Source organism: Cyrtonyx montezumae, unplaced genomic scaffold (assembly GCF_038088225.1).
Source record: "Cyrtonyx montezumae isolate F1298 unplaced genomic scaffold, pur_monq_1.0 scaffold_25, whole genome shotgun sequence".
NCBI lineage: Eukaryota > Metazoa > Chordata > Aves > Galliformes > Odontophoridae > Cyrtonyx > Cyrtonyx montezumae.
The window spans coordinates 6,010,561-6,082,649 of record NW_027071992.1 but is presented as its reverse complement, the minus strand read 5'-3'; the positions used below and the strand labels follow the sequence as shown (position 1 = coordinate 6,082,649).

At 38.7% G+C, this 72,089-nt stretch overlaps 1 protein-coding gene across 1 annotated transcript; it reads right to left on the bottom strand.

Moving 5' to 3' along the window:
* Nucleotides 1–50,870: 50,870 nt before the first annotated feature.
* On the bottom strand, nucleotides 50,871–56,784 carry PLK2 (polo like kinase 2). The gene is made up of 14 exons (XM_065739840.1): nucleotides 56,526–56,784; nucleotides 56,121–56,228; nucleotides 55,828–55,944; nucleotides 55,510–55,639; nucleotides 55,143–55,230; nucleotides 54,639–54,734; nucleotides 54,212–54,410; nucleotides 53,968–54,115; nucleotides 53,475–53,572; nucleotides 52,733–52,856; nucleotides 52,222–52,462; nucleotides 51,986–52,115; nucleotides 51,784–51,894; nucleotides 50,871–51,665 (listed from the first exon to the last, which is right to left on the bottom strand). Exons 1-14 carry the CDS (start codon nucleotides 56,757–56,759, stop codon nucleotides 51,474–51,476), a joined length of 2,016 nt encoding a protein of 671 aa, XP_065595912.1. The 5' UTR covers nucleotides 56,760–56,784; the 3' UTR covers nucleotides 50,871–51,473.
* Between the last annotated feature and the right edge of the window lie 15,305 nt (nucleotides 56,785–72,089).

The following is a 72,089-nucleotide window of genomic DNA, read 5'->3' as shown; positions in this document are numbered from 1 at the left end:
TATGTAACTGGCTGCCAGTTAGAAGGAAAATGAGAAAAATACTCTTAACTCACAGTAGTGGAATCTTGCTAATTTTATAATTTTTCAACTGTTTCTCAGAGCCCTTATTGTCAGCTATGCATCTTTCTTTAGTATCTGCTCCTTCAAGTCTTTGTTTTAAATCTCACATTATCTAAAAGACATCCATCATCTGACAATAGAAGGTGCCAGCCATTTACTTGAGCAGTTGTTAAAGGGAGTCATGCTCCCTTAGGCAATGGAATAAGAATGAATGGCACAAATATTACCTGGTTATCGTTATTACAAACTGAAAGAACTGTGGGGGAAACCAGCCTCAAGCTCGGGTTCTGTTTTTTGAAGGACTGATGGGATTGAAAAATTTCATATTAAGTGCTGATTTCAAATTCTGTATTTTCTTCCAACGCGAAGAAGAGAGGTATTCCTCAGCATAATGTCCTCTGAGAAAATCTGCTTGAAAGAAGTTATGCATAGAAAACAAAATATGAACTGCAGAGAGATATCTGGTTAAAAGTTTTGATTCAGTTCACAACTTCCTGGGCCTACTTCAAGAATTATTGTTAAAAACAGTATGAGTAGTGTAAAGTAGTAATGGAACAGGAACTCTCAGAATTTCTAAGATGCTTATTATTTCTAATTATACATAATTTCTATCTGCCCAACTTCCTTTGCTTTTTCAAGGAATTTTTCAGTTTGCCGTAACAAGGCGAGAGCTGAACAAGAAGGAGAAGTAAATTGTTCTTCTATTCACTGGTAAGATTTGTTGGCAGAAAATGAAACCAAGCATTAACAGCCTTTTCCTGAGGCCTGAGATCCTTTTACCATTTCACATTTAAGCCTCTCATTGTGAGCAAATGCAAAGAAGGCGGTTAAAGACCTGAACAAAAGTTCAGTACTAATCCTCTCTTTAAGTTTTATGCCAGAGGAAAGTAACATTATAGGCAAATCTGTATCCAGCGAAGAGTTGAGACCTGGATTTCTAAGATATCTCATGGGCATATACTAACAAAGAACATTTGGAAAACACATGTTTGTCAGTGCAAGAAACCAATACCCTGGAAGTGTTCATAGTGACAAAAGTTATGAGAAGTTTCAGCCCAGATGTAGGTGGAATTGGCCACAATAAAGATTTCTTATATTTATTACAAGGATAAGATGGAACATGAGGAACAGTTCAGAGCTTGAAAAACGCATATTATTCTAGAGGAATAGTTATGACATTTTAATTAATGTTGTAATAACATTGTGTTGTTTCCTATCTCCACAGATAGGAGCAGCACAGATCTCACCCTCCCTAATTTATCATCAGCAACACAATTAATGTAAGACTGAGGTTCCTCAAGATGTTCGGTCCATAATTCAGTGACATAAACTCCAGTCTATATTCAGACTCTTTCTAGAGGCATGTGAATGGCATTTTGAAGCAAATTAGTCTGCTCAAGTTTTCACTGGGTCCTTATAACACTCAAATCAGGGATATATACTTGTCAAAACCAGAATACAAAATCTAAGTCTCCTCTACTAAAGCAAATTCTGTTGACTGAACTTTCAAAATAACTATTGCAGTTTTTGAGAACTTTAAATGAATCTGTTGCAAAACAATCTGTTTTTAACAATTGTGTCACGTAACTAGACTAGAAAACCAAATAACCTTTCCTTCTGGTGATAACTACCTGTGAAAGTAATGTTCAGACCCATATGACATTCCATCTTTTTATGAAAATATTTTAAGAAAGCTGTTTTGTCAGGTAAGAACTAGAGTGATGCAGGGACCTTAATTATCCATGAAGTTTAGAAAAAGAAAAAGCAGTGGAAATGATAAATTGTGAAGTTTTATGGCCAAAGCACATAAATAATTATCTCCTGTGGATAGTTTAAGTTTTTATTATCTTTCTACCTGTCTCATATGTTTCCATTAGTGATTTAGCAGAAAGGACAGTTTCCATGACCTTTGACTATCTGCTTCTTACATAAGCATATCTGGAGCATCTTTGTGCATTACATAACTGTCTGGAGTGCTAAGTACAAAAAGAGACTCCATGTTTTAGAGCAAGGAGGGAGAGTGGGAAAGAGGAAAAGGACAAGACAGAGTTACAACTCAGGTACCATCGATCTGTTGGGCCATACTTGAGGAAGGGCAAACTATACTCTATAAAACGTAGCAGGCAGAATGGGGCTTTTTCTGCCATTAAAATAAGTCAAAATTAATAGCATATAGTTTTCTACAATCAAAGGATGTATGCTGTTTCAAAATAGTTTATCTCTTAATAGCTCATGCAGTTTCTTCATTCTTCACAGTGCCCTAGAAAATCACTTTCTGTCCTAGCTGAGGTGGCCTGAGGACATATGCAGTGGAATACGAAGCACAGCCTTAGACTTCATGCCTCCTTGCTTATAAGACAGTTTATGGTCTTCCCTTGGAAGGAAGGAAGAAAGGGAATGTTAGTTTAGTGTATATGCATGTTATTGACACAAAACTCAGACTGGAACACTCATGGTGGCTGGAGCACACCATGATGCTTTATAGATTATAAAATGGGGAATATACAGCTGAACCTAGAATTGCTGGCTTCTTCACAGCAAAAACTGCTCCATCTTGGCAATGTGCTGCTTCAAACTTGCTGAATTATACCAAACAGTAAATCTCTTCACAGAGACATGTCATAGGTGCAGGGTATTATATGATATTAACTAGCTTCTAATGTGTTTGTTTGGGAATTTTTGCTTCAACATGAAGTTCTGTAGGAGTTAGATGGGAATTTTGAGTATTTAGTGAGGATGCCAATGCCTACATTAAAAATTAAAATAATAAATAAATAAATAAAAGATGAGTTGAAATGCAGTGCCATGATTTTCCTTTATGATGGTGGGGAAAAAAGAATTATTACTAGATCTTTTCTAAACAATTGTAATGTCTACCCTCTTACTAAACAACATTCTTGTTAGCCACTTTGGAGTCAAGATTTTAAGCCGAGGTTCCCTAGTATATACTGTAACACTTTGTTTGGATTCTGTTCCGAGCTACACACAATTTCTCATGGGTGATGAGAAAGAAAGAGGAGCTACCAGACCCACTCTCTGTACATGCCCTCTGCCCGCAGCTAAATCTTCAGCAGTAAGGAACAGTTCTGGCAACTCTAGACGTAACCTTTTACCTAAGGAATGTTCCTGGAGACAGTTTTCTTTATTTTAATGCCCACAGAGCAGAATAGAAAAGCTATTCTACAGCTCTCTTCTCACACTTCAGTGTGGGAAAGCAAGCTCTTTACTTAACCATTCTCTCTGACACATAAGTGCACCCACATTACATAATATACATGTATAATGCTAATGAACAGTTTAATTTAAAATATATTGAATCTTGTCCTCTGTTTAGCCCTGGGAACTAACATCTGACAAAACTGACCTGACCTTTTTTTTGTTGTTGTTCTAATTTAATTATATTTTTTAAAAACTCCTTGTTTGCAAAGCTAACAGGACCAGGTTTATGTTACTTTGTAATAATTCCATAATTATGTGAGGAACAGCTCTGACCATGTCCTGTCCCCTACTTGGTCACTGATTCTTGGCTACCCTTTGAAAAACTTGGAGCAGGACTATTTTCCCCAACTATAAATGCCTACAATGCAGCCACCTACATCAAAACTGTCATATGGACTACTGTAAAGAGAGTGGAAAGAAACAGACACTTATAAAGTGCAATAAATCTTGCTTATTTTAGCAATTTCTCTTAGAATTAGATGAATCACTCTCTGCATGCTTTTATTTTTTCTTCCTTTCCTACAAGGAGTCAGATCTTTAAGACAACTTCACTGCAGATTTCTGAAGATGAGTTGAATCCCACCCATTCATTATTATGACATGTTCCTTTATTAACAGAATGTTTTGCTGTCATCTTTTTTATCACATATTGTTTTTAAGGTTGAAGTTTATTAATTTGCAAATGCTTTTTGACAAGGTTTTCAAATGAAGTTAATGTACCAAAATGTTGTGCTGTGTGAGGAAACCATTGTTTTTTGTCTTCTTTAAAGAATTGTAATCCTTCAGTTAGGGCAATATAGCTGGAGAAACATAAGCAGATAAGGATATTTACAATTATGTCAATATAAAGAGCTCTTGGGTCTTTATAGATCAAAAACAGCAACAGTAATCATATATTGAAATAAGGCATTTTTTTACAAGGAAAACTGTCATCATCCTATGGGCTTTACCAAAATGTCTATGTGTATTAAAAACACAAAACTTTTATTTTATTATATGTTTGTTTAGCACAGGTCTTTGATAAAACTAATTTTCATAGCACCAGTGAATACTTCATTCTTGAGTTTGTCCTGTCATGATTACTCTGCAGACATGGGGTGCATAGTCATCTTTCCTAACTTTTGGTGTCTATAGTGTAGATACCTAAATCCAAGTTAGCAAGCTCCTTTAACAGTCAATAAATTCGGATACCCTTTGACTCTTTATGAGCACGATTTGTTTGACATATTTTAGATGCATACTTTGAGAAGAATTGAATTGTATATTAGAAAAGCCTGTTTTTCTCTGTTATCTGCAGTCTCCCAAAGGTCTGTGTCTTTTTCACTCTGTCACTGTTGGTGAAACAGGACCACAATGGAAGCACTCATACAAGCAAACCTCTATCATAACTTTGGTAGCACATCTCCTAGTATGAACTTAGTTCAAGACAAAGAGCAGTCCCCAAAGACAGGAGGATCAAGGACCATTCAGATGCTGTTTTAATTTAACAGCAATTTTATGCTTATGAGGCATACTAGAGAACTCTTTCTTTGGTTACTTAGACAACATTATCACTGCGGTACCTGAGCACAGACTGGAGATCTGATTCAAGTCAAGTACGGCATCTAACCTATACCCCAGAAAAAATGAGAGTTATTGTGTACCAGCATGTGTGTGAGGAATAGGCCTGTGACAAGCTTTAGTTTACAGAATTCGTAAATGACTTTTATGAATCATGAAGAAATCTGTTATCACATTTTAAGTGAGCATGTTTCAGAAATGTCATTATGCCTGTAACTAACCGAGCACCTATGATTAGTCCTTTTAACTGCTGACATTTCTAAGAAAAAATATAAGTTTTCTCTGTGGTACACATCTAGCTGCCTTTCTAATTGTACTGCATGGCCTGAATGAACATGTATTGATTGTCATTCATTCTTACAAAGCATAAAAGCTCAGACAACCTTCTGGTTCAGGGCTCAACACCAAGAAAACCCTGCCTCACACCTACAGATATTGCGTCTTGACAATTAGACCCAGACTTACAGAATTTATGAACTGCCCTAAATTGTGCCATCTCTGCTGGTGCAAGTGCTGGGATCTCCAGTAGATGAGTGGGTTTTCAAATATGAAGATTCAGACCCTGCATACATCTAGAAATTACATTTGTTGAGGAGAAATATCAAATATTAGAAAATACAGGACTGTCCAATTTTTAAGGAAACTGAAGAAAAGTACTGTCATCTGCCCTGTCTAGTTCAGCTAGCACTGCTTTCTGGGTCAATGGAAAGAAAGAAATAATTGTCAAATTCTTCTATTCTGGCCTAAGCAGTTGATCATTTTTTCTAACAGTGTACATTGCAAATGACAATTCAGATGGACAGATTCTGCTTACTTAGTACTGGCATAATTCTACAATATATCTACCTGCATGTTAAGTTGGAATGGAAATTAAAAGCAAAATACAATTAAGCATAATTTGCTAAGTGACATCTTTCTTTTTTTCTTTCTTTTTCTTTTTTTTTTTTTTCCTAGAGCTGTATTGGTGATATTACAGTAAATTCTTCACAAAGACAGTAAATCTGTGATACAGAAAACTCCTATACTGCCTAACCCAACAGGAATCTTTATACTAAAAAAAACCTCAACGTTCACAAAAGTCAGTTTATTTACTTAGCAATCACACCTGTGCACCAAAATCTATAACAGTTTCAGAGACACTACATTTATCTCTCTGACAAATAGCATACTTATTCCTGTTGAGAAGCAGATTCCATTTTCTTAGTTCAAAATTCTGAGAAATTTTCCAGTAGAAAGTAGAGGGCAATGACCTTAAATTATATTGACAGAGAAACCCTTCTGTTTGAATGTACTCTTAATACTAATAGTCCTTGTTTTGAGAAGGTTAAAATACTACCTACACAGTCAGCTCCATGTTTTGATAACACTTATCATAAATCTATCATGATAAAAGAAAGATACACCTAACAGCATGGTCTAGAACAGTCACGGCAGAATCCTCTGGGCTGCTTTGTGGATTAAACAGCAGCTTGTAAAAAGCAAAGAAAGTGAAAATGGAGAGAGATCAGAAGAAAATGCTTTTCTTCCATCATTCTGCCAGGTCAACTGTTTCATTCTTTGGATTATGGCAGAGATGACTGTACATTGTTCTCCACTGAAGTAAAAACTGATGCTTTCAATTATTTCAATAAAAGCTGGAACAAGATTTTCCTGGCATTTCTTGGTTTGATCAGTTTTAGATTTTAGTTACTCTGTTGCAGCCTAGGCATTTTAAGGTAGAAGTGAAATCTGAGATCAGAGTTAAAGCAGAATATATGGATTTAGATCTCTACTTAAAAATAGCTTTTGTTAATTATATGTATCATTCCATACGTTAGCACTCTGACCTAAAGTGAAAGGAAACAAATTTTATTGCTCGTTTTGTTATTAAATTGGTTTCAAGCCTGAAGTAAGTTACCTCTATTTTACCACGTGAACTGACTCTGATTGAGATGGGGTCCTCTTTCCCCAGAGCAGCCCACACAGCACTGAGCTCTGCACTTGTAGCTGAAGCAGTATTGATGTTGCACCGATGTTTGGTTGTGACTGAGCAGGGCAAGCACAGCACCATGGCTGTCTGCAGCTCTGCCGGCTTGGGGTGGGCAGGGGGTGGGTAAGAGATATAGCAGGTCAGCTGACCCTACCCAAAAGGATATCCCACACTGTGCGGTGCCACACTGGGCAGTAAAGAAGGGAAAAGAGAAGGAGAAGGGCATGGCAGCTACTAAAGTACTATATGCTGCTCCCCAAGATTTAGGCTTCTCGAAACAAAAGAGACAGGAATCTCTTCAAAAAAGTCCAGTGGAGGGTTACAAAGATGGTAAAGGGCATGGAACACCTCTCTTAGGAGAAAAAGCTGGGAGACCTGGGTATGTTCAGCCTTGAAAAAAGAAGACTCAGTGGGGCTGGACTCCTCCCTGCAGTGTTATGCAGTGATAGAACAAGGGGAAATGACCACAGATTGAAGCATAGGAAGTTCTGCACAAATGTATGTGGGAACTTCTTCCCAGTGCAGTGACGGAGCAGTGGCACAGCTGCACAGAGAGGTGGTGGAGTCTCCTCTGGGGATGTTCAAGACCCACGTGGACGCCTACCTGTGCAACCTGGGCTAGGGAGCTGCTTTGGCAGGGGGTTGGACTTGATGATCTCTACAGGCCCCTTCCAACCCATACAATTCTGTGATCACTTGCTAGTGGGAAATAGAGAAGAATTACTTTCTGCTTCAGTGTGGCCTTTGCTTGATGCTTTTTTTTTTCCCTCTTTCTTTCCTCTTAAGTTGTCCTTATCTCAATCCATGAACCTTTATTTTCCATCATACTTTCTCCCCCTTTTCCTTTGAGTTGGGGAAATGAGGCAGAAGCATGGTGTACTTCTAGTTGTTGATCAATGTGAAATCTCCACATCACACCACACTGTCTTCCCACTACGCTGTGGCCTCCAACATCAATGCCTACTAATGACACATATAAATAAGCTTCAAAGACAATATTCAAACAAGTATTTTATAATTATCCACTTTCCTAGAGACCTCAATTTGTTCAGTAACTGAACTTCCCATGCGGGAAAATAAAGCAAATTGGCATTAAGTTCTTCCAGACCTGGTTCTAAATTGAAATAACTTTCATATAAAGTGTCCACTAGAAAAGGACACTAAGAATGTGTCTTATCATAACAGCAATAATTCATCACATCCTGTCTCTATCTCCTCAGCTTCAAACATGAGCACATTGCTCAATATAGAGTGATCTTGGAAATGGTGAAGGTTTTCACAGCAAAAAATTAAAAATCCAAGATTTTCACTTCAGTAATTTTAAAATATAGGCATCTTTAAACAGAGATTTTTTTCACAAAGTGCATCAGAAAGTGTTCACAGCAAAAAGTTGAACGTGTCTTGTATTTTATAAATGAAAAGTTACATTAAAGAAATTGAGAGGGAAAAAACAGTTTTATCCGTAAATTTGCCTTAACACATGAAGCAGCTTTAGGTATGAGGTATTATAAACACGTGCTGCTTGCCTCAGCCTCTTTTCTAACTTTTTAATGCAAAGTTTCTCCACTGTGCAATGGTTCTGGTGGTCCCTTTCAGTTTGCTAAAGTCTATTGGCATCGCAGACAGCTCTTTCTTTGGTATAATCTGCTCCTGTTTTTTGAATGAACAGCTTGGATGCCAAAAGGACATTTTCTTTAATGATGATATCACTGCCTGCGTGAGGGTTTATGCTGCATCAGTTAGGATATCAGATTTAAATGCAGACAAAGACAAAAATTTTGCCAGCTTTTCCATTAAAAGAATTGTCTGCAATTACTCATTTCTTCCTGAAATTATTTGGCTATGATCGCCCTGAGCTAGTTTTGCCCAGAGCTGTCATTCTTCTTCAGGATTTCAGCAAAGATACTGTCTCTAGAAGTGAATTAATTTGAGAAAGCTGAAGAAAAATGATATTTTACATTTAGTAAAACATTTTCTTTATTGGTCAAGCAACTTTGACAGATAAATATTCCAGCAAAAAAAAAGAAAATCCCAGTGAGGAAAAATGTCTTCAAAAATGTCTTTGGAAAAGCTGAGTCAAAATTTTATTTTGGATATTTTTCTGATTTCATCATTGTCTATCCAAGCAGGACTGCAAATGCGTAAAATGCGTACAGTTAAATTACCTGATGGGAACATCTCCAAGGAATACATTAAATAAAAGCATAATTATGAAGAGAAAAAAATTCAATGGTTCCTGTCCATATTCCTTGCTCTTCAAAAATATTCAGAGTGAGAATTGCATTAGCTTGTATTTTGAAAGAGTAAATCAGCAGAGGGTGAAATTATGGTGTAATTTTTAAGAACAGGTTTTGATGGCCCTTCTTTTTTGTCAGATGCTTTCCCGCATGTGCATCATCACGAGGTAGTTCTTAACTCTTTATTCAGGCTCTCAATCAAAAGTCCTGCATCTTTAATAAATTCACAATCTTTCCAGTGAAAGTAGAAAGCATGATGGTTACAAAAAAAAAAAAAAAAAAAAAGACTAACTTGAGGGGGAGCAAATATTTAAGTAAAGAGAATCTAAGACAGTTGTATGATCTGTACACAGTGGCCTGTTGTAAATTTTTCTTCAATTACTGTGCAATTACCCTCTTCGCCACAGTGTTTCATAAAAGCTTGGAAAGTGCCCTGTATATAGTTTTAAAAGAATGAATAGTTGTGTGAAGGACATAAGACCCAATTCCTCCAGCCCCCCTACCCCTAACTACAAGATCTTGGAATGGAAGAGTATGTCTCCAAAATGCTAGAATGCTATCTTGAAGCTGTAATAGCAGTGCAAATTCTAATGCCCAGGAAGGATTAAAGTCAGTAAACAAGATCCTACGGGTTCAACCTGCATAACCCTGCCTCCAGCTCTGCATACATTTATGTTCTATGAGAAAATCATCCCAAGCAAGGATGGGTGATTATGTGCCTTGGAACACCAGACACAGGCCTAGAAGATATATTTTTAACCCAACATTCTTCCATCCCCACTCACACAGTAAGAGACATTTGCTTTTCAGACCTTTTCTCATGGAGCCAACATATTCTTTGTCCCATGTCTTGACAGAATAAGAACCTGTAGGCACTGCTCAATTTAATCCCCAAAACAGGATGTAATCTTGACACATGACTTTGACACCCTACAAATGAGTATGTACTTATCTCATACGGAGGCTGTGGCTGTGCATTTAATTTTTTTTCATTTGGTCACTCCTCCGTATTAATTCTTGCTTAATGGGGTCACTGCTGGAGACATGGGATTTAACTGAAATGCAATCACAGGGCATATAGTTTACACTTGGAATCAGATCTATGAAATACAGAGTGTAGATTAAAAATTTGGCAGAAAATATGTGGAGACTGCTGACAGAACTATCACAAATAAAATATGATGGGAAATACCTATCTATTTAATATCAGTTTCAATCCTCATTCTTGACAAGCAGAAGTACATCACAGAATAACTAATACCTGATCAGACTGTGAGTTATTTTCAGAGATCAGAGTGAGATCTGTTTGGAGATTCTCCATGCCTGAAGATACATTTTTAAAGATACATCACCCTAGCTTCAATCACTGCAAATTTAACCATGAAAGACAGCAAGATAGGTGTTTAGGTGTATAGGTATTTATTAATTCCTACATTAAACCAGTGCTGCAAGTTTGCTTACAAGAGATTTCTCATTTCTTTGTTTTAATACACCCAGTATGTTAGAAGCAACTCTTCTGATTCCCCTCTAGGATAATTTCAAGTACACATGCAGAAATTCCATGCTACAAAACTCATTGTAAATGGAAGGACGTGTCCTTGGACGTCAGTAGTAATTGAAAAGTTAGGCTTGTCCTATGGAATCTGAATTACAAAGAAAATTTGCCCAAATTAATCCTTTGTGTCATAACACATCCAAAGTATATACAGATGCCTCAGGCTTGCATAGCCTGGTCTGGGTTATTGCTCTAATTAAGCACTAGACGTGTCTACCTTTTTTTGTTGTTATTTTTTTAGTTTTATTTTTTTTAAGTGGTTTAACAGCAAGTACTACAAAATTTTGCTTTGTATTTTCAGCCATCCCCAGTCTCAAAAGCAACATTATAATTCTATGCAGGTGAATGTGAAACAAAAGCTCAGACTTTTTCTTGAGGCACTTTTGGAGTTGAAAAGATGGAAGATATGAAACAAAGATAAATGTCCATGCACATAGCTTACAATGGCTAATTTTCTGTCTGGAAAACAGCTGCAGTAGAATTCATAAATGGAAATAAAGATAATTAGATTCCCTAGGCACTCTAAGAGTGATCTGACCAGTTTCTTTGTAATTATTTCTAACTCTATCAAAGTGTATGAAATGGTTACTAATGGAACTCAATAATGTTCCAAATAAATTGTGTCTGTATAATTTCAAGATGTGGCCACTGCCTTTCAATTACTACTTGGCAAAACTTGGTTTTGAGTGGGTAAATCAAGAATTCTGTTTTTTTTCAGTGCTGATGTCATGGCTGGTATCCTAATACTGATAGAAGCCATCAATGAAGCTGCAGTGTGAGGGGCATTAACAACAGTCTTTTCCTTTGGTAAGCAAAGTTATTATGGCTATCCTTGCCTCCTCTGCTGGTTTTCTTATTACAGCATTCTCTGTTCATACCTTCAGCTCTACCGCTGCCCTAGGCAGGCAGCAGACAAAGCAGGCTGAGTGAAGAGAGCTCTACCTGCTTACCAAGCTGCACTGGCTGCTCAACACATCTCAGCTTTTCCAGTGCTGCTTGAAGAACAGGGACAGGTGAATTCTTCAGGGCATGAGCTTTATTATACGGGCATGCTCCTCATAACACAAAGAAGACAGGGCTTAAGGGGATCCAGTTGCATAACTGCAACAACCAAAAAGCACTGTATTAAAGTTATGCATTTGGAATGAGTATTCAATATACAGGATGATACAGACAACTTAAATTAAGAAAATAAGAGAAGCTGTCTCGAGTGAGGCAAAAACTCTGTCTACCTTTGTACCCTATTTTCTGTGCAGACCCAGAGTACATGCCTTCAAAAATCAACAGGAACAGGGTAAATATACTGTGACACTCCACTAAATACACTCTTCAGTTCCAGTTTAAAGACTTGCTGTTTCAGAGGTGGCTATCTTTGTGGTTTAAAGCTCCTGATGGACTATTTTATCTCTACTTTCTGTAACTGGCTTCTTAAAGCAGGTAATTTTTAACATGCACAGTATCTTGGAGCAGTGAATTTTACAGATAACTACATATTATCTGTAAAAACATCACATTTTGAAAGTACAATTGAAAATTTTCTCTCTTGTAATTTTCCTCAGTTATGATTTTTCCAACAGTGCCTTGTTCCCAGACTGAGCAGTGCTAGATAGTATATGTATGTAATGCTTTAATACCTTTGCCGCTTTTCTCTGTACCCTTTCTATTTAACTCTATTTTTGTTATTCCATTTTTCTTCCTTTTTGTTTTGTTTTGTTTTTTGGTTGGAGGATGGGTGGAGATAACTGAAACTGTGGAAAACAGTGGAGTATCATTGATTTCATCAGGATATTTTCTGTGGCGTTATTTAAAGTTAAAATGCCCCTTTTAGGGCTTTTTTTGGTTTGCTTTGCTTTGTCACTGAACTCTGTGCTGTGAACTATCTACTTCAGGCTCAAAACGTGATATATACAGCTCATTAAGACTATTTCCCTTAACATAACACATTCTATTTATTGATGTTTAAGTTCCTTTTTCATTCTACAGTGTGATCAGTCATTGCAGAACTTTCCTGCAACTCTGTGGATCGCTACAGCCTATTCTCAAATTACTGTTGATAATGTTTAACAGCAAGGGATTCTTCACCCCTTTTTATGAAGTCCACTGAGAAGATACATTCACTCTGAAAACTCACCATTTATTTCTGTTTTTGCTTTCTCACTTAAATATATCATAAGCCCACAAGAAGTTCTCATTTAATAGGACTTCAGTTTCTTCAAAAGCTTTTTTGAGGGGAACTACACATAAAGCATTTTGAAGATGGAAATAAGTCTTATCATTTTTACCAGCTAATCCATGCCATCAATGACTTATTATTTCAGACAGTTATGAGGCACTATTCTCTATTCAAGTGTTAGTTATCTGTCATAGTAACGTAGTGCATGTGTAAATTAATTACATTTTTAGTGAGGTTTGTAGCAGTGTTATCAATACATTATGTAGTTTTTTGGATCATACCTGAAATGATTTTAAAATTGGTGGCATTTAAGCTACCTTCCTATCCTTTTGTACAAGAGTGATCAATATAGGCTTATTTATATATAGCAGTGAACAGTTCAGCAATTTAACTTCTTTTAGAAATCCAGATAATATCATCTGTTTTTAGCAATTAGGCAGCATTTGTTATATTGATTTATTTATTTTAGAACCTCTTCTACTGCCACTGTAATTTGAGACAACCCTTCAGTGTGATCTAAAATGCTAATTAAGCCAATTCATTAAAAGATATTATAGTTGAAAATAAAATTGTGTACAGTTCTGAACAAAGGATGTAGAGCACATACATAGAAAAGGTGACTGCATTTTGGAAAGTTGCTAATGAAAATGTTGTAGGATGCCTGGTGGGATAGCAATCCATCCTCAGATTGAAGTACAATGCCATGGCAAATAGGTAAATTGCTTACTTTGACACAAAAGTGAGAAAACAGAACCAGGTTAAAGGCAGGAACTACTGGAGAAAATAGGAGCTCCTAAGGAAGAACTAATTTGAAGATAGCAGCTGCTCAATTTTGCCTATACGTGGACTTTGGTATAAGTATTACTATAGGGCTTTATCAGTGTCACTGTCTATAATCTGTCAGACTTGGAAATATTGGAAAAAATATTGAAAATAGTCAGAAAAGTCATCTGAAGACTGGTAGAAACTTCATCTCCCCTCAGAACAAGAAATCAGTTGTTTGAATGTGGGTTTAAGATGAATTAGATATTCACTACTATTCAAGCCCACAGAGCACCTTAGAAATTCTTTTTGGTATATATGTTTTGTCAAATGCATTAAAAGAAGCAACTCTTTCTCTTTCCAAAATTATCTCTGTAAAGGATAAATGGGCCATTTATAATGAACTTAGAGTTTTTTCAGCGTGTTTCAAAATTCTGTCCTTTATTCACAGAACTCCTATGTCCACAGCCTGAAAAAAAATAATTGGAAATAGTATTAATACATGTGGACATGATAAATTCAGAAAACCATTAAATAAAAAAGTCATTTGACAGTTTGGACTCTGAATCGTAGTTGACAACCTGATACTATGAGATTGCATCTCATTCCTCAGCAGAGACGCATTTCTTTTCAGATCAGTTTACTTTCATGTACTGTAGAATATAATATGTCCAACAGGGACTGACTGACAAAATGAGGACAGAAGAAAACTATCATCAAATATCATTAAATATTTAAATCCTTTTCTGGGTAGTCTTTAAGTGATCTTGAGTAGGCTAGACCACCACTCAAGGCAAAAAATCTACATTTCTCCCCAGTATTAGCAGAAAATCATGTCACTGATTACTGTCAGGTCAAGCTGCATTAATTTTCCAAATTGCAGCTGACAAGAAAGAAGAGAGACACAGTTTCAGTAATGTGGATTTGATGGCCAAGATTTCCCAGATTTCAGGGCAAACAAGTACAAAAGGCAGGCCTTGAGTGAAAGTTTGGTTGTCAAAGGGTTAAATGAAGACCTAGATCTGTTCAGTGCTAATCGTTCTGCTAAATCAGAACCTGTGCTCACTTGTATAACTTCAGATGTCGTATTTCCAACCCACTCTCTGTCAAAGTTCTCAGTTAAGTCTTTACAGAACAGCAACGCTGTGTGACAGCGATTGATCTGCTGGCAAGGTATCAGTGCAACGCATCAGTAATCCATCATTCTGCTTTATTCATTGATGAAACACTGCAGGGAGCTGAACTCCAGCCAGTTAACGAGCCTTGGCTGTGCTCCATGTCTCCTGTGGTGGAGACAGATGAACTTCAGTGGTGAATGGTCAGACAGAAGAGGGACAGGATAGCAGATGGAGGATGTGCTCTATGGCAGCAGTGCTGGAAAAGAAGCAAGCTCAAAAATTCTCCATCAAAGTTGCCTTGTAAGCTATCCTGGCACAGTTAGCTTCTGAACACAACTGGCTTATGGTAGAGACTCACAAGGTATTCTCTGCACAGCACCATTCCCATAAGTTGTTATTGTCCAGAAGGGATCCAGAGTAGTAGCCTTCTTTATTAGAGTCTTTCAATTTTTTTTAACAACTATATTTTGAATAAAAATGTTCCTAAGTAGTAGATAGTCTACCACACCAAGCTTGATCCGTGGCAGTACTTGTGCGTGCTGTGGACTTAGGATTGGTGCAACTTTTCATTGAATTTTTGACCTCCATGATACTTGATAAGTTGTGTGCCACCAACAGCAAGGCTTCCAGTTGTCTTGCCAGAACAACGTGCTGTGGCAGGACAGAACCTGTGAGACGTACCTGCGTCAGAGCAGGATGCTCTGCCAGATTTGTGCAGCTAGAGTTTCATTTCTACCTCCTGCAAGGTAATATGAGCACCCTAAGTTTAAACCCAGATAATAACAACTTTGTGACAGGAAAACTTTTCAGGAAACACTTTACCATTTCAAGCACAGCAGTAAGACAGTTTAACTGCCAGTTTTGATATCTCCTGCAGATTGAATTTTTGCCATGAACCACTTGGGATCTGGGGCTTTTTTTCCTCAGTAGGATATATCTGGTTTGAAACCCTCTCATTAAGATCCTCATTTGGTATTAATAGCACACACAGTATGAAAATCCCACAAACCAAACAAACAACAACAAAAAAATGACCAGAGAAAATGACAGAAAATCTCTGCAAAACAGTATTTGGTGCAGACAGATTTTCATTTAAACAAAACAATGAAGAAATACAGCAGAGAAATCTAGTCAAAACCAGACAGCAATCACCTATTCCTTGTAAAATTCACTTTCTGGAAACTACTTGCCTAATAATTTCCTTGGGTTCATGCTTAAAGTTTGCAGTGTCTCAGTGCTGCCACAGCTCACCAGTCACCCCAGCCTGCAGACCTCCCAGGCATCCAGGGCCCTTGGGATTGAAGAGTCTGTCCAAATTTGGGGCATGTCAGCACTCTTGAAACAGCTCTTCGACAACTGCTTATTCCTAAGTAGTTACTCATTTTAACCACAAGCATAAGTAGACTCCTATTCATAATACTTTGAGGTATCATAAAAATCTGAATGCTCAGCTGAGACTCATACAAAATATGTCATTTTCCCAAAACATCTCAAATTTCTTGGAAAACAAAGCTTTGGATGTGAACTTTCCTTACAGTCATCTATTTAATCTAGTGATCTTGATTTTACATTGCTGTTTGGCATTTTACAATTGGATAGAAGAACATACAATGAGATTGTTAACTAACTTAATTGTTTGCCAGCAAATGTCACCTGAAGACTTTAGGCACTAGCAGAGCCAATGTGCAATTCAAAGGCAAAACTTGAGCTTTTAATGACAATGACTTATAGTTCAGTCCCTCAAAAAAAGTAATCTAAATAAGAAAAATAAACATCTGTAATGATCAGACATCATGGTTTCTTTATATAAACATGTTTTAGAAGTGTTTGAACTTTTGTCATAAAGCTAGAAATTTGATACTCTCCATACTCCACCTCTGTTCAAGGTCCCTCAATCCCCTAAGAAATCTTGCTGTATGCTGATAGTAGCCATATATTTGCAGTAATGTGTTCGCTGGCAGCTCTTGAAGATGTGTATAATGTTAAGATTTTCTTAAATTAAATGTGGAAATGAATAACAAAATCAAGCCAATGGTTTCCTTCTAATTCTTTTAACTCACCTTAGATTTTTTAATGGTAAGCCATCTGATGCGGCATATCCAGAAGGAGTCATGCAAATTCTATTTTATAAAAAAACAAACAAACAAGCAGCAAAACTCTTGTATCTGTAGTTTTAGAATTGTCATGAGAAGCCTAGGGATATGGTAATTGACCTCATGCTCTGCTCAAACTGAGCTTTTGACAATAGGAAGGCCTGAAGCTTTAGATGAGCAAACAAACTCATTATCTAGGCACTAACAGATTGAGCAATTAAGTTGGCCCCTGCTAAGAAGTATTTTTAATTCGTTTCAAAAACATTTCTCTCTACAACATAGTGCAAGCTGATCTGGGAGAAAAAGGGGGTCCTTATTCTTGCTGAACTCTGGCCACTGCATTGAAAGGAACAGATAGTTTTCACCCGGCAGAGGTGAGCTACGTTACCTTGATGCCAAAATACCTTTCTGCATTTTATGCAATGACTGTTCAACATGTAATAAGAATTGTTCTTAGAATGGCCTGGGACTAACTTTCTCCACTGGCCTACCTACAGACTGCAACAATGCTGTTTCCAAAGCAGTAGGCTTAGAAAAGCAGGCTAAGTACCTCGCTCCAGGTTATCAGGTTATGAATTCTTCATGGGTGGGAGTGTGTCAGACAGCACCAACTAACATGGAAAAGCCCTAGTGATGCACGGGATTTAAGGCATATTTTGTTGTTGCTACTTCATGTGGGAGCACTCCAGGAGCCTTTTACAGCTCTCCCCTAAGCAGAATTTCATCCCTATCCACATAAACTGCACTGAGCTGCAGGTAACACTATGGATTGCCATACAGCATCAGGAGCAAAAAGCTTCATTTTACAATGTTGAAAAGTGTATCAACCTCAGACTCTATTCTAAAGAATGCCACAAAGCAGTGGGTTCCTACAGAGATGAAAGTGACTGGATGGATAAAAAATAACTCACTGCAATAAGGATTTCTATAAGTGTGCATATTTTTGCTTCCATGAACTACATAAAATCTGTGAAGACTTGAATTCTGGTATGTGAATCTAAAATAACTCAGCTACAGGCTTGCAGAATATAATGGTTTTAGTTAAAACCAGGACAAATCTAAAGCTGTATCCACCAGGAAGAAATGAGACAGCAAAACTTTGAAGCTGCCATGCTTCAGTGAACAACTGACATCGTATTAGCCACTACAGCTTTCTAACCCAGGGAACATTTTGGAATCTGAGTGCATTTGCTAAGAGAGAAGGACAGCCTCAGGTCAACTGGACCTCTTCTGTAACTGTCTAGATTCTTTATTTAGGCATTATCCATTTAGTAGATGCTCAGCTCTATATAGGGCAGTCAGTACATATTAAAAAATGCACTGAAAAAAATTATGTTCTGAAAAGTAATATTATATCAAAAAGGGTAACTGCCTTTTTTAAATATGGCCAGAAATATTTAAGTGAAGTCAGTGATAAACTTCACAGAAAGAATTCATGACAATGATAGGTCATGCTTGCACAGTGAAAGCTTTGACACAAAGCTTGTGTCACACTGAGCTCAATGGAAGGTTAGTCACTGTGTATTAGTAAGCACTTGAGTGTATGATTTCCTAATAGAAGGTGCAGGACACGTCTGAACACTTTTTAAAATAGTCAGAATTCCGTTTTTACATTGCAGAGCCTTGGTTCTTCCTGGAGGCGGGAGGGAACAGGCAGTGCAAAGCTGTTCCGGTACTTTACAGAAATACATATCGATAGGAATTTATTTCTAATCTGTAACGATTCGCCAGTTTGGCTTTCATTAGCAGTCTGTCAGGCTTCTCCTATAAATCTCCATTCTCAGGCTTTATAGCTCAGACATAAAAATTCACTGCCATCCAACATTTGGCAAGAAATCTGAGCCTCTGGTGAGCACAGGTCTCACCTCCACACTTAAACTAAAAATTAAAAACACCTTAAAAAAGAGAAAGAAAAGAAAAAATTAAAAACAAAAATGAAACAAAAACCAGCAACAACAACAGGAACCAATCATGGGTATATAATGAAGTGTTGCACCAAATTCAGAAAGGAAACCTGGGACCAGTATCTACACAAAAAGCTAGATGTTTTGTGCTGAATAACATATCTACCACTAAGGTATTGAAATAATTTCCTGCAGGGGACCATCTTCCTGTTCAAACAGTGTTTCACTGAGTACACATGCACTTAGGCTGAAACAAGTTGGGCTGGGCTCTGTTTCTCCACGTGTGCCTGTGAGAACCAGGCTGAACTTTGCAGCTGTTTCCTTACCACTTGCCAAATGTAGGTAGATGCTGAAACACCCATTTAAGTCGTAAAGGAGATCTAGTAGCAGTTCTAGCAGCAGACAAATCTACTGTCAAGTTCACTGGCATACGAAAGTCCTTTCCCAGGTTTGGGAAACTGTAGTAGAGAAATGGCTGCAATTGGATTGTCCCATAACACATAGAATAACATGCTACGAAGTGTCATTTCTGAGTGCTTTTCTTTTCCATGTCTGTGATGAAATCTGCAGGTAAAGGAGGAGTTAGTAACTGTAGAAATGCCAGAAATGCCTCTACCAAGGACCCCACTGCACAAGCCTTCCCAGCTGGATAGGGTCCTCTTCTTTTGTAGTGCCTTGTTGGCATGAGGGGGTGACTGAGAATAGAACTCCTTCATCTTGTTTATTCTAATTTCTATTGTAAGCATACCTCCAAGGATTCTGCATGCAATGCAACACAGACAGGAAGAACATTCTGATGATTGTGGGTGAAGGTTTGTCTAAGCAGAACTCTCATCTTCAGTTTCCTTTAATGTATAAAGCAGTTCTCCACCTTGTTATCCTTGGGCACTTCCTAATGACGCATCTCTGTTTAAACAGAGTTGTGTTGGCCAAAACCCATGAGCAAAAGACTACAACCAGGAAGATCAGGTTGTCCTTGTAAGTAAAAAACAAAAGTGTGAGAGCAGAGTCTTTGAGGATCCGTGATTTTCTGTACATACACTGAGCAAAATTTCTTGAGCCATATCCTATGCAAGCTTCAAACCTTCTTAGCTTTCCTGCAAGACATTTTCAGTGTTTCACACCATCTTATCCATGACTGTTCAAATAAGGCTTCCATACTTGTGCTGTGTGACCTGTGGGGTAGAACTGAGCCTTCAGAGACTAAGACTCATCTTTGAAACAGCATTTGGATGATAATACTGGAGGGTTTGTCACTTAACTTGCATAATAGCTTGGACACTGGCTTTTAAAATAAAATAGATATTTCATATAGACCTCATTAATTGCAATTAAAATGTGTCTAGTGCAGCAAGTTTTTAAAGAAATATAATCAAAGCTATCCAAGCAATCTTTCACATCACCACTGAAGATTAACTCAACCTCAAGTATGATGAAATGTTACTGATTCTTTAGAATTTATTGGAGGAGCAGCTAATTTTACAGCAAATGTAGAATTAGTATGTTGGAAAGCCACATACTAATAAAATATAATGTAAAATAAAAAATATATATAAGTAATATATATAAAATATATCACTACCTCCAGTTTCAGGGGGGATAACAGCCTCTGATATCTATTTGTTTGTTTGTTTGTTTGTTTTGTTTTGTTTTGTTTTGTTAGTAGCATTTCCTTAGTATCAGCCCATAAAACATAATGATGCAGAGGTCTTCTTGCATCACAAGCATATTCTGAAGGATGAAAATGTAACTGTATTTCCACTGGCTGGTATCATTATTAGCTCACTCAAGTGAAAAAATGATAGACACTTTCAGAGAATATATCACTGCTTATTCATGCATAAGAGTTACCTGGAAAAATAAATCTTGGTAACTATTTAAGAGCAGATTTTATTTTCAACATGTAAATGCAGCAAATAACCTTGCTATATTATTGTGTGAGTATTAAAAAAAAAATTGCATTTAAAGGCAGCCAATTGCCACAATTAAACCATTCGATTTTGTTTGCTTACACAGTTTACAAGAAGGATTGTTTCTCTGTCTTTTTTGCAGATTAAATTGACCTAGAAAATACCTATGTCTGCTTCTGTCTAATTATTTTGTTTTGAGTACAATTTCTTCCATGTTCAGGTACTTCCAGCAGTATGTCTATATGGCTGAGTGATGGAGTTGGATATACTTTTTACTGTGTGACTTAGAAAGTTTAGCCCAAGGGGGCTTGAAAAAAGAAAGCCTAATGTTAAGCAACCCTACCCATCTGCTCAGCATTAAGGCATCTCACTGGTGACTCCCTAGACACTTTATAGGCTGCCTTTCCATCAAAACGGCCCTGGTCTACAATTTTTCAGCCATATAGCTCTAATTGTGGGTGCTGTGAGAAAAGAACAACATAAAATGATTCTGTCAAGTCTGGACTGCAGATTACACAAGGGGAAATCCCTGAGGCTTTATTACAGAGTCTTTGTGTGCCACTATGGTGGTACTGAGAGGCACAGTGGATGGAAAAGGAATTTTTTCTTAAAAGCTCTATTCTTTCAAAGGCAAGTTACAACAGATATCCCAGATCCTACATTCAAATTAAAAGCACTCTCTCCCATGCTAGCTAACCACAGTGGAATTCTTGCAATGTCAATTCTATTAGTAGCACTTAACCAAGATATTAAATTGATGCTGAAAAAAAGTAACACAACAAAAATATTGCTGAAGCTTTAGGCTGATAGTTATCCTCATTTGGTAAGCATGTTTTAATTTTTGTTCCCTTTTCTCCATCTGCAACTAGAAGACAAAATGCCAAATGGAGGCAAAATTGTTGCTCTTGCCATATTTCTGATTCAGATCTATTTCATACAAAAATATCTTCAGAATCTGTTCCAAGGAACTAAATCCAGATACAAGTTACAGTGTTTTAATGAAGTTTTCAGCAATTTGAACATTTGAGAGCTTAGTCATTATCTGAAGCCTATCCATTATTAGTTCTTTCAGCCCTTTGGGTGAAAATCAGGCAAGTAGAGGTAACTTCAAGCAAAGCACACTTATCTGCTGCATGGGAACTGAAAATAAGAGTAACAAAAGGGTTATTAGGAGGATTCAAAATTATCCTTGATCTTGAACACAGAAAAATACTTCTGGGCTAAAGCACAACTAATAGCACTCCTATGGGTCTATGGACCCCAGTCACTTTCACAGCCTGAACAAAGTGTTTCTTCTCATTTTTAGTGCACAGAAACTTAGACAAAGAAATGAAATCTATCTCTCTATAGTCCCTGTACTGATTGATAATTTATCATATTTTGTTGTGAAAAGAAGGTAGTGCAGGAAGAATTTATATTGGCCAACATCATTCATTGCTCCTAAGTGTTACGTTTCCATCTCAATACAACTGTCAAGTGATGGGATTTAAAGACATCAGATCAAATTAGTCTAAAAGTGAAAATATAACTTGATTGCAAAAGTCATGAAATAGGGAGAAAAGAATTATTTTGTCAGTTGCTTGAAAAAAAAGTCTAGTTTTCTGACACATTATTTTCTGTCTGGCAACATCATGTAGTATATTAAGTAACATGTAGGCAATGAAGTAACAAGTGTTGTGCTATTCTTTCAATTATGCATATTTACCTACAAAAATATATTATATAAATACATATGTATTACATATATAATTCATATATAAAGAAAGAGAAAATTGTTTCAAAAGAAATTAGCAATTCCACTTCAAAGAAAGCAGGATAAATATAACCTTTTTTTCTGATCCAGTAGAGCTGATTTGCAAACTAACCCCTAGAACAAAGAAGGGTCCAGTTCCAGCCTTCTTGTTAAAATCTATTAGAGAGGCAGGTGCTAGCTGGCATTGAAGCTGCTAAGTGCATAACAATCAGCAAGTAACAGTATCTCTCTTTGTTTTTTTACATTTATTTTACTTTCATTATGCTACTATCCTATAATCACAACTCCTAATCTTCACAATTGACAAATGTTGCTTAAGAATTTATCAGCACACTCGCCTATGGCACTTCCATGCCAGGCAGCTGTCCTTGTGTATGGGTGTCATGGCCACATCAACAGACATAAAAGTGCTGACAGAGTGCCAGCATCACATTTCCTCCTTTGCTGTTATGTCTTTAGATACGAGTGTTGTAGGAAAGATGTTCTGAAATAAAGGTAAGACAGCATCATACCAAAGCGAGCTGTAGAAAACTTTTGTTGAGAGCCTTTCTCCTCCTCAAAATGGGTCATTTTATGTGGTTGCTTTTCTAGATTCTAATCTCTAAGGCTTCAAGCCTGCAAACGCTCATGCATGTGATTAACTCTGACTACCCACATGCATAAAGTGCTTGCAGGATGGGGTCTTTAATTTGTTGTGACAATGTCATGCGGAAAGGAGCTAAGTGAGGATATGTGAGGAGAGCTACACAACTGAGGGCATCAGGAGCAGGCAGCATTAACCCTGTCCTAAGCAAGAACTGATAAATCACTTTTGCATCTCCTCAGACCATATTCATGTTATACTGAGTTTCATGTCTGGAGATGCCAGAGTCACTCAAAGAAGTGCAAAGGAAAGTACAAGGATGCCCATCATTCTGTAAATTTTTGTTAGGAGGAATTTCACAGTGCTTTTTGAACATTTGACTTGTGGTTTACTCCTGTGAAAGTTATGGTTTTGCTTACTTGTTCTGGATGGCAGAACAGTGGCACATAAAATGGTTTGCATTCCTGAGAACTAATGTGCACATAGTGAAAAGTGTACCTCCTGAATTTATGCAACACATTGCTATGGTCTCTTTCTCCATCTATGATACCCTGTGTTACATTCAGCAGCTCCACAGATTATGGTTACTTCCTATTTGTGCCTAGGACATGTAATAGAAGAGATGACACTGTGCTGAGTTGCATCCAAAACCCAGAGGAGCTCTGCTCTGGGACATTTTCCCTAGCTGTAATTTGTGCCAAAACAAATCATAGCTTGCCAGAGGACTATCCTTGTGATGACAAGAGGTACCACATATAAAATGCTGATCCATGCACGGGTCCCAGACAGGGAAATGTGACATACTAAAAAAGACAAGAGCTGTTACTTGGCTATCTGATTCAGTTTTATTCATAGTCAGTCTACAAACCAAACATTCTTCTGAAGTTCTACAGGTTTTTTTGTTCATATGAGATGATGTTACAAGTGCTTGGCAAAGGTTGTACCTACTGAATACAACACACTGCATCCTATCCTTCATCTCAGCTAAAGTTAAGAATTTTTCTCATAATCTTAAACAGTTCAGGACAGAATGATTTTTCATTTTAATCACAATGTAGTAAATTTTATCAGACAAAATGATGAGCAAAACTTGTAGGAAAATATTGAAATGTCAGTAGGAAGTGGAGAGAGGGTGGGCCAAAGCATTTATTCCCAACTTATGCTGAAATGAGGTCTGCAAAGATCATCTTGCTGTTATAATATAATCAGAATGATTTAATAAGAACGAAGACTATAACATTACAAATATCAGTAAAACTAATTTTTCTACTAGGACAACATAATTCAAACATTTAAAACTGTAGCAAGTGTATCTTCTTGTATACCTTTCTGCTCCACTAAACAGCGGGAGCCTGAGGAGATCTTGTCAACATAATGTATTATCAAGTGCCTTACCTTCAGTTTTCAGTTCTGTGAACAATTTATCAACAGATACAAATCAAAACTTCCTATGAAATAATTAATTCATGCAAGAGGTCTCTCACAAATACACAAATAAAGACTTAAGGGATCGTCAGGTATCAAATTGCAAACACCTGAAAATCAGGTAATGATATCACTGTGGTCCTAAATCCATAGCAACCAAAAGTTTGATAAAGCAAGATCTATAAGCAATAGAATGACTGAAAAGTGGTCTCTTATGGTTTCCTGCAATGTACTTCTGTAATTCTTTCCAAGAGCATGCAAGCTCTGATTGATGTTTTTCTTGCTTTCAAAATATCTGACACGTAGACTCTCAGAAACCAAAAATTAGGTAACATTGCAGTGCTTCTGCCAGTGAGAGCATGGGATTATCTGATGGTTTGATTTTGTTATTTGATGGGTTGATACAAAGACAGGAATATTCAAAGTCAAGCACCCAGTAGGCTTTGTATGTCTTGTAAATTAGGATCTTGTAATTTAGGATCATGTTACAGGTTCTAAACAAGTTGGAGCATTACCTCACCAAAACAGCTTAGATACCAAAAGGATGAGAAGAATCAGAGCTGCACTAGTACAGTGGTACTGAGCTAATTTACCTAACTCTTCCATGACAATTAATTAGGAGGTAGTAATGTGCTGACATGGCAATTCCACATCCAGTACTGGGGTTAGCTCAGATACCTCTGCCAGGTATGGGTGGGGTCTACACTTTCCAAAAACATTTCTAGAGAATGTTGTAATGTTCTGCACTAACTCACAGTTTCTAATTCACCAAAAGTCTTGATATATAATTAAATTCTGATATAAGGTGATCATTTTCTCCCTGTATCAGTCTTCTATCCATCAAACAGAAAGATGCAAAAAGGACAGAATCGCAGGATTAAGAATCTTGAGATGGGTTGGAGGGACTTTGAAGGTGTCCTAGTCCCAAACCCCTGCTGTGAGTAGTGCTGCCACTCACCAGATCAGGTTGCTCAGAGCCCCATCCAAATAGAACACTCCCAGGTATGGGGCATCCACAAATTTTACCACTGCAGTCACATGCAAAACCATTTTCTACCTTCATTTGAAGATATTTGCATCAAAAAGCTTTAGTTCTGTGAGTTATAGATAAATGTTCCAGACCTAACATTATCATTAATTCACTTAAAGAAAGAATGCCATTTTTCCTTTGATTTTAAAATTACTCCTAGTACACTTGGACTTGGGTTTTTTTTTCAGTCTACATGCCCCAGTCTCCAAGGATTTCTGTCTGTAAGCCACAGAGCTTTGTATTAATTGTATTAATGTTTGCGTGACAGGAAATGTCAGTACTGATATCAGGAGTTTGGAGCAAGGCAGATATTTCCTACCACTTAGTACTACCACATTTTTTCATCCACTTAGTATCGGTTACACCTCTTGTAATAATGTAAGATTTACAATTTGTATCAAAATTCTTCTTGGATGAGTCTTATTTGGTGAGTTTTGTGAAGCACAGAAGTTTGCACCCTGACTGCCACCTTTGACAGACTTTCTGCTAAAGATAGTCAGAATCTGAAGTTAACTGCTTCTCTGAAGAATAACTCTCTGTAGCCACACTTTGGAGGAAACATTTCCTTTCCTTCCAGCCTTTCTAGAACACACTCATTTAAATTTAATTTTTACTAAGATGTTAGGTATGTCTTCCTTACACAATATATAGACCCAGGACTCAAGTGTCAAATATTCTGGCCCAAAAGACAATAAGACTGCAACTCCACTGTTAATTTCTGTACACTTTGAATCTCTCCCAGGACTGAGACTCTGGCTGATATAAGCCCATTTCTAGACTTTTAAATTACCCCACTATTCAAATACAGTGATCATGATGATGCCTCTTGGGAATGCTGTTCAATCCATGTTACATCCCTTGCCATGCCCAGGAATTGCTTGGCCCAAAAGCCCTGGCTCATGTTAGAGGTGTGCCTAAATCTAACAATATAAGATCTAACAATATAATATATTGATATATAGATCTAACAATATAAACTATGGAGTTTCAGTTCCCAGGAATGCTGTCTAGCACTTTTTAATTTATCTATATAGATGAGTCCAACAATCTGCCAGTGAGAATGTAGACCTCTGGACAGGTGTGTTTACCCTGACTGACTAGAAGGGCTGAGAAGTGAACAGGGTTCTGCCACAGAACTGCTAAATAAACTGTTATTTAATGGCACTGCTAGTTTCTGTTCTGTAGATGAGATACACTCCAGTATGGTTCCTAATACTGTACACTCTTTGAAAGGAAATAGCAAAGACACTATGGAATGATTTGGCCCATGATATTCTGTGCATATTTACCTAAGATTTTTCTAGATTTATAGTGCCAACAGCTTTGCCCTGTTTTACCTGACAGAGAAGACATAAAAACTCTTTCTGTAGCAGTTTATATAAAATGCCCTCAATTCCAATTGAAGTCTGCAGAGGATTATCCATTTATGTATTCTGTGATCATGCTAGAGTGTAACAGTGACAGAGTAATCCTGTAGAGATTGTTAAACACTTCAGATAGATGTGCTTTATTACACAGCAGTACAAAGTTAGCAACATGGGCACCTAGCTGGGCTGTTTAAAAGGTCCTTTTGCAAGATTGCTGACCAATAATTTTTATTTGTATAAATATTTAACCAAGCATCCCAGGACTATTTTTGGTCTAAATTTTTGTAGCAGAGATTATGTTGTGCAGTCTACGCACTGTCATTGGCAATGACCAGTGCTGGATGCTGCCTCAGGAAAGAGTTCTGAGAAACCTCATTACAGATAGCAAAGAAATAACATATGCTGTGGGAAATTTCAAGTTTCACTCTGCGCTCAGTCAATTATCAATTGACTTGCATTCTAAAGCAATAATCTTTATTTCTCACCAGAAAAAAATTACTATATTTTATGTCATTTTTTTGTGGGTTGTGCTTGTAGAAGTGCCAACTAGCTTTTGAATTCTTTCCAAGTCTTCGCCTCTGTGCATCTTTCAGAAAAGAGTTTCCCAGGATTAATATCTTTTTCCTTCTTAATGTACACTGCAATTTCAGTATCATTGGATTCTCTCCCCATGGCATGTTTTTTGATTAGGAAATAGGACCACACAATTTACTTTCACTCAACTACTGCAATCTCTACCATCTCCCTCTTATTATTTTCTTGCCTAAGTCTTGATGACTTTTTCCTAACTCTAGAAGGAAACTATTTCAGTAATACATACTTGATAGGATATGTCACATATTCCCTGCAGCTCTGCATCAAGGAAGATTTGAAAATAACCAACACTTGCATGGATGTCTCTACATTTGTAATAATTCAGAAAGTGCTTGGAGTTTTGATCCATGCTGTTGAATTGGTTTTCTTTTCTATAGATACTGGAAAATTTTGTATTGGAGTAAAAAGAGTTATATCTTATTAAAGTTGCTCAAAAATAATTGGAAGAAATAATATTAATGAACAATCAATAATAATTTAAAAAGAAAATGGCATGAAAAACAGAATGTGTTACCTTGTCCAAATGCACACTTAAAGCAGTATCTATCTTCATGCTCTGAAAGGCAGTGTGAAGTGGGAAGGAAACAGAATGCTTTCCCAATAAATACAGTTATACACTCTGCCTCAAAACAAGAAACCAGTATGCTAGCCCTGCTTTCTTCCTTCTCTTCTCTGCAGGATTGGTGACAGTGAAAGAGAAGGCAGCAAACTTTGCTTGGGTATGAACCTTAAAGGACTTTTTTGACACAGAGGAATAATCTCAAAATGTTCCTCCACAGGAGCTGTTTTGCACTGTTCCTTTGACAGAATCATAGAGGTTAGAAGGAATCTCTACAAATCATCTAATCCAACCTCCCTGCTGTAAATACTTCTTTGCATGGCTATTTGGGACTATTTATGCACGTAGAGAAGCTTCTAAATGGCAAGATATTTCCTCTCATTCATCTATGCTAAGAGTATTAAGTGTGTAAGAACTAGCAAAACAAAGTCACAAATATCTGTGGTCCGGAGAGCATATTACTGTAGAATTTATCTTGATATGCTTAGATTTATCTTCTGGATCTAAGCCTGGTCCCTGTGGCATTAGTTTTAGATCACTTTCATAGCACAGTGTGTCTCTTTTGACTACAAAGAAGCATCTACAATTCAGTTCTCAGAGTAAGGCTAAAGCATTTATGAGGATGACCAAGAGGATCAGAATTTGGTTTTAGGTGAATAATGTTTACAAAGAGCTGGAAAAATGTACATGTGTCCTGGGCAGGGAGAAATACCACAAGAAAAAAGGCCTGAGGCATGTATAGCCTCTCATAAACATCTTATACTGACATCTCTACTCAAGTATCATGGCTATCTTTTCTTCTGTAAATATCCGAAGAGGCAGATCGCATACTGAAAAAAGTATGCCTCAAACGAAGAATAATAATACCTCCAAGGAGAGAAAATCTTATGCATTTCAAAACAGAAACAGAATAGAAGAGATGATGTCACAGTAAGGGTAATTGAAGGGCCCTAATTTTTCTGAGGAGGTTGAAAATACATCCCTTTACATTCTGTCAAGAATCATCTTCTGGAAAAGCTTGTACCCCATTAGTGAACACAGTTATACAAACAGATCACAGCTCACAGAATTGTTTGAGTTGGTAGGGACGCTAAAAGGCCATCTAGTCCAATCTTCCTTCATTGAATAGGGAAACTTCGACTCCATCAGGTTGCTTAGAGCCCCATCCAGCCTGACCTTGAATGTCTCCAGGGATGGGGCATTCACCAGCTCCCTGAGCAACCTGTGCCAGTGCCTCACCACCCTTCTTTTCAGACAACTAAAAAATACTGATAGTAATTTATATTCTCCCAACATGAACAAATTCACATTTGAAATGCCTTGCATGCTCTCTACGAAGGGCCTCTTCAGCCTTCTTTTTTCAGAGATGTATTTACAGATTTTAGACTTTCCACATGTAAGTAAATTTTCTATCGTGTTTTGTTTACGTCTTTGCAGGAAGAGAATAAAGAAAACTCCAAACCATCACTGAAAGTTTAATGATGACAAGTACATAAAAATGGAAGGGACAAGATAATTTCATATAAGGAAATTGTATCTTTTTCTACTTAAAAAGGTTTGGGTGGATTTTATTGTTTTAAGAAGGAATGAGTTGTTCACTTGAAACCCAAAGTAGGGGGAGGTTTAATGATACAGAGATAGAGAAGGCTTGGAGATTATGATTCATCACACCAGCCTCATTGTTTTAAAATAGATACTTATGTATCTAGATAGATGGCTATGAATTTTTCAACTTTTCACCTATTTAGCTGTACAAAGTTTTGGCATGATGGATATGGTAAAACATATGCTCTGAAGTCGAACAGAATCAACGTTATATATGCATAGAGATCTGTGTGTTTTCATTTCAGTTTGGTCTATGTTTCATAAAATTTCTCCTAACTCTACAAAAAGAAAAAAAAAGGGCATAACACTTTTTGCCCTCCTCAATACTATGCATTAAATTATTTCATCATTATAAGCACAAAGGCAGTGTCATTTTCCTCACACAGAGCACTCTTCTGAGAAGGTAAAAAACTCATTAAATTACACTCCTGAAAAGATAGAAAACTCATTTAAATTAAAACCTTCTGTCCAAGATACGAGGGAGGGCCTTTCTTCAACCTTTATAAATAAGTACTTAAACTAGATCTCATTAGTCAGGCATTTGAGGGTAAAACTAATGGATGTTCTGGAGTATGGTCAGACTATGAGCTCTGCTATGACTGCAACTATAATAGGCACACTAAGTCTAATTAGGCATTGCCAGCAGTATGGAGTGCAAACGGATTAAGTCGCTGTAGAACTTACCCAACGCTCAGTTGGGTTTTGCAGCCTGTGCTGGACTCTGTGCTATTAATATCACAGGATTATACAGAATCTGAGTAAGACAATTTATATTAGATTGTATACATCTGCAAGGGAGACCTCAACAAGAGTAACAGCCTTGCAGACGAGCTCTGAATTGCTGATATTGCCAACTGCCAATTTTTCTGTAGTTACTGTTATCAGAATTCAAGTGGAGTACAGTGCAGCACTACACATCACACAACATGGCCTTCAGAACTCCTGAGACATGGGAATCACTGATGAAAACATTCGTTATGATGCTGTATGTTATGTTACATCAACAGTGTTTGTTAGTGTTATGGGTGGATGGAAGAGAAAGAGGAACTGCATAGAAGTGGAAGACTGCATTCTGCACTAGGTGCTTCTGAAGGAGCTTAGACCTTATTGGTCAAAGGTGGTATGTGTATCTGGAGCACTGAAAAGGATTGCTCATGTTAGTAACTTGTAGTATTTTTACAGATTACTATGTTTGTATTTCTTTTCAGTTATCTTTTCCTGTTTTTTGTCAATAATTCCTTTTAGACAGCAAAGCAAGGGAGTCTTCATCAATGAGGGAGCAAGATATGAAGGCTGAAAATATCTCCGTCCCAGAGAAATCACTGCAAATTAGTAATAGTTCCAGAATTCTTGAAGTATCAGCCTTTAATCCTGGGAAGAGGGAAAAATGGGTCATTCTTTTCACATTGTTGTGCAGAGAGTAAAATCTGGTTAAGTAACATGAGCTTGTTAGTTTTAGTTGATAATTTTTGCCCTTTTCAAAAACTGTCAAATCAGTCGGCTGAGAAATGAAGTGCTAAGGGTACAAGTGAATAATGCAATCAGGGCAAAAAGCTGAAGGATATTTTTAGACAGTTCAATACACTGAAATAAAACCATCACAGAGTGCTGTTGAGCAGAAGTTAAAGAAAATGTCTCCATTCACATACGGTGCTTGAAACATAAAAGAGAGACCATATGTGTATTATGAGTAAATCACATATTGGATTAAAGTGTTTTTTACAAAAGAAGTTTTTAAAAGCTGATTGTCAAATGTCAGTTTAAAAATACAACAAACAACATTAAATAAGCAACTTAGTTGCCCAGCTTTTCATGCAGAGTTGTTAATTTATACATCAGGCATATGGGGTGAATTTATTATTGGACTTCAGATTTGTTATACTGCTTTAAAAACAGTGAGAGTAAATCTGAAAAAACAAACTAAGAAGTGCTAATTATGAAGAAAGGATAAAGCAGCCTTGTGAAACAATCATGATAACAAACAAGGCAATAACATTTCTCTTCCCCCTTAGTAGCATTCCAAAATTATCAGAAATTAGAGATCTGTGCAATTCCAGAAGTTAAAAACAAATCTATTTACCCAGTTTACCCAGTTTAACCAATTTACAAACAGATCTTTGCTCAGCAGCTCCATGGCTTCCCATTGGGTCTGTTTCCACAGGACTAAATAGACCAAACATAGCAATGCAGAACTGGAGCACAGCAGCTCCAGTCTAGATCACAGCATCATGTACTACCTGCAAGATGCTTCGATTCCTATCAGCTGATAAATGCTTTGGCTTAGATTTTTCCCATCTGTGCTATGGCTTCTGTGCAGCAACCCTGTGAGGGTTATTCTGCTGAGATTGTGCCTACTGTGGTAAACTTTTATCCCAGTCTTGCCAGCTAGGAATTGTGCTCAGCGTAGCCCTAGAAAGGTCAAGAATCAGATGGGTTCCGGCTCTGGTTTAATTCTAGATAAGCAGCGACCAGCTTGTGTTTTTTAAATAAAAGAGTATATGAGCTCTTGCATTAGATATTCACATTGTGTTAGCCTAGAGCACAGCAATAAGATGTTCAATTACTTTTAGGAAGAACAAAAAAAAAAAAGCATATTTATCATTACACTTTAAAATAAGACTGAATACTCATTAAACATGCATAAAAGAATGTAAATGAAATTAAAAACTCAGAGGCAATTTTCAAACACAGGACCTCTCCACTTCAACCAAAACCCTTTTGCCATGGTGATCTGTTGATGTTAAATGTACATGTAAATTGATGTTTTCTTACTGCCTTTGTAAAAAAAAAAAAGTAATTACATTTTCACTGTAGTATTTACTTTTCCTTTTACCCTTACTGTCACCTTTTCATCATTACAAATCAGAAGAAGTAAGTAAGCTACACTCTTTTTCTAGTCCAGCTATGTATGGTCTTTGCTAGTATCTTCCTTCTAATACCAATTCCTGAAAGTGTAGGATACTTCCTAAAAAGAGTATATATTTTTTCCTCAGTGGTTTTATGATCTCTTCAGAATAGTCTAGATTGACTTACAAAATCACATTGCTCTGTACGTACTTATCTATGAGTGCATGTGTTGAGGAGAATACATGAATTGTGATATTTAAAATTATTATTTTTAGAAACAAAATCTGAGTCTAATATAGAGTATCTACAAAATAAAATAGACTCACTTGTCAGGTCTGCATTGTGATTATTTATTATGTAAATAGTATCACTGACAGACAGATAGAGCACTTAAAGAGCACATGCAGATTAGTTCAGTTTTCTCTTGATTCTGTTGATTTCAGCCATCGCAGCAATATCACAGAGATTTTGACTACTGCTAAAGTCCCCAGTCCTCCCGACAGCAATCTTTCTTACTAAATCCCCTTAAGTACACCAAACTCACTTCAACTCTGATTGTTTATACCTAGTAAGAGCATTATGCTCTTGTATCTGCTGTGGTCTTCACTCAGAGTTTGACTGGAAAAAAATCTGAGAAAGGTTTTGCAATTTGAACTTAAGTCAGTAAAGAATATCAGGAAGAAAGCCTAGCCTTTTCATTACCTGCTCTTTGAATTACTTCCCCATTTCTATGGATTAAGCACAGAAATAATCACAGTATCAAGTATGACAGATAGAAAATGATCTTTTCTGTTCGAAGAACTTACATCAAAATAAGGGCTTGGTTCACCCACTATTACAAAATAAGTAGTCAAAAATTGTCTCCCTTTTGATACAGTATAATGTTCGTCTGAATTGCAACTATATCTACAGAAAGATGCAAAAGATGACAGCAGTAAATGGGTCAGAGTGGAAAAGTACCTTATTGGTGTTGCTGCAGGAAAGGATTATCTTAGTGTGACACCCTTCATTATTCATGCTGATTGAGGTTTAGCATAGGGGAACTGTTAAATGAGTAAATCTGATTTAAAAACCTGATGTACAACATGAAATGGCTTAAATCTTCCTAAGGAATAACTGTTCTTGAGAAAAACAAATGAAAGAAAAAGATGTAGGAAGAAAATAATATGCATACAGGAAGCATTACATTTGTAGAATTTTAATTGATATAAAATGACAGTTCCAAAAGATTCAAGCTGTTCAATAACAGATGCATATACTGGATGGAACATCAAGATAAGCTGTATTTTCACAGGAAGTATAATGTTACAGTAAATATTCCCTTGGCAGTATAGCACTTATTATCCTCGGCTTGAGAGTATAGAGCTTTTTATAAAATCCATACCAATGCTTACTAAAAGGCATTAAATTCCCTGGTTTTGCTGTTTCTACATACAAAGTAAAATAAAAATGAAGTTTTTCTTCATAGCAAGTGGCTTCATAGCTAGCGGACAAATTAAATTAATATTGTGATCTTACAGTGAATGTTATTCTCAATCACAGATCATTAAAATGGAAAAAAAAGATAAAAAAAGATGCAGTTTTGAATTGTTTCAGAAACTGCAGCCATCAAAATACATCCAAAGAAGGCTAAGATGATAAGTCTGAAACAGTTTAAAGATTAATTACTGACCACTGAGGTTACTTGGTTACTACAGGTGGAATCTAGAGGCCTAGGTTATGCACGAGGACAAGGCACTTTGAAAAAGCTCTGCCAAATACAACACTAAAGATATCAAAAACCAACAAACACAGAGGAAAAGCAAATGTGTTAAACTTCTGAAGGGCTAGGGCAAATTTTTCCCAATTTGTCAAGATGTTTTTGTTGGTTTTTTTTTCTTTTTTTAAGGTAAGATCTGAAATATCACTTCACAGAAGGGGCCTACAGCAGTCTTCCTCCCATAAACCTATCAGCAGCTTCCCTCTCCATGCCAGGGACTCAGTGAGTCAAGGCTAGATTTTGTCAAATATCTGATATACACCAAAGCTGTCTCCTTCATATTCCTCTTCTGAATTAATCAGATGACTTTGTGCCCGCTAAGGAAGAACTTACCTTCTTCTTCTAAGAGCAATTTTATCCTTCACTGGCAGAAACAACTGTAAGATATAGTAGCATGGATTGGATAAGCTATTACTTCTATAGACCAGCTAATCTTCAGAAATATGCTGTAGCTCAGTGGAGTATGGTCCACCAGCCCAGTTTGTGTACAGTCCTACACAGTTAAGAATCATTCAGCAATCTACAATTAGGTAAAGCTGAAAAATATTGGCAGAGAACAGATTCCTGTTAGAAGGATAAGATCTATGTTACACTACCTGCCTGGCAGAAAGTAGAGGAAACCATTCAGGCCAGTGTCCAGGAACCCTGATGCTGGCAAGGGTTTTTATGCTTCACCATGGGATAGTGTCCGTGTTCAACATACTCTGAGTGGACAGCATGGATTTACCAAAGGTAAATCAAGCTTGACTGGCTTGATAGTCATCCTTTTATAAAAGAATGAAGGGAAACAGTAGATGTTGCTGACTTTGACCTTGCAAGACTTTTGATGTGATCTTCCACAGAAAATTTGTGGACAAATTGAGGAAAAGACTGGTGGATAGGTAGGCTGGAAGGCAGCTAAAAATCTGTCTGATAAGCAGAGTTTTACATTGCTGTGTTTTTACCAATGAAAAAATAACTGATAGCTACAAGCAGCATTCCTTGAGGTTGATATGGAGGCTAATGTTTAACATTTTCACCAAGAAAAAAAATAAAAAAGACACTGGGTGTCAACAGCTTGGAATTGAAGAGACACCCTCCAGTATCAATGAGACACTTTCTAATCCAAGCAAGACATCCTTCAGTCTAAATGGGACTCCCTCAGAAGTGAGCAAGATGCCTACCAGATCACAATATTCAGTTTCCAAAACAAACAACTCCACGTTCAGGAGATGCACTGTCTGTATGTTCATGGATGACATTAGATTAAGGCACAGCCATCTACTTCTATGCAAAGGACTGTTATAGAGAAAATACAGATGGGCCCTTCTGGATATATATTGCAATATGCCAAACAGAACACCTCTGGATATATATACTAATATTACAAGAATGCGACAAGTGGAGTTACAGTAGTATGCAAGGAAAAAGAAATATTCACTATGAGTGTTACCACTGGATTTAGTTATTCAGGCAGTCTGTGAAATCTCCACCCATGGAGAGTTTCAGAACTGGACAGGACAAGATCCTAAGTTAATTTATCTGCTAGTTAGTTTAGTTCTACTTACAGATGCTCTACAGAAGTCTCTGCTATCCTAAGTTTTTCTATTACTCTATTCACACCTTCTTTAGACCTGCATGCATGACAAAGGCATGCACAGAGAAATCTTCTTCCTGAAGTGGGATGATAGTAAAGTCTGCTTTTTACCAGTTTATTAAAAAAAAATAATAATAACACTTTGGAAAGCACAAGTAACTTTCAAAGAATGTGGAAAGCTTGTTATTTCATAGAACAGAGATACATACACTCAGAAAAAAAAAATATTTCTGGGCGGGCAATAAGAGAGACTTATAAATTTGTTGTATAAAACAAATACATCAAATCAGTATACTGTTCTGAAACTTCAGACTTCACCGAAGTATTCATACAGATTATAAAAACACCTACTGGTTCATGGCATTACCAACTACATTGTTGATGAATTCTAGTATGATGCAGGAGAGTTTTACTTTCCCACTCATGAATCAAAATTAGGTTTGCACTTAAGCAACTTGTGAGTGATCTGAAAGCGAAGTCCCATGAAACTGTTCAGGTGTGGACCAATGATATTCACTGAATTCCTACTGAAAACCCCCCGATCATTTAAAGTTTGTGTGAGAATAAATTTTGTGTTACAACATAATTTTCCAGATAAACAGACTTTATTAGGTCTCAGGTCTAACAACACTTGAAACTAGTAAAATCATATGTTTGGCTATGCTGGTAAAAATAAATAAATAAATAAATAAAATAAAATAAAATAAAATAAAATAAAATAAAATAAAATAAAATAAAATAAAATAAAATAAAATAAAATAAAATAAAATAAAATAAAATAAAATAAAATAAAATAAAATAAAATAAAATAAAATAAAATAAAATAATAAAATTATGAGTTCTTTTCTACATAGAGAAAAAAGAAGAAGAAAAAGTACTCTATGGTCATTTTTATGCTGAACAACAATAAATGAGGATCTGTTCTCAGTAAGAGAAATCCTCTTTGGTTAGACAAAGAAGAGTTAACAGTATCTGTGTGTACGAGTGTTCTGTAGAAATTCTTGCCATGCCCCCAGAATACCTGCAGAGAAGGACAAGAGCTCAGAAGATTGCCACAGGGCGATTGGGAAGTGAAGCTGTAAGGCATGGTACACATGGCATGCCTCCCCAACCTCACAGGACAATGTGCTGTGCTTCTTTTCATTCACATCTACTCAATGTATACCAGAATTTTATCAATTAGTTTAAACTTCCTCAACTCTTTTGCACGAATATACTACTATAGCTTGGATCTTCGTGCCAATTGACTCCATTGCTAGGATCTAACCTTTGAATTAACTGCTTTAGAATCAATACAGAGAGGGTTTGATCTGACCTGTAAAGTACTCATATTTATTTGGATGATCCTATATAACAAACAAAACAACACCAACACAAAAAGAAAAAGAAAAAAAAATCCTATACACAATAGGAAGGAAAAGTGAGGGTATTTGTGCTCCCACATGAGAGAGCATTTTATGCAAGGCATCCAATTTTTTTTATTTTTATTTTTTCTGTTAGAGTTCTTTACTCTCCCTCCAAATGAACTTCCAAGAATTATCTATAAAGGATGCCAAAAGGTCACAGAACTTCCACTACGCAAGAATCAGCCACGCAAACACAATCAAAATTCACAACCTCAAACAGAAAAGTGACAAGTTTTAACTTATCAGTTTAACCTGGCCATAGATTATCAGCACCCTGTTTGTGGGTTTGATTTGTTAATTTGTATTTTTTTCCCAGATATGATCTAGTTTTGTAGCTTCACACAAATAAAAGATGGATAGAACATTTTATTTTTCAGCATAAAATTAGTTCTCTTTTGTGGGTTAGGATAAATAAAATTAAATTGCGTTTATTTTGTGATAGAAAAAAATAAGTGTCTAAGAGGATTTTATTATCTTTCATATCAATATAAAATTAATTTAGGAAAGGGCATAAGTGTAAGCCACAAAAACTAGATGGGAAATATTTAACATGTAAAAGCTAATGAGTTTACTAGCTGAGTACCTGTAGATAAGCTGAATCATGTGTTATGAGAAGTGTTAAATTATCTGGTAGCATGATAGCAACATAATCAGATTTTGAAAAGAGAATAATGAATTAGGGAAGCTCAATCTTCTTTGATGAGGTTTCTTAACCGGAACCAGCAATGCTCATTCATTCCCTGAAAAATGCATCTTTCTTTTGTCTGGATAAAATATGAACGGCTTATCTTCAGGAGTTGTAGAATTTACCTATGATTTGAGTAGTGTCACTATTCATGTGGTTAATGAGACATCATTCATTATCTTATAATTTTATATTCTGCCACATCAAATATTAGTAAACATTTGTAAAGATTGTTTAACTTGTGATATACATTAACTGATTCTGTTCTACTAATAACCAGCACACTAGAGAAAATTAATAATGTTGTGTGGTAGGCATACAAATCTGTTTTCTAAAGAATTCAAGCAAGGTCAGATGAAGGGAAAGGCAAAGGCATGCACATTCACACAGAAGCATGTGATCTCTTTGTAGGCAAACTACAAAGACTAAAGAATAAACCGCCACAGCAAGAATCAATTGATATGGCAAGTAAAGCAGCTGATAAAGAAGCTCAGAAAACGATATCTGTCAGGTTGTCCCACATATTAACAGGATGACCTATTAAATGATTTGGTCTCACTTAGCATATTAAAAAAAACCAAAACAAAACAAAAAAACCACTGAGAGAGCTTTCATCATACTTTTACGATCAACACACTATTTTTCCTGGTGCTTTGTATCCCACATTTCCCTGTCTGGTGGGCAGCAGGCTGATAGAGTGTAATTATATTTCTGATTAAATAAATGCAGAGTCAATTCACTGCGTGAGTACAGGATACGTTAATTCCTATTGATTCACACCTGAACATTTGTAAATTTTTAGCAGCTATGATATAATAAAACAACTTATCTTTAAACAAACTTTGAATTGCCTTAATAAGAATTCTTTATAGGAAAATGGGAAGAGAACAGACAGAAAGACTAACTCCTGTCTAATTTGTGCTTTGGTATCAGAAAGAGGAAAATATTCTAGGAGGCTCTGAATAAAGCTTCAAAGATTTTAACACAGGAACCAACACAGAAAGGAAAATAAGACCTATCTGATGTTTGGATCTGAATCTGAGTCTGTATTATCAGACAAAATTTATTACTGGGAATTCTGGACAACTTTGTCTACATGACTTTGGAAGCTCTCCACATCAGCTTTTCATCATTGGAAAGAAGGAGTAAAAAATAGGAGGACTCGTAAAAGTTCTGAACATTTATGAAATTCACCAAATACAAATAGCTACCTCCAGCTACTTCCCATAGCCCCAGACAAGCAAGTATTATGCTCCACTGGAGGTGATAGATTCTCCAGTCCCGAGGGTCAGAGCTCCAACCACAAGTATCATCATGCTCAGAAATCAGTCTTTCACAAGAAAGTCTGGAATCCTTGGTCCAGAGCTCACTCACTGTGTATTCAAGCCATGCAAATGGAGGAATGGGGGACATTCTTCAAAATGTGCTCCTGGCTAGAGAGCACGAAAGGAAATTCAGACTTCAGGAGATGTGTTTAGAGTTCACTCGTTTGTAGCAAATATTAACACCACCTGAAAACATTCTAGATCTAGAATTGGCGATCTCAGCAGTAGAGACGGACAGTAAGTTATACAGATAGGCACAATAGATGCAACCACCATGGCCTATTTCTGTCAGCCTAATTGAAAGCCAGCTCTGCGGAGCTGCTGGAGCAAGTCTATAGGAAGGTGACAAAGATGATTAGTGCTGAAGCACCTCTCCTATGGAGACAGGCTGAAGGAGCTGGGCTTGTTCAGCTTGGGTAAGAGAAGACTTCAGAAGGACCTCACTGCAGTCTTCCAGTGCTTAAAGGCAGCTTATAAACAGGTGGAAGACTGATGTTTCACACAGACAGATAGGACACAGACATATAGGAATAGTTTTAGACTAAAACAGGTGAGATTTAGATTAGATGTTAGGAGAAAATGTCCTGCTCAGAGGATGGTGAGGCACTGGCGCTTATTGCTGAGAAGCTGTGGGTGCCCCCTCCCTGAAGGTGTCAAGGGTGGGTTGGAGGAGACTGTGGGCAGCCTGAGCTAGTGGGTGGCAGCCCTGCATATGGCAGGAGAATTAGAACTACATGGTGTTCAAAGTCTCTTCCAACACAAGTCATGTTGTTATATACATTATATAGGATTAAATTACATTAAAGGACATGTATAGATATTACACCCAAGGTGTCTTTTCTTAGGTTGTATTTGTGATAACAACTGCAATGTGGTTCTTGCTTCCGACTGGCTTGGAGCACTAGGAGAGAGAGTTCTGATCAGTCTGCTTCTGCCTGTTGAAGCATTTTCTCAAAATTCATGCCTCTGAACATAATTGTGTTTCTAATTTAGGTTTATGGCTCATTGATCTAAATGGTAACAGATCAAGTCATATCAACACTTTCCAACATCCTGTTACCCCTAATGTTCCAATGCCAACTGTCTTTGTTATCATGTTCCAACAGCTTTTCTCCATATCATGCCCTCAGCATAGAGTACTATCCTGAGTTGTTCTGCAAGTTCACTGTCCTGAATTCTCTTAAGTCCATTCCTCAGACACACTCCTTTCACAATACCTTAATAACATTAGCCAAATAGGACATACACTCTAATTAGAATTAAAGAAAAAAAAAAAAAAAACCCTCTTAACTGCATTATACTGAGCACCATCTCTTGCCAAGTGACCACATAATCTTATTGTTGTTTGTCCTGTCATTCCTTACTGCCTTATTACTCAACAATTACTCTATATCTATAATTAGTACACAGTGCTGCAACAGAAGAAACTAACTCAGCTCCTTGGGCTTGTCAGAACACTTCCTGAAATCAGGAGGATTTTGCAGAGGACAGCAGCCACTGGTGGCAACTGCTTAGCAAGTTCCTCAGGAGAAAGGATCATGAGTCCTCCCTGTTCAGAAAGACACTCAGCTGCTTCTAAAACTCATTAGCCCTAATCACAGTCAAAAAGATTGGCTATCTCTAGTCCTTATGTAATGAAAGCTCTGGCAACTACAGCTTTCCTTGCTCATTGCAGAAGTTCTCATATCAGTAGAATTACTAGTGTGACCCAGCTGAGCATCTCTTATCCACAATAAGTATCTAAGGCAATAAGGAATGTATATTCTATTTAATTATAGAATGAATTTCACATTCCTTCATTTTGGGGGAAGCTTTAATTATGGGCACAGTCAGAATTTACTTTCTAAAATATGTCCAGTCAGTCAAATTCAGCCAAAATCAGAACAAAGAAATAAACAAACACTAAGCAAATAATCAAATAACAAACAACTCAACAAATTTGTGTTCATTTCAGCTCCATTTGAAAGAGAATAAGAATCCAAGACTGTGTTGCAATTTGCTCTCCAGTGTCTGAAATGCTGAAGGTTTATTCTAAATTCAACTTAAAACCACATTCTAGATTCAATCGCTCCTAGATTATATTAGATATATTCATTTTATTTATTCTTTATGCCTAATAGAACCTTACTTAGAGAGCATTCTTGAAAGCATGTGATTTAAAAGCTTCATGGTTATTTTATATCTGTTCATTAGTAGAAAACATTGAAGAACAGATCCCTTCTCTCTAGTGAAATTAGAAATCTTTTTATAAACATTCTTAGAATTACAAATATGAAAATGCTCTTTCTTTGTACTACCAAAGGGAAAATTACTTTAAGGAAATTTCAAAAAGTCCTTGAAATGGGAGAGGATACACTGATTACATTTTGTTCCATCTTTTAGTTTCGTGGAGTTCAGACTGGTTAAATAAAAAACATTATTTATAAATCTCTGCTATTGGATGTAATTACAACTCCAGTGTCAAATATTCAGTTTTATGAAATGTCAGAATGGAGCTTATTAGTAAATTGGTCAATGCAGTTACAGAGTCATCTGTTGTTTGTCCAAGACTCTGTTTTCTGTAAGTCCTCAACATAAACTCAGTGTTTGAGTAAATAATTTGTGTAGAAAAGGCCACAACTTCCTTCAGAATTCCCCTCATGAGTCTGTATTATTTTTCCATCTGCAGAAACAAGGTCATCACTAGTTGCCAAGTTTCTCATTATCCAGGTTCCTACATGGAGAAAACAGTACCTGATCAAGAGTACTCAATGAGGAACAATTGATGTCAACAAGAGCTTTGACCATTGGTGATAGAGATCTCAAAATGGTCATCAAATATTCTCTGAGCTCCGTTTTACTTTTATAAAGCTGATATACTAGCCCAACTCATCTGACAAGGTGTTTTCTATATACAGAAATATATTAGTATCCTAGAAAAATTTGTGAAGCAGAAGCCTTACCAAAGAGCCCCCGACTACTAAACAGATTCCCACAAGGACAATCAGCACTCAAGATACAAATCAGGTGCAGACAGTAATCAAGAATGGGAGCCAAAGTATGAGTCACAGAGCCAATGACATGAAAAACTCATATCTGGAGAAAGGCTCCTGTTTCATGCTGCAGATTTGTTTCACCTTTTATGTAACCATATTAACAGCTTCCATATAGTTCCCTGAGGTACCTCCGGTACAGGTTGGGGGATGAGCTGCTGGAGAGGAGTTCTGAGGACAGGTTGGCCATGAGCCAGAAGTGTGCCCTGGTGGCCAAGAAGGCCAAGAGGGTCCTGGAGTGCATTGAGAAGAGCGTGGCCACCTCTACTCTGCCCTGGTGAGGCCTTATCTAGAGTACTGTGTCCAGTTCTGAAGCATAGGAAGTTCTGCACAAATGTGCATAGGAACTTCTTCATAGTGAGGGTGACAGAGCACTGGCACAGCTGCACAGAGAGGTGCTGAAGTCTCCTTCTTTGGAAACGTTCAAGATCCGCCTGGACGCCTACCTGTGCAACCTGGGCTAGGGAGCTGCTTTGGCAGGGGGTTGGACTCCATGATCTCTGGAGGTCCCTTCCAACCCCTACAGTTCTGTAATTCTGTGAAATCTACTTGTCCCATACACTGTGCTCCTGATTGTTCCAAAGGTTTCAGACTACCTGAATGTATGTTAAACTTGTGATCTTTAGATACAGAGAAATCATTAAGGTTCCTGCTGCTGTATTAGCTGTTGTTAATATTTAGATTAGCTAATGTGTTTTCTGCCTCCATATTTCTCCAGTTACCCAACTGTCACGTGATGCAAAGAGAGACAGTAACTTGTAAGACCAGGAGACAAGAAGTTTACAGCTGCCTTCTTTTTTCACCTCACTTTTCTCATAGAAGGATAAATTGTTACAACTATTTTCTACTGCACTTCTAAATCTGTAACTACTTGAATTGGGAAGCCTGAGATAAAAGAAATAATTTATTGAGACATTAATTTCACATCATGTATCTATTAGACAAGAGATGTTATATGCTTTATTCTTCGTTTGTATGTATGATGCACAACTATATGAAAACTGCAACAAACAGAAAGTCAGAAAGTAAACTACAGCAAAACACTTGAAGATGGGAAGTTCTTTGCTGAGGGATATGAAAGTCATAGATCTCCATCACTACTGAAAGCTAAGGTTTTGAATTTCAATGTTTAGTTCTAAAAATGTCACCCAAATCTGACACATCTCAAGGCAACAATTGGCTCGGCCACCTACCCAACATAGTCCCTGACCTGGCTTGATGGAAACAGGGTGTTTTAGTTGCCTTACCTGTTGTTTAGTCATTAGTCTTCCCTCTGAAGACTTCCAGCAAGGATACCAATTAGTGCAAATGGCTTGTAATTAGCAGTGATGTTTTTTGTAACGTGGATAGCTGCTCAGCATAAGCAGGAATAAGCCACCAACTCATTTCACATGGTCCACAGGCAACTGTCAGGAGGTAAAGATTTGCTGTTAATAAAGGCCCATGCAAGAATGAAACCAGTGACTCAGAGGAGCAACACATTGTCTTGCAATACTGGTCCACAGAGCTACCACCTCTAATCTAACTGGATCATTCTTAATCCTTTGTTTTACTGAGAATGTGAACATTTTCTAAGCACTCACTGTAATGTTCTCAGCTGCACATATTAAGCACGCTGCCCCAGGCCTCCTGACATAGCACCTTCTCCTTCAGGCAGAGTGGGGAATTCTCTCTCCCTGTTTGCACCCCACTTCACACAAGTCTCTCTCTGCCATGCCTCAATGGCATCTTACTTGCATCTCCTGCATTCATTCTCTCATTGCTAGTCCTCCGCTTGACCCACTTTAGTGCTGCTCTCAGCTCTCCTGGCAGCAGATCTACAAAGGCTACTAATAAGTTCAAATATTTTCCTTCTGCTCTCAGCTCCTCTTAATGGGAGCTAATCCCCTAATTTTTCCAGGATTTTGAACTTTCGCACTCAACCCTTCTTTTTTTTTCTTGATTTCTTTTGCTGCCATTTCCCTAGTCACATCACTTTCTTTCCTCTGTATTTCACTCCCAGTTCATGCCTGCTTTTATCACTAGAACAGCATGCCAGCTGTCTTTTCTGTCATTTCCAGTCTCCTCAGAGTGCTGTCTCTAACAGCTTTCTTCAACACAAATTCATGAGGTGACATTTGAGTTCACTCCCTTGCTCCAAACATGAGCTGTCATTTGCTTCTTCTTCCCTTTCCACTGACTGATGGATCAATTTAAGTTCCTCTAGAGCTTTTTAAAAAATACATTATTTTCACTTCCAAAAAACAAAACCACTTTTTCTCCCCCCTTCCTATGGGTCTTATATGGGGAAGAGATAGTTGAAAGTGGGCTTTTCCCCTCAGAGTCAACAGTGATGCCTCCTTAGAGCCTGCTCAGGTCTGCTGTGAGGTCTTCACTCCCCTAGGAATGTCCCAGCCTTCTCTGGACCTGCCCTTCACTGCCTCATTCTGCTCTGCCTCCTCAGCACTCCATTTTCTTCACAACATATTTGTGCTGGGGGAAGGTTCAAAACATGTGCATTCCTGATTCCTGCAGCCAGCTCTCTTCCATGTTTCCTTCCCAGAGCTCCCTCCACTGACATATGGCCCTGTAACAACTTCCCTTCCTCCCAGTGCTACTAGATCCTTCACCCTTTCCAGAACCCATCTGAAAACCTATATGTTCCTACATATCCTCCATGCCATGACTCATCTTCTTAAGCCAACCATCTAATTATTTTTAATTAGCAATAACAAGAAGGAACTGGCAACATGGGAAAGACAATCAGATGTGAAGATGAGAAGCTCGGTATAAATGCTTAGAGAGTCAGAAAAAGCATCATATACTATACTGTAAAGCCTCTGTGTGCATTTGCCTTTCCACAACCTTTGTTTAACACCTCCTCATTCTGTGTCATGATGTGAGATATTTAGCCTCCATCGTAAGTAGAGACCATCCATTTCATTTCCAAAGGTACTCAGTGCTAACGGAGTTTGGCGTGTCTGAAAATCAGGCCAGCTTTCTTCACTTGTAGAGTGAAACTTCATACAAAACTGTTGCAGCCTGTGCTAATATATAATAAATAAAATGCATTTAAATTAACAGGAATTTGTCTCAACTTGGTCTTGTACCAAGAAGTCCAGCCTTTCCTGTTCTATCCATTTATTGTACCTCTCATGCATTTTTCACTGCAGCTATCCACAGTTTAATGTGATGGCAGTCATGAGAAGCTGGCCTTGAAGATGATAAGCAAATTTCTTTTTTTTTTTCCTTAGAAAATGAAACATGCTTTGATGATATAACCTTGCTTCCCTTCTTCTGTACTACTTGTCTATCCTCATTTGCCATAGCCTACTTTATCAAGTACTATCCTTCTCCCCTACTACTCATATCAGAAGCAGAATTCTTCATCCATTAGAGCCAGAAGTGCTTACATCCACGTTCACATCTCATTTTTATTTATTTTACAATTTCAACAATGTATTAAATACCCTGCAGTCAAAGGTGAGTTACAAAAGAAGGAAGTGGGAGAGGGAGGAGTGTGGAATATGCAAACACACATTTCTTTCTAGTTTTATTTCTTTATGATATAATAGAATAGAAGCCCTTGAGAGAATTGTGAGTTTGAAAGATTTATTTGCTTCTTCATATTTTATCTTTAAAATGATAGCAACGTCGAATCTCAGCAACCCTGGTTCTTCTGAAGGTTCTGACTAGAGAGACAAGGATTATATCTTTCTTAGTTCTCAACTACAAGTAGTTATCACAGAATCACAGGACTGTAGGGGTTGGAAAGGACTTCTAGAGATCGAGTCCAACCCCCTGCCAAAGCAGCTCCCTAGCCCAGGTTGCACAGGTAGGCGTCCAAGCGGCTCTGGAACGTCTCCAGAGAAGGAGACTCCACCACCTCTCTGTGCAGCTGTACCAGTGCTCCGTCACTGCACTGGGAAGGAGTTCCCATGCACATTTTTTGGAAATTCCTATGCCTCAGTTTGTGACCATTTCCCCTTGTCCTATCACTGCACAATGCTAGGAAGAGTAGCTTCTCCACAGCTTATGCTTGTGTTTATGTTTGTGTTGGGGACAGTCTCCAGGAATTGCATTTCTTCCCAAAAAGCTGTTAGTAGCACTGCAAAAGGCGTTCAGAGAAATAAATAAATTAATTAATTAATAACCATTTTAAATAGACTTTTGCAAATCCATTCCTCTCTGAAGTGCTCAGCTCCCAGTAAATGTTATAATACATAATTTTGCCTTTATGATGAAGATGAAAGTTGCCAATCCCTCTACATAACCCCCACCACTTTTTCCCTCTAGTGAAGTCAAACATTTAAATCTCATTACAATTTTTATGTCTTTGTATATACTACAAGAAAAGAAAAGAAAAGAAAAGAAAAGAAAAGAAAAGAAAAGAAAAGAAAAGAAAAGAAAAGAAAAGAAAAGAAAAGAAAAGAAAAGAAAAGAAAAGAAAAGAAAAGAAAAGAAAAGAAAAGAAAAGAAAAGAAAAGAAAAGAAAAGAAAAGAAAAGAAAAGAAAAGAAAAGGCTATTTATGGCAGTATGTCATAGCTTAGAGTTTCTATTTCAAAGATTAGAAAATTCCCTATGTGTTGAATTTTCTTGAATTGTAATTTTACCTATTAACTTGATTCTAATGCTAGTGTCCATGAAATCAGTACTAGAAACATGAGTGGGAGAAGCTGAGGTGTTCCTGAGTATGTGTTAGGACTGAAAAGGTGGCCTCGTATCTCATGTTATTTGTTTTGTTAATAGTGTTGATATGGTGGTCATTTAATATGAAATACTGCAAATTGATTCATCAAAAGAATGGTGAACAGGAAAGACATCCAAATGGCCAGGTTCTGAAAGTGTTATTAGATTTGCTGCAGAACTTTGGTGTTGTCTTTGTCTAAGATGTGTATGGCTGTGTGATATATCAGCCCTAATGATCTTAAGAGCAGGTAAATAAATAATTTGATGTTTATTCTTCAGAGTAGAACTCTGAGAAAAAGAAAAAAATAAAAAAGACTAATAGAGGTGTCCAAGAAAAGAAAAAGTATTAACTGAGAGCTCTAGTAATAGTAGTAGTAAGTCTTTAAAATAGGCTGTGGGCCAAGGTTAAACTTTATTCTTAAATGGAAATGGTTGAATAAAAAGGAATTTTAATCTGCGCTATCTATTCATTCAGTGTCCACAGTCAGATTACAAATATTCCTCTGGACGAAACCTAACAGGTCAGGTGAAAGATGGGGTCTTCTCAAGAGGCTGTGCTGAGATCATTGGGAATGGCTAGTGAGGAGAAAGGGAACACCTTTCTATGTCTGGGGCTCTGGATCAGAGCAGCTTGGGCTGACTACCAGCTGCCTCTAACTTTCTCTCCACCTGTCTACAGTTCTCCATGTATGAAAAGACACCCACACACTCACCTACAGCACACCACTGTTCCCCCTTCTCCTTTAACTGCCTTTGAGATTATCAATGGAAAATAAGCAGTGACTTTCAATGAATCATTCAAGATAAGCAAGAGAGTCAGACTGTGGGATAATCTTCATTTCTGGCTTGGCTCAAGGGAAGACTTAAGAGCTGGGGAGTTCATTCAGCCAAAGTTTTTGTGGGGGTAACTATAAAGAACCCTATGAAAAAAGTGTTTAGTTACTCATTACCTGGGCCAGTTTTGTATCAGTAATACATATATTCAAGGTACTGCTGACTTCATTAACACTTTTATCATAAAATCACAAAATCATCCAATCACTGAAGCACAGAATCATCATACAATCACAGAATTTCCTGGATTGGAAGGGACCTTAAAGCTCACCAATTCCAACCCTACCTAATGTCATGGACAGAGACACCACCCATCAGATCAGGCTGCCCAGGGCCTCACCCAACCTCACATTGAATGCTTCTTGGGATAGGGAACCCATAGCATCTTTGGGCAACCATTGCCATCATGCTAGTTTTAGGTGTTTCTTTAAATAATAAACAGGAAAGTACAGTAAGTAGTCAATTGGATAATATTTTACTCCTGTTCAAAACACACATACATAATAGAGACAATATAAAATGTTTTCTTCCTCTTGATTACATGGTAGAGAAAAAAACATGCAACAGTTTAAACTCAGCCTGATTGTATATCATATAGCAGAATCTTTCAAATAAATTTTGCTTCCATGCAGAAGCTAATTTAAACAGATAAAACTCAGAGGCTAAATATATGCCAATTCCCAAACACTGATGAACCGTGGTATTAATTTCCAACACTTCATGTATATTTGGAGTTTAACTTCTTCCTTCAAATGCTAACTCTAACGCTGTGTCAGTTCAGTCAGACTATTTATGCTAATATGGCATATGGAGCTAAAAAACAGACAAAAAAAACACTCAAAGCCCTACACAAAAAATAATAATAATAATAATAATAAACCTACAACAGCTTTAACAGTTATCTTTAAGAATCTACATGTTGTTTTTGAAAATTCAAATTTGAATTTAAATCCATCTGGTCAGTCCAGATATTGTTATGGATAGACAGTTAAATGATTACTTTTCAATCTGATTGTTTTCAGGAGTAATGAAATCAGTCTAAAGAGACTGAAACTTCTTTCTTGATTCATAGCTACCCTGAACAACGTATGGAGGTTTGTTCTATATTGCAGAATAACATGAAACACAAGATGTCTACTTTTTTTCTTGTAAACTGTATGAAGCAAACTCATGAAGTGGAATAATATCAGAACACCTTAAATGAATTACAACATGACCCAGAATACTTGAGACTAATAGCATCACTGGGCAATGCAAGTATACGTGTATAATTGCAAAAAAAATATTTTAAGATTTGATCAATATGTTTTGATATGAGTACAAGAGAGTATTCATTTTTTGTGACAATGTTTCTTCCTGGGTCCACTGCTCAGACTAGGGAAACCTACAAGTCAACTTTCACCCTTAATCATTATATTTTCCTTCAAATAGGCTCCCAAAGTAAATGCTCCTGTTTTGTTTGCTCTTGTTTTCAATAGAAAAAATAGAATCACTGCCTAACAAGCATAAAATCCACAACATCACTTTCTTTCTGGAGCACATAAGACACTTGTTATATTGAGGAGTGGTCAAGTATGTTTCTAATATTCATTTTCTCAAACGCAGAATAACAACAAGGATTTTGTGACTGAGTAAAGGAGGTCAATTAGTACAACACAGTGTCTTTAAGACTTGATCCACCCTGGGAAAGAATTTCTGAACCTTTGTTCTAGATGCAAGTCCTTACTTTACAAGTTCAAAAGGAGGCACTAGGGCAAAGGCAGTGAACTTAGAAATGGGTATTTTTCCTTAGCCTGATCCAAAAGCCTCTCTTATTTGGTAATAGGAAAGTTAAAAGTGAGGTGAGGATACAGAACACTAATCAGAAAGACACAGAGGGGTTTAGACAGTAAGGATCCTGGTACAATGGCACGCAGACAACTGATTGACTTAGCTGTATTGAATGAAGTGCGTTACAGCTGTCCACAAACAATTAGTATTCTACAATAGGATTTGGGTCTTTTACACCCACTTTTAATTTTGCTGTCCATTAAGTCTGTTTACTAGCTTACAGCCACAGGAAAATAATTTTTATTTTCAAATAAATTATAGTAATTGGAGTAAAAGTTTGTAATTTCCCCAAAACATACACATTCAAAAAAAAAAAAAAAAGCTATTTTTTTTCCTATCTGCAGAAATTAAGCATTATAGAACAAGTAATTTTTGTGTTCCAGATTGTGTGCTGGTTTTATAAACAAAAAGTGAGATCTTCCTTTGTAAGAGGAAAAGGCTCAGCAGTGACTGTATGTGTGCACCACAATGAAGACATGGCCTCTCAGGAATAAAATCAATCATTGTACGTTGAAAAAAGCAGATAGGTGGGAAGCTGTATTCTGCTCACTATAGCAAGTACATATTTAACTTCATAGAAGTGCCTAGGGTTGCATTAATAAACCCATCTGAAGAACTCCACTAGGTCTTCCTGTCTAGACTTGAGAAGCAAATATAACCTAATGCATAGTATTGAATATAGGGGAAACACTTTTATACATGCTTCCTGCAAGATGAAGTAATTGATACAGCCTGTACTCTGTTTTGGATTGCCATCCATATGTTATTTAGTCTGCACTTTGTCACATTGACTGCCTGCTCACATTCAGCTGCTTTGACTGAAACACTGATGACAACTGAGTTTTGCTTTTTGAACAGACCTGGTTCAGTTATATGAAGATTAATCCAAACAAACAATTGAACTACTGCTTTCTGCTGTATCAGCTGTTTGAAGATCGGCATGTATTTAGTTTTAAGTACTGTACTGCTTGTAGAGAAATAAACCAAAGCCACAAGAAGACATTCTACTCCTGCACTGAGTCATGAGTCCTCAGTAATCTCACTGATTTTCATAATTTAATAGACGAATTGCATTCCCTTCAGTTCAGGAAAGCAAATGCTTTTACATTTGTACACTTAGGAGCAATGGGATTACACTACAGGTTAGGTCCTTCTTGTACTGGTCCCAGAACTGAATTATTCCCTTAGAATGATAACTAATGGTCAGTGTCTACACCATTATCCTGTAGCTTCATCAATACCAATACTTGCATGCAGAGATGTGTACAGACAATTCAGACTGCTCAGTTCTAGAGTTTATCACTCCTATTCTGACTTGCACACAACATTTTTCATTTTTTAAGTGGCTTTAGGAAAGAAAATCTGCAACATGCACAGCAAGATGAAGCAAGGGAAGTTAAGTTGTACTGTAAAAAGAGTAAACCTCAATGCTTCAGGTTTTCCATTCACTTTATTTCCCACAGAATTATATTCAAAACGTCAAGGTCCAAAAAAAAAAAAAAAAGTAGTGTAATAAATACTTCACTTTGGGCTGTAATAAATAAAAAAGTTATTAACAAGGAATGCACTTTGCCAGCCACAAGTGTGGGTAGTTTCTGAAAAAAAGAAAAAGTAAAAAAAAGTATGGCCATAGTTCACAGTTAAACAGCCAGAAGCTGCTTATGACAGCTATTCCACAACCATGGAGCTCGCCCTTCCCTCCCTTTCCAGATGCATATTCACAGTTTAACTCCATCAAAAATGCTCTCTTATAGGGGAGCAAGAAGTCACACTCTGCTCAAAATTCAAGTCAAAAATATTGTTAACATACACATGAAGCAAGGAAAACTATGGTCCGAAGAACTCCTTGTCACACCATTTTAGTCCAACAGTAGGTTCAGGCATCTGTAACAGAAGTGTGCCCAGCACACTATGACAGTCAAGTTTTCGTACCACCTCATATCCCCATTATCAACATACTAGTTGCTTCAATATCCCCACTGTAGATTTCACAGTGAACAAGAGGATCCGTTTGGTTTAACGGAGTCAGTCCTTTCAGTTACATCGCTGCAGTAGCATGTTCAGAGCATACTCCATTCTATGTTTTAGTTCCAGTGAGCATCCTGAAACCAGCAGAGTTGTCAGACGAAACGTTGTGGAAATCCTGTCTTCATTGATGTAGGTAAGGAGATACTCTTCACTCTGATTGCAAATGATGATTTTTGTGTGATCATGGTAGAAGTTCACCTGCAAAAGAGAAGAGAGCTCCTGTTCATATACTTTCTCACCTAAGAGTCTGCTACTGATCTACTTTTGCACTGAAGTGCTGTAGAAGCATTTTGTCAGGTGATGCTGCCAAACTTACTTGAAATGTGCCATCATTAAAGAGCATCATCAATGCTTTATCAGATTTAAGCCACTGTAAGAGGTAAAGCCTGGGCCTGCGTACATCTGTTAGGCTGGGCAGATCTCCTCCCTAGGAAAGGAAACATACCATATTAAGTGCTCTTTTCACTTAGCTTAAGGTTCACTTCTACAGCTCAAAATCAAGAATACGCTGAACTTACATCCATGAGGTTCTCTTCCATGTAGTGGGAGAAATACTTCAGTACAGTCACTTGGCTAATAAACTGTTCAGGAGCCTCTGCAGCTGTGAAGACAGAGCACTGGCCTAGCTCAGCATAGTAGTGGACTGTCCTGTAAGAGCAGGATTAAAAGAAAAAGGGAGGTTAGAGATGGGCAATCTGAACTTGAAATGTTTTTTTTTATCTCAAGTTAGTCATCTGTTTGTAATCATTCTTACTTTTTATCTGGCAGAAGGCTCATATGTGCCCCATTGTTGAAAAGGACACCGACAGTATGATCTGACAACTGGTACCCAAAGCCGTACTTGTTAGAGTAGTCCACCCATTTTGTAACCCACTGGAAGGATGTTGTCAGCTGTTCTTTGGGAATGCTGTCTGCTTCTGGCATGTTCTCCAGACATCCACGCAATACCCTTGCAACTGTATCTGCAACACTTCCCATGGTACTGTCTTCCAGACCTGAAAGAGAGAGATTATTAGACTGACACGACCAAACAGAGCAGGCTTCAGCTCTAAATCTTAACCTATCTAGATTGCAAATTTAAGACTGTCAGCCTTTATGGCTTTCCAGTTTCATTTCTTCCAAGAAATGTGAAATGTTGCAAAATGTGACGCACCAAAAATAGTGGTCAGGGAAGGAAACTGCTGCTTTTTCAGGCTTCCACATCTGAGACATGAAGAAAGGAGGTGCATGATTTAGAACCAGGGACAGTATTTTGCTGCACTTACACTCACTGCTACTGCTGCAGCTTCCTAAAGTTCCTCTGACAATCATCCGAATGGAGTCTCCAATCTGCTTTGTTTCTGACAATGCTCCTGGCTTGGCTACTGTTGTGATAAGGGGCTGGATCTCCTAGAAGAGACGTCAGACATTGTTACATTTGATATTTATATGACCCAAGTCCTATACACAAGGTTTTGCATGGCTCTTCTTCCTATCAAGAAACAGTTCGAAGAACACTGGTATTTATGTTCCAGGAGAGTCTGACGAACTGCTATTAGACTGAGCTCAAAGAATCGTGTCAGATCTTTCCCATGCTTCCCATCAGTTTGCATCTAAAACCCTGCTAAATGCTTTGCCAGGATAGAAGACTGAACAGCTGCATGCAGGCCTGAACACCACATAGCAGGAGTTAGAACTCAGCAGCTTATTCTTTAAGCTCTACCTAATCATGAATAGAAGCCTTGCATTTGGAATATTGAGAAAGAGCACCTGGCAGACTAGTTTCCACACAGACAATAATGGATGCTAGGTAGATACTGTAATTACTAAAAAGACTAAATAGATAGCCTGTCTACAAAGGTTACCACAGTTTGCTGAAGCTTGGTTAAGCTCTCTTAAAGCATCTCTGCGAATCATTTAAGCTTGATTATGCTGTGTACAGTCTCAGCTTTGAAAACCAAGTCAAATATAACTTAATTATAGCTACTCCACCCAAGTGGACTTAAATTGAACTTCACTTGTATTTACCTCATCTGTTCTGTGCTTGTGGGGCTGCTGGGTTATCGACGTCTTTTTCAGATCATGCCTGAGCTTGTAAATTTCTTCATCTTCTTTAGCTAGCCTATCTGCAACACAGAAAAATAAAACCAAAAATGTCTTGATGATGCACCTAGAAGTGCCACTTGATACTCCAAGCTCACTGCAGTTTGTCTCCTTCCAGATGTACTTTTAAACCTGCCACAGTCTCCCAGAACAGCAGTGCCACTATACATAGATCTTTCAGAGTCAACTGGCTAGCAGATGGCCCATATAGATTGTCAGTATGCCAGAAGAAGCATTTACTTATGTATGTTGGTGTAGATTGTAGCCTGCCATCTACACTTACTGATAAAGAGGTCAAACCTAATCCAAAGAAGCAGACACAAATACAGGTGCTTCATTGCTACCTCATAGCTGTATGTTACTAGCACAGCACTGATGGCTTAGAGATAAGTTTCAAGCACAACTATAGTTCACTTACTGTGTGTGTCGAAGTATCTGGCTTTATCCTTTTTACCACCAAAAAGAGCAGCAGCAGCTTTTTTGAAGAAATTTTTAGCAGGACTTGACAAATGAAAGTCAGGAACGGTGTGACAACAGCTAGCAGAAAGTCTGTCAGGTGTAAAGCCCTGTGGAAATGAGATTGAAAAAAGCAATTTTCAGACCACAGGGTGCATGTGTAAGGGTAGATAAAAGTTTAAGCCAGAACACTAGATAAGACAAACCTGTACGAAAAAATCATGTCGAATTATTTCATCTAAACTAGGCCGGTCTTCAGGATTCTTTGACAGCATGCTAGCTATTAAGTGTTTTGCGGGTGCCAAAAGAGATGAAGGCAGACTGTATCTTGCTTCCCTTATACATCTGTATGTTTCTTTAAGATTTGTGGTCTCAAACGGGGGTCTTCCCAAAAGCATTGTGTACCTGTTTAAAAACAAAAGAAAGCCAACTTTATTTTTTGCACCCACAACACAAGCCTTCCACTGCTGAAAACATTTTTTTACCTGTCTCCTAGCAAGGAGAATTTCTGCATTTGGGTTATGTATCTAAAAAGGGATGCAAACCAACATTACAGCATCCATTTCCTTTGAACTCTTAAAAGCCTAAGCCAATGACAGAAATATTTTATTTCAAAGGCAGCAAAGTACTTACATTACACAGCCTAAGGCCCAGATGTCAGATTCACAGCCATGCCCTTGTTTGTTGAGGACTTCTGGAGAGAGGTAATTTGGTGTGCCACATATTGTTCTGTAAATCAAATTGGCCACAGAGGCAGGTTAGGTTAGAAGCTCAGGAAAGAAGCTATTTTTCATAGGGCAGGCTTTACTCTCAAATTTGGCAGGAGCTCAGAGATTCCTAAGGAGGACTTTTATGAATGTTAAGAGTGTAGACGTGTTTCATGGTGTCTTCGTGATACAGGAAAAGCAGACTCATATCTGCACTATTAGTCAGGTATCATGCCTCAGGCATTTGCTATTATTCAAATGTTCAGAGGAGGAATGCAAACGTCAAAATACAGCAAACTCTTCTAGTAAGGGAAATCTTGATTCCAGAGTAATTAGCTCTTCCTATGGAACAGGATCTCTCTCTCATTTCTAAGTGAATTTGGTTTCATCCACTACAAGGCTTTTTTTGTTTGTTTTAAAATGCACCTACCTCCTCCTATGTTCCAGTGGTTCCAGCCTAGCTGCCAAGCCAAAGTCGCCCAGTTTCAGTTCCATATTCTCATTAATGAAGAAGTTACCTAGCAGAAAGAAATTCTGGTTAGACTTCTTGCGGAGCAGGAATGCGTTTGCCACAGGTGCTGAGTCATACTTTATTCAAAGGTAGAAGCTAGCAAAGTCTTCTTTTTTGTTTTATTTATTTAAGTATCAATATCATTCCTTAAATGCTCCAGCTTTCCACTGTGTAAACAGACTAAGCTGATTCTATTAATTAAGCTATCACCACACAGGTTTAAGGTGGTACAAGGCTGACAGGGTTGGAAAGGTATGTTTTGAAGTCATCGAGGAACAGAACTTACCTAGTTTAAGATCCCTGTGCAAGATTTCCTGCTCATGAAGATACTTTAGCCCTGACACAATCTGCCTGAGGTAGTATCGTACTTCTGGTTCTGTCAATACCTTCCGTGCTTTCAAGATGTGAGCCATTGACTGCAGAGGAAAAAACAAAGGCTGACACGTCACTGGGCATTCACACACAGGATTCACGTTCAGCAAATGAAAATTAATGCACGGGTGAACTAAAGAAGCCATGAAAAATACCTTTTACACAGTACACTTTTAAATTAATTACAGATTCCAGGCAAGTAAATACTGGATTTCTCCCAACTGATGCTCACCCTTCTACTGCAGTACTCCAGAAGAATGTAAATATTCTCTCTGTCTTCAAAGTAGTGGTAGAACTGCACAACGTGTCTATGATTAAGCATTCTGTGCAGCTCGATCTCTTTATCAATCTGGAGACATTAGAGAGGGGAAAAAAGAAAAAATCATCTTTAGCCGTGTGACCACAAGCCTGGGAAGCGCAGAGCGGGCAGCTCTGCTGGAGTCGTTCCAGGAAAAGGGCTGGGCAATGCAGCACACAAAGAGAGTTTGAGGGACCGAAAAAAAAAAATCATTCACGCACACACACCTTTTCCCTTTGATGAGGTTTCGCTACTCTGCTGTGAGGAATGATTTTCGCAGCATAAACTTTATTCGTTGTCAAATCTGTCATCTCGTAACACTTGGCGAATCCACCCTGAAGAAACACGGGGAAAAAAAAAAAAAAAGACAATGAGAGCAGGTAGGAAAGAAGCCCCGCACTTAAGTCATTCGCCAGCTCTCGATGAGCCTGACTTCCTCCGGACGGGACAGCCGGCCAAGAAGACGCGGAGGAGGGCAGATCTCCCTCCCGAAGCGCCGCGTCCCGCACCCAGCCCGAACCCGCACGATCGCCGCCGGCGCTGGAGGCACGGCTCCGCGTACGGGCGAGAGGGTCGCGACAGTCGCGCGGAGAAGCCCGGGGCAGGGCTGCAGGCGGAGGCACGGCCATTACCTTTCCGAGCACCTTCCCGCGGCAGTAGCGCTTCCCCGTCGTGGGGTCGGTAATAATCCGGGACACCTCGGCGGCAGGGTGCGCGTGCTGGTGCGGCTGCTCCTCCGCCTTCTTTCTCCGCGGCTCGGCGCTGCCGGCCCTCCCCACGGCCGCCTCGCAGCTCCTGGCATTGGCGGTGCTGCCGGAGGCCCCGCTGCCGCTCGGCGGGTACGCGATGGTCCGCAGCAGCTCCATCTCAGTGCCGCCGTCCTACCCGCGTCCCACCTGCCGCACCGCTCCCTTCCACTCTACCAACGCCGAGCCCGCCCGCCTCGCCCTTATATCGCGGGGAAAACCCCGCCCCTCCGAGTAGGCCGGCCCCGCTCCGCCTCCTGCTGCCCGCATCGGCCCGGGCCGGCCCGGCCTGGCCTGGCAGTTCCGGGCGAAATCCGCGTGCGGGCGTAGGGGCAGCGCTCGGGACGCAGTGGGTGTCCGCAGCCGCCCCCGGCTGGAATTCGGCCTGGGGAAGGCCAGCGCTGGGCACGCCTTGCTGCCCCGGCCACTGCTCACATGGGGAGTGCTCCCCAGCCACGTCCCCAGGCTCTCGGAGTATGACAGCAGGACGAGCAGCGCTGGCGTTTTGTTTTCACGGGCAGACGTCCCGAACACACCTCTATGGCAGCGGTACATCTGCTACAAAGGGCAGCCCGCGACTGTCAGTCAGACTGCATTCCTTATGTGCTGCCCTGGGCAGCAGGTCTCATCCCGTTTACTCCTTTATTTTTGGGCAAAGATACTTCAAGCATCACATCGCATTTTCTTCTTCCTCCAAACACTTCCTCCCGGCAGCCCGGAGCTCTGCCCACCAGCAGTTGTTTGCAGTGCCGCAGCCGTGGGCAGGACAGCCGCTTGAAAGCACCTCCTGCTGCAGCATGCTCTCCCCACTTCCAGGATGCTGCTTTGCGGCTGACAGTAAAATTTCCCCCTGCTGAGTAATTCACATCAGGCACCAGAGAGCACGGGCCCTGACCTCCGATACAAACGTTTGGGTAAAAAGTGGTCCTTGAAGAGTGTAGGGTGTGTACAAAAGTTTTAAAGTGTGAAAGTTCTGCATTTCATTCTGAAGATGCAAATCTTGCAAAGTTCTTTGGTTGCAATACATTTCTGCAAACGTGTTGGTACACACCGGGAGTACTTCTGCTCACTTACAGTGCTGGTAAAAACAGAAGTTCAGTTAATTCAGTACAAATTAATATCTGATCACACGACTATGTAAAGGAGCATGATATCCTTCCCTGAGTATTTCTTCTTTCAGACCTAGACTAAAAGTAATGTGCACTCATTTTACAGTACATATGTTTTATTAGAAACACCCAGAAAAGTGAGAAATTATATTACTGTTTTTCTAGATAAGTATTTCTTTCTGAATGTAGTGCTTGAGTGTACATATACTTGATAGTGTGGACCCCACACAGTCAGGCTCTGGCTATGTGCTCCTAACACACAGAGGTCTCTTTCCTCTCACCTCCCTCTGAAAAATCACGATAGTATTGTTAGAATTTAACTGAAATGCTGAGCAACAGAAACAGGAGTACAGAAGAATTCCAGATAACCAGGTTTCACTCCTCAGTCGTGTGCCAATTCTTTCCCTTAGCCCTCATACCAATTGTCTTCCTAGGCCAACAGTATTTCCATCACACAATTTAACTTTTTCCAAATTAGTATAAGTAATTGAAAAATAAGTTGCTTAATGCAAAAATAATTTCACGGTGCTTTGTTTTCTGTCAGCGAGTTGCTTTGGTCTGCTGTGCTGAGAGGCATACGGGGGAAGAGGACGGCAGCCAGAAGTGCACGTTTTCCCTCCACTGGAAAGGAGCGGTACAACAAGTGGCAAACAGAAAAAGCCCTACAAGTTTAAGAAAAACAGGCTTTATCAGGAAAAGGGGAGATTGTTAAAGACAGATTTTAAGAGAACGCGAACATATCCTTATAGCTGTGTTCTGCTGAACCAGGTTAGGACTATTTTTTCACCTATACTTTGCAAAGTGTTTAAGCACTGTTCCCTCTAACATTCCCCTCAAAGTGCAATGTTTACCATGTTATTTGTTCTAAGTTGTAACAAAGAAAAAGATGTTGCAAAACCTAGGATTTTTAAGAGTATTCTTAAACCCAATGATGAATTGTGTTTCTGCCTTTTCCTGCCTCTGAACCTGTTACTTCTTTCTTTCTGACCAGTCTCCTCACTGCCTCTCAAGTTCTGTCCTGCCTTGATAGCCCCTCAGGGAGCTGCAGGCACTAAGCTCAGTACTTAAGTGCTGCAGAGTCTTTAAAAGCCTATGCATTGACAGTTATATTTCTAGATCCAGTGAAAAGCTACTGCATATTTTGCAATCAATATATTTCACTTTTCCTTTTAAAATTGTTTAGATAATAGTCAACATTAACACGTGGACATCAAAATGACTCGTGTATTTTACAAGATGAATCCATTCTAGCTAGACTTCTGCAATTTATTTTTTCTCCAGGTTACACCAACACCATCCTCAAGCATACGTGCAACCTGCATAAGCAGCTCATCTGCAGGATCGGCAGAAGTTTCCCAGCCCTCTCAGTATGCAAACTGCAGTTACTCTGCCAAGGAGCAAGGCAACATAACACAAACCCAGGCTTAACATTCTGTCTGGTTCCAGAAAAAAAGTAATCCCTCATACCAACAGCTTCACTTGTGCAGACATGTACAGCCTTTCCATAAAGCCTGATAATCATGGGACTTGGAAGACTGGGCAGACATAAATCTCTGGGTCAGGTGAGGAATGGGAATTTGACTGAGTTGCAACTGGCCTAATTACAGGCTTGTAGCTAGCTGTTATGTCTGCTCTGGGAAGCTCTTGGCAGGAGCTATTTGTTCTTACCTAGATTTTTTGGAAAAGATGTGTTTCAGGGCTTACATTTCCAGGAAGCAGCCTGTGCAGTCCCTGCATACTACAGAACCATGGCAAGACCATAAATGTGATGAGATACTGAAGTTCTTGTTTGAAGTCAGTATCAGCACCAGCCACCTGGCCTCCAGATTGTCTAAAACCTGAACTTCCTTCATCCACGGCCAAATAGATTTCTCCTTCAGATGTCACAGCCCATAGGCAAGTAAATCACTGCTGGCTTTGAGTGCCAAAGCGGAGTTAAGGAAAATGAACGCCTTTGAAAATAAAAAGGTGAAAAATAAGATTTCCAGATAAGCTTCCAGAAAGTTTTCTCGAGTATTCCGTTTGTTTTGTCGTTGGAGGTTACGACCCGACCGGGCTGTTGGTATTTCCACAGCCGCGCCACAGCTCCCGCCAGCAGCCCGGCCCTGCGCAGCCCCCGGAGCAGCATTCGTCGCCCATCCGCCCGGCAGCCGGTCACGGAGTGCCCTCCTCTGGGCGAGCTGCGATATGACAGCCTGCTCAAAAGGGCGTTCTGCTTAGAGATGCAAAGTAGTGAGCCTTGCGAATAGAAGATTTTTTTTTCCACTTGAATATACACCATACGAATGGTGAAGTACACCTTATTTATAGAAAATCACCCTGTCACCTTTTTAAACGGTGACCATTACAGGTTCCAAGGTCCTAAGTGACTTGCCAGAATAGATGGCAGTTACATCTGAAGCAACTGTTGCAAATCTCATTATATTTTGGCAATCAAGTGTCACTTCGTCTGCTTTCTACTTTGCCCTATTCCTTCCATTTCATTCTCCAGTTCAATCTCCTCTAACCCAGCAGCTCTGTACCACCCTTTCACCACCACTCCAGAGAGGGCTTTCTATTCTGATGTTATGTTCCACTCCTTCCCTCTTCTCCATCTGTTGTGCTTCCAGTAAGGTACCCACAGCCTGTAGAAAGCATGGGAGTTGAGCACAGAATAGAACAAAACCTTTGATCTGTTGCTGCCATGTAGTTTATCAATGTGTTGTTCCCTTGCAGAGTTTCAGTGCCACAGATCATCCTTCCACAAAGATATGACTCATTTGTCCTCCCTAACTTACCACAGAGCTAGAGCAAAGAACTTGCTTCAGCTATAATTCAGGTATTTCCATTTCCTTTGTTTGAAGCTTGGCAAAGCTTCCAAAGACCTGAATCTTCTCACAGTTCCTTTTGAAGTGATCAACCAATTAAAAAGCAGGCAGGCCACCAAAAGCTTAAGTCAGTCATAAGTTTTCCCAGAAAATCTCCAAAAGAGCAGGTACTTAGCCCAGTAGGTCACAGACTGCTAATATTGGGTGAGGTGACTAGCTCTGTTCCAACCATGCCGGTTTTGCCTGGGTTCCCAGGGTCAGCAGAAAAACAGAGTTGCAGCTGAGGTGATGATAGGTTCCTGTATTGGGTCCCCAAAGACAGGCTTTATTGGTATATGCTCAGGATAAACTGCTGACTCTGAGAGGTGCAGAGATTGGGTACAAACAGATAAATGGACACTATGTAGGATCCAGTCAAGTGCTGAGGACAGACTCTGGTTTGCTTTCTCTTACCCTCCTCTGCCCTCACGCTCTTCCCCCATGCTACTTAGGGTGAGTAATGTTTCACAGCTTGTTTTCAGGCACTAGCCTCAGCTCTCAGCACAGTGCAGTAATGCCTTCATACGCTTTTATGAGTGAGGTCAGTCTGCGTGTTTACACATTGTGGTATTTTTCACATTTTGCTTTTTGAGTTTGACTTGTTTTTCTTGTGTGTATCAGATTAAAAGATTACACTAACCTCAATGCTATTAGCGCTGAAAGGTGAAGGCCTTTGCTTCTACCCCTAAAAGATTTTTTTAAAGCTTTGCAAGGTTCATATTTGAGGATGTCTTTGCATAAACAATACTGTCAGATTGTTTCCTTCACTGAAGGACTGTAAAACCTCCATTCCTCTCCATACATTGCAAGGTAGACAGTCAAGGGTGCCAGCTGTATTACCCATCCTTAAAAAACAGTTTAAGTTCATGACAAGAACCTGAGAATATTCATGCAGTGTCCTGTAGAATTATGCCTCCTGCCTGCAATGTGAGGGCTCCTATGTACTTAGCCAAAAATTTCCACAGAAGACCACAAGCTACTTAGTAAGAGGCTCTAACACTACAGTCACCTTTTCTGCCTGCAGCAGCTTATTTGAGCTAAGGCTTTTGCTGACATTAGTGATTTTCAGTATGCTAGTGAAGGTGTTAGGAACTTAATGAGACCACGATTTAAGATACTGAATGCTAATGGTATAATGGTTATACCCAGAATTTGACTGTCTCCAACATAAAAGACTGCAAGACCCATTATGCAACTGCATCGCTGTAGCAAAAGGAACAAAGATCTGTGTGATGGTAAAGCATCATGCCCAGTATTAGAGACAATTGTCTTTAAACCTGAGGAACAGAGTAGGGTTTTGTGCCCTAAAAAACCAGTCTAAATTCTTTTGCTCTTTGTAGCCCTTCTCAAAGCCCAAATATCTTAAACATAAAGTCACCTTGTTAAAGAAAATAATGCCAAAGAATAGTCAAAATCCTCTAAATAGAACAAAGATTTCAGTACTTCAGTATGTTAATTTCCCTTCCTGTTCTCCTTTCCAATTATCCATCTTCAGTGGCTGCAGGACACAGGACAGAAATGTTTCTTAGCAATTAATCTCTATGTTTATTTTCTTTCTATGGGTCGGAAAGTATTTTCCTGAATCCACAGAGCAGAAGTCAGTGTTAATGGTGCTCAGGTTTCACAAACAACACAAAACCAAAGTCATGAGATAAATGAGGCAAAGAGCTCATAGCCAGGTTATGGTTGAAGGAGACCTTGAAGATCACAATTGTAGGGGTTGGAAGGGACCCCTAGAGATCAAATCCAACCCCCCTGCCAAAGCAGGCTCCCTAGACCAGATTGCACAGCTTCAAGACCCACCTGGATGCTTACATCTCTAGAGAAGGAGACTCCACAACCTCTCTGGGCAGCCTGTTCCAGTGCTCTGTCACCCTCATTGTGAAGATGATCTGGTAGTTTTAACAAGAGTTTTAACAAGCCCCCAACAGGGCAGATGCCCTGGGCCCCATTCAACTTGGCCATGAACACTTCCAGGAATGGGACACTCACAGCTTCTCTGGGCAGCCTGTGTTAGCACCTCATCAGCCTATCACTACCAGACCATGTAAAAAGTTATCCCCCCCTCCTGCTTGTAAGCTCCCAAATCTGTAGCTCCCAATTATCTGTCTTCATGATACTCCAGAACAACTGTATCTGTTTTCCTGTGTATATATCACCAGTAACCAGACATGCACACAGCCAATTTCCTATATACTATATACATGACGCTTAAGAAAGCAGATCAGGTATTTCAGAGACTGAAGGGATTTGTTTCCCTATTTTCTACAAGAAAGTATGCTTGTGAAACAGATAACTAAATGCTCTAGCAGACAAGAATACATATCACTATTTACAATCTTAATTGCTGCATGTAATTTTCACAGTCAGCAAGCGAGTGATGTCTGTTTCACACATGCAGAGATCTACAGGAACTTCAGAAAGTTGCAGCTGAACATAAAAGAGGTCGATGGCCTACAGAAAATTGGGTTACTTGGTAATTAGATACAAGCCAACACTTTAAGTACTGCAGGTGCTCCTGAGGCACTTCACTACACAAGTGAGACACAGCAGGAGCAATCCTGAGCAGAACAAATAAACAAGTGCTCAGAAGGGAAAAGCGGTCTAAAAGCTGCTGCTGTCAGAGGCAAGTGAAGCATCTATGTCACCTGTGAAAGGCAATATCCTGCACTCTTTCATCCACTGAGATTAAACCCAGCTAATGTTTCACTATAGCTTTCCCAGGTTATTTATTTTTACATTTATGTGCATATTTGAAAGTGATTGGCACTACATTTAGCTTTCTGGAATAACATGCTGTGATTACTAATCCTAAGTATTAAATCATGTCATTACAAAACTGTATGCAGTATCACAGGAAAAAAAATTAACAGGCCTCTAATGAAAGCCATAGTACCCATAGAATCTAGGAAATAGAGACACTAAGTGACTCTGCTGCCCTCTTTAAGAGTAGAAACAACAGCAGGTAGCTGTTAAGATAGGATGATTAAAGAAAATTAATACAAAAACGTTCTCTAAATTGCTAGGTGTAAAAGTGAAAATACTATGCTTTTCCAGTAACTCTGATCTGTGCATTCTAGTCTCCTTTTCTGATGGACACTATTGGCATCAACCGCCCAGGGAAGTCAGGTAGGCCACTACAGTATTTTCCTCCTCTCGCATGTTTCGCCCATGGCCACAGGCAGTAATAGGTTATCTGCTTTTCTAACTATGTAATCTGTTATTTTGCACAAGGGCTCCTCCCTGGCATAAAGAAGATGCCAGGGCAAAGTACAGAGCCAGAACTGAGACTAAACACTTGCCAACAAAATGACTAAATCCAATAATCAGAAGAGTAAATTTTACCTTCTAACTATTGAGAATCTGAGGGTAGTTACTGACCCCTCAGGCTGATCATACACTGAGAATTAAGTACTGTGCATGCTTCCCATCATAATAACAGATGCTTTTATGCATATCTGCATTAAGAAGAGAGAATGAGGAGTACCAAAAGTGAAAATGAAAATTGTGTCCCATAGGTAAACACATAATAAGGCATTATGTCTTGCACAATAAATGTTTTGACAAACTTTAGTTCCATACAACCTTTGATTCTATATCCAGTGCACATTTTTAATCGGACTGGGCTCTGAGTATTCAGTCTGCTTTTAATGTCCTATATTGCTTAAAGTGAAATACTTGGCTCTGTTGACCAATACTTGGTTTCTGTCTGAGAGATGTTATTGTTGTCTCAGACCACAGAAAAAATATTGTGGAACAAGTATATCAGATTTACACCTAAGCATCTACATAGTATTAGCACACAAGTGCAAGATAACAAAAGCTCAGCTGAACTTAGAAAAACAAAAGCACGAACAAAACAATTACTGTGGTTCTGTGAAGCCAATAGAAGCTGTGGTACCTTGCAAAGACCAAGCCCTCAGAGAGGAAGCTAAGTATCACAAACACAAGGTTATCACCAGGATGTCATAGTGCAGTATATCACATGGATTACTGGACTTCTGAGATGGGTCTGGACTAATTTTAGCTCTTGTTTCAAGCAGAGCAGAGCACTTCCTTCAGTGAAAGTGCAGCAGTGACCTTCACAGTCAACAGTGAGGTTTCTCCTATCGATGTCTGAATATAGCTTTACAGAAGTTCCTCCTTCTATTTTAGACTTCCAAGAAGGCTGGTGTGCTGAAATATCTGTTCCTTTTTTTAGACACATCTCTTTGAGTAAATCAAAAATATTACCTACCACACTGTAAGCCTTGACTGGTCTGTATTTTTAGATTCTCACAGCATCGATGCTGCCACGGAAAGCTTGCTTGCTGAGGTTTTTTTTGTTTTCCTTAAGTGGCTCATCACTGCGAGCCTTAAATGACAGTTTTGAAAAAAAGTGGAGTCAAACATTTATGACAGACATGGACATCTTTTAGTCATCCATTAAATTACAGCAGAATCTCACAATGAGGATTCCAAATAATAGTCACCTGATAACTGGAACATACTGAGGTGTTCAATCAAGAGAGTTCAGTAAATGTTTAGATGTTGTACTGAGGCACATGGTATACTGGGAAATATTGGTGATGGATGAGCAGTTGGACTGAATGATCTTGGATGTCTCTTCCAATCTTGGTGATTCCATGATTCTAAAGAAATCCTCTAATACTCACTTGCACAAGGCAAACCTATTTAATAAATATAATTTTGGTTTCCTGCCCTTCAGTTCCTCAGTGTTTGTGAACAGATATACAGTGTATAAGGAAATACATCTGCACCTAGAAGAGCAATAATGGCTCAGATGAGCAGAAAGAGTGGACAGCTTCACAAAGTCTAATGGTTTCCTGCCCTTTCAGCACTCAGAATGGCTGTTTACACTTCTATGCGCTTCGCTAAAAGCAGGAAAAGGTTAGCTAAGTGGAAAACAATGTGGTGAGTTGTTTTGTAGCTACCTGAGAGTGCTTTAAAAAGATGTATCAAGACATTAAATATACATAGCCACTGAAAATGAAACAAACACTTTCAAACACAATTTAGTCCCCCACAGAGAACTGTACCAAAAACTCACTTAGAGCTGTATTGGGTTCAGTTAGTCTGGTCCCCAAGCGTGCCTTTGCAGGAAGAAACAGAGCAGATAAACTATAAAAAGTGCTCAGCCCAAGAAGTGCAGTTGCTCAGATCTGTAAGCATGAAGAGCTACAGATTTCAGTGGACTTTGCAAGACTTAGACATATTTTTCCCCATTACTAAATGAATAGAAATGTTTGTCATGAATCTACAAAGAATTCCTTGTCTTGCATAGACTTGACCATGCTCAGCAATACTTACTGAACACATCAGAAGACTAGCTTCATATTTACAAGCACAGATGTAATTTAGACCAAGAAATTGTTTTCTTATATTCCCAATAAAATGTTCCTTGATAACAGACTTCTCAGTAATATAATCTCATCACAGATGAGAACAAAGAACTGACCAAAAGGAAGAATAAACTAGACTGTATTATACTCCGTTCTGAAAAAAGCTATGGAAAGAATATCTGGATTTGCATTAGACTGAAAAATATATTTTTGGTCAAGGAATTACTTGGATATTAGGACTTCTTCACTAGAAAAGATGGTAGAAAGCTTTGGGGATAATCATAGAATGGGCTTGGGTTGGAAGGGACCTTGAGGATCATTGATTTCCAGCCTCCCTACCAGTCACTACACAGGGCTGCCAGTCACTGCAGTAAGTAGTGTGCCAGATTTCCCAGGAGCCCCCTCCAACCTGGCCTTAAACACCTCCAAGGAACAGGGCATTCACAACTTCTCTAGGCAACCTGTTCCATCACCTTACCACTTTAAATAGTGGTAATTATAGAATCATAGAATTGCCCAGGTTGGAAAAGACTTTCAAGATCTTAAGTTCAATCACAACCAAACTGTACTACCTAACAATTTTTCTAACAGCCCATGGCTAAATCATGTCCCTGAGCACCACATCCAAACATATTTTAAACACATTCAGGGATTATGACTCGATCACCTCCCTGAGAAGCCTATTCCAGTGCTTAACAACTCTTTCTGTAAAGAAGTGTTTCCTGATATCCACCCTAAACCTTCCCAGTGCAACTTGAAGCAATTTCCCCTTGTCCTGTCACATTTTCATTCCCTGATCATTATATCCCTATTAAAGTTATTGTGTAATATTTTCCTGCTCCCTCCATTTGTGAGTTTGTGTGCCTCCCCCCCATGTTTTCCTAGTCACTGTACTCTTCTTACGATTTTTAGCTTGTTAATAGCCTCAGATTCACTCATGCCTGAACCTAAGCTGGGCTTCCACAAAGCAAAGGAGCAGCACTTCACAGCAATGTCTGGGGCAGCTCTCAAACCCTTTAGAGTATACTAGACACTTCCCCAAACTTCCTTCTTACTTGTATTAATTCACCCAATCCATTTTGCCCTGGTACAGAGCAGAAGAGAGGAATCTTCAAGTAGAAGGAAAGTCATGGCAGTAGTTTTAGGGAAAAACAAAACTTTAAAACACTTTTGTAAACACCAGGAAACAATGTGCAGAAGCATACAAAAAAAGATTTTGGTGAAGGAGAAGGAGAATAAAAATGTTATATGACTAATGGAAATAACAGAAGAATACGTCAAGTCCAGAGAATGATCATTTTAGAAGCTGGTGTTTCAAAAGAAGTTGATACTCAAACACTAAGCTAGATACATTTTTAGGTTAGTAATGCTTGGGGCCAGATACTTTACAGAGATCAATAATCTGGTGTGAAGTTAACTACTATGTTTTCTCTCTTACTGCTGTCTGAGAGGGAAGAGAGAACATTTTAAGCAGTACTCCTGAGATCCTGTATCAAGCAGCATTAAATGAATTAAATGAGGTTAGATAGAAGAGTGTAACAGAGATAAAGATAACCTCTGAGAGGAACAAAGGCTCAGGAACTGATGAACACCTTGTTCCATGAACATTAATTATACAGTTGCTCATTATAAAAGCATCACCCTGTGCTTTATGAAACAGCCATGTCATCAAGGGAACAAAACAGTACCTGTGAGGGGATGTGAGATACACTCCAAATAATAATTTGGAAGATAAATATCAGCTAACATATTCTCTCAACAGGTTTGATTCATTAACATTCAAATTAGTTCCAGGGGAGAGGGGATAATAAAATCAAACACCTGCTTTGTAATCTTCTGAGAAATTACGAGAAATTCTTCCTCTGGGAGTGAAAATGAGGGACATATTTGGAAATTAAAGTTAGAAGGTGTTAATCTATATATGCGTGTATTTTGTTGCATGCATGCCTAACAATCCAGCCCAGCAGGCACCACTGCCATTTGGCTGGATGCTGGCTGCACCGTCCCCTGTGGCTCAACAGGCTACATCCAGTAGCTTCCAAGAGGAGACTAAATACACTTCAAAACAAGAAGCACCATAATGCAAGAGGAAAAGAAAAGAAGATTAGATAAGATTCTTAAAGACAAATAGGTATAACTTACAACTCCCGCACCCACCTTTTTGGGGTGACAATTAGACCAATTCCCACTGACTTCTCTGCAGGTTCTAGGATAACAGTGATCTACTTCAGAAGGAAAAATGGCTCCAAATTGAGCTGAATTAACACTACTTCATTATTTCTAAAGAAGAGGACAGTAGCTTACCTCCAGCTTTAGATGTATCATGCTTCTTCTAATACTGCTTCTAAACAACCACAATAAAGACATCCAGCTACTATTTGAAGATTAAAAATTAACGTTCCTTTCACCAACTCTCAACAGCCAAGAGATCCATTACAGATTTTGGAACAACCTTCTCCTCACCTACCTAGAGGTTTCTCCTTCTTAATGCTTCATTTTAGACAAAAAAAGACAAAGAGTCTATTCTACCTCCACAGTAGCTGCATATAATGAAGGAAGGCAGACAGGCAGTTTAAGGCAAAACTGTGTACTTTCAGTTTTTGTTTCTGAAATTGGACCTAGTATTTCTTGTGAATCAGAAGTGAATTCATCAGTCCAGGAAAAATTAAGGCCTTCTGGCTTCCTGAAATGAAGAAGTTCTGTCTCCAACAATCAGCTTTACCATCTTCAGCCACTTCAGAATTGGATTCAAATCCAATTCTGGACATGGATTAATGCATTTGGTCTGACTTTTTCTTGGCTGCACCTCTCTACGTATGTGTAGTGCTGCACATAGGTAAGCAGAACATTGCATTCTTCCTACTGTTTGGCTGGAAGAGTGCATACTTCTGCCCTCAACATGTGGCTCATACTCTTGTAATTAATAGTCCCAGTGCCTATAAGTCTTTTCATTTCAATATCTGCAGATAGCTCAAAACTGCTGTTATTCGCTTCTTAACATTAATCATGTGAACTGTGACTGATGGAAATGTATGCAGTGTAATGATGTGTACTCTTTTTTTGTTGTTTTTTTTCAGTCAATAATGTTTATGGGGACCCTGACTAAGGGTCGAAGGTAAATTTTGCAATTAGAAGTTAAAAACTGTGAGTTGGTGCAATAGGTGCAGTTTTAGCTTATAATTTTCTATACCAATGTATGGGAACTGTTGAATCATGGCCTGAACCACTGATCGGTGAATCACTGAGGTGAGCACCGAGTCAGCCACAGGGGCACAGGTGAAGGTGATATACCTGTGTGACTGGAACGGGTGGAGCCTGGCTTCACCTCTCCCAAACCCCATTTTAGGGCTGACCACAACTGGAGAAGGATCTCTTCTTGGAGATCCCTCCTACGTACATGGAGTCCACAGCGAGCCTTTATCATCCTAAAGGTGAGCCATCTTCTTTTGCATTACTATTTGTATACCATCTATATAGACCTACTTAAATATACCATCTTCTATCTTATCTTTTGAGTACCATCCTTTGGGGATTATTTACCTTACACTTGGCAAGCCAGGCAGGCTTAGTAATAATTTACATATATCAAACATATCTTTCATTTGGAATATGTTTAAATGGGGCAGAGGGGAGAATGTTACCCCTCTAGACTAAACAATCTCTGGTCAAATTCCAGGGTTCGTGGGCTCACCCTATTATGGGTTGGTGATAGTTATTGAGAAATGGACACCCCTGCGGGTTCCAGGGACTGCCTCTCCCTCCCCAGCTTATTTGATGGATTACTTTCTAGGTCTAGACAGAAATATACTTACTAGGAAGGAGTGGCAGCTAGCCACTTCAGCAGTAGCCTGGCCTCTAGTAATGGCCATACATAAATTAGATACTGCAAATACTAACTTAGAGACTGAAAACCAATTATTAAGAGAATGTATTGAAAAGCTAGAGCAAAAGTTGGGTACATTAACAACCAAAAAACCTGGCCTAAATATCGCAACAAGGCAAATACAAAGCATATCAGTAGAGGACATCCAGAAACCAGAAGCAGCAGACCTAGATATTTCAGGAAATAAGATCTCTAAGGCGGATCTTGAAACTCCATCTATGATGGATCCATTCGAGATCCGATCGATTATAACAAATTTTCAACATTTCAAAAAATGAAGAAGGTGCAAGGTAGACCAGCGGAGGTGCCTCCTGACCAATTGTCCCCTGCTGAAACCTGCCTACATGTGACAGCCCATCCATATATGGCTAATGAGTTGATGGACCTAGTACAGCAGTTCTATCAAAAACCAAGGGAAAGCATACCATCATGGCTCCTAAGGTTATGGGATGCAGGAGATGAAAGTATACTAGTGAATGGGACGGAGATGTCAAAATTAGCGTCCATAACCATAGACCCAGCCTTGAAGCAAAGGTTATAAACAGCCATCCACTGCAATGATGAAAACCATTCTATTATAGATTGGTTAATGGCAGCATGCCGCCTAACATGGCCTAACAAAACCGATGTTCCCCTCAACGCTGGTTTGTGGTCCTCTATGGAGGACCTCCAGACATACATCCAAGAGTTAGGTATGAGGGAGGCTATGTACTCAGATACATTTGAAATCCCTGATATAGAAAGATTTACAGCAGGCATGTGAGATCTAATATTGCAGCAGTCCCCCTCCCACCTATACGGGATGTTAGTTTCCATATTAAATCCATTGGTGGCCTCAGAGGCCATCATACAGCAGGCAGCCCAGTTGGTGGCATATTTAGGGGAAACGGAGCGCATAAGAACCAAGCTCAATGTTCGCATAGTGGAAGAAGCTGAGGCCTTCCCCATTAAAAATAGAAAGCCTGCTCCACGGATACCCCGATCAGGCCCCATATGGGTATCCCAAAAGACCATGTTTAACGACCTCATACGGGCCGGGATTGCATTTGTCAAAATCAATGGGCAACCCAACCATGTTTTGTTACAGCTGTGGAAACAGCTTAAAAATGATCAAAAATTTCAGAGTGATCCCAGAAAGTCGGGAGTACAAATAATACAAGAAACACCGACGACAACCTGGAATCTGGCCGACTTCATTATACCGAACAGAAGAAAAAAACATCCACAGGTGTCGCATGCTACAGTGCCTGAGCCACCTGTGGAAAAAGATCTGGATCTAGCAAAGTTTATGGATTAATGAAAAACTCTGGTCCCCACAGGGCCTCCAGATGTGACCAGAGGCCCCATGTAGAATTAACAATATTTTGGTCTACGACAAATGTGCAGAAAGTGATGGCTCTAGTGGATACTGGTGCAGAAACATCAATTATCCATAGATCCAACACAATTTAAGGGCAATAGAGTGATGATTGGTGGGTTTGGGGGACAGACTATTCCAGTCACCCAAACATGGTTGAAATTGGGGGTTGGGCATCTCCTGCCCCGGAGTATAAAGTGTCGATTGCCTCGATTCCAGAATACATCCTGGGCATAGACATTTTATGGGGTCTGGCTCTCCAGACAACTGGGGGAGTTCAGACTGTGGCAGAGGTACATTAGTATCCGGGCAATATGGACAATATTGAGGGGCCATGTGAAACATGAGCCCATTTGTTTGCCGAAACCACACCGGATTACTAATGTAAGACAGTATAGACTCACGGGGGGGCAAGAAGAAATATCAAAGACAGTGCAGGAAAGTAGGTATTATGAGACCTGCACACAGCCCATGTAATTCCCCCATATGGCCAGTACAGAAGTTGGATGGAACATGGAGAATGACGTTGGATTATAGGGAACTGAATGTCACACCACCCATCCATGCAGCCGTACCCAATGTTGCTTCCTTAATGGACACTCTCAGTAGGGAAATCAAAACCTACCATTGTGTCCTGGATTTAGTAAGTGCGTTTTTTAGTATACCTATTGCTAAAGAATCACAAGATCAATTTGCATTTATGTGGGGAGGCAGGCAATGGACCTTTCAGGTCCTGCCACAGGGGTATGTGCACTCACCAACATATTGTCATAATTTCGTGGCACATGACCTGGCTGATTGGAGAAAACTGAATGATGTGAACCTATACTACTATATTGATGATCTCCTGTTAACATCCGACTCACTGGAAGCATTAGGGGGAGGTGGCAGATTCATTAACTGCCTACCTAAG

Coding starts and splice junctions, on each gene's coding strand:
- PLK2 (XM_065739840.1), bottom strand. CDS start 56,759: ATGGAGCTGCTGCGGACCATCGCGTACCCGCCGAGCGGCAGCGGGGCC. Junction 55,945..56,120: donor AACCTCATCAAAGGGAAAAG/GTGTGTGTGCGT, acceptor TAATGTCTCCAG/ATTGATAAAGAGATCGAGCT. Junction 51,666..51,783: donor TTAATGATGGCACATTTCAA/GTAAGTTTGGCA, acceptor TCTCTTTTGCAG/GTGAACTTCTACCATGATCA.